The sequence below is a fragment of the Phacochoerus africanus genome, chromosome 6, assembly GCF_016906955.1.
Source record: "Phacochoerus africanus isolate WHEZ1 chromosome 6, ROS_Pafr_v1, whole genome shotgun sequence".
Taxonomy (NCBI): domain Eukaryota; kingdom Metazoa; phylum Chordata; class Mammalia; order Artiodactyla; family Suidae; genus Phacochoerus; species Phacochoerus africanus.
Genome location: NC_062549.1, coordinates 101,824,292 through 101,894,644, shown reverse-complemented (window position 1 = coordinate 101,894,644; position 70,353 = coordinate 101,824,292). Strand labels below are relative to the sequence as shown.

General features: G+C 50.3%; 2 protein-coding genes across 2 annotated transcripts; one reads left to right on the top strand and one right to left on the bottom strand.

Annotated features, from left to right (window-relative positions):
- The first annotated feature begins 12,780 nt into the window (after positions 1-12,780).
- On the top strand, positions 12,781-44,747 carry PHGDH (phosphoglycerate dehydrogenase). The gene is made up of 12 exons (XM_047784877.1): positions 12,781-13,064; positions 18,954-19,105; positions 21,801-21,866; positions 24,790-24,844; positions 24,930-25,028; positions 35,459-35,591; positions 36,131-36,279; positions 37,177-37,329; positions 41,000-41,132; positions 42,261-42,391; positions 43,146-43,383; positions 44,443-44,747. Exons 1-12 carry the CDS (start codon positions 12,927-12,929, stop codon positions 44,595-44,597), a joined length of 1,602 nt encoding a protein of 533 aa, XP_047640833.1. The 5' UTR covers positions 12,781-12,926; the 3' UTR covers positions 44,598-44,747.
- A 5,236-nt stretch (positions 44,748-49,983) lies between these two features.
- On the bottom strand, positions 49,984-69,165 carry LOC125128733 (hydroxymethylglutaryl-CoA synthase, mitochondrial-like). Its single transcript, XM_047782908.1, is given in 12 exon segments — positions 49,984-50,353; positions 52,395-52,503; positions 53,967-54,092; positions 55,566-55,672; positions 57,049-57,219; positions 60,523-60,688; positions 62,530-62,569; positions 62,572-62,696; positions 63,240-63,365; positions 65,610-66,064; positions 68,208-68,280; positions 69,084-69,165. Coding segments are annotated over 11 exon segments (1,578 nt in total). The 3' UTR covers positions 49,984-50,353; positions 52,395-52,396.
- Positions 69,166-70,353: the final 1,188 nt, after the last annotated feature.

The window sequence follows — 70,353 nt, the reverse complement described above, 5'->3', positions numbered from 1 at the left end:
TAAATACTGTGAATTGAACAAGAACCATTGAAACAGTCTTGACTATGTGTTTTACTTTAGAGATATATTACTGAAGGAAACTCTAGCTTCTGCAGTTCCCCAAATCCCAGGGTCCTAACTCTACAACTATTGGTTTCTCATTCATATAATCGTCCCGTGTGGGGGTCGCGGTTGGCCATGCTGATGAATGTTCTGTCCCACAGGTTCACAGTGGGGCCAGAGTGATGGGGGCTTTGCCATTGTCAATAGAGAGCTGCCGCCATCAGCCTGCAGATGAGCAGGAGAGAGAGGTTCAAGGGAGGTTTTCGTAAAATAAAATTCACCCATTTTAATGGTTTGCTGAACCTTGGGTGATGGGGCATAGTTGTAAGTCGACTATGACAATCAAAATGCAGACATTTCCAACACGTTCCTGATACCCTTTTACATCTGATCCCTTCTCTCAACCTTTAGCCCCAGGAAGCTTTATGTCAACATAGATAAATTTTGTCTGTTCTTTTTGTCTGGTCTTTTTGCTCTGTCTATTCTTGAATACCATGGGTTAAATGAAATACCATATGTACGCTTTCGTGATGTGCTTCCTTTGCTCAGTATAATTCATGTTGATGATTGCGTTAGTAGTTCACTTCTTTCGATTTGCTGAGTAGTATTTCATTGCATGGCTGTACCACAATTTGTTAATCCATCCACAAGTCGAAGGGCATTTGGATGAGGTTCCATTTTTGAGGTATTATGAGTCTGATTATGAGTTATGATTTCCATATATGGCTTGTGCGTGCATATATTTTCATTTCTCTGTGTAAATACTTAGGAGTTTGATTACTGGAACATATGGTAAGCGTTGCATTGTTTTATACTCTTTACTAAGATGGCTTTACCATCTTGCATTCTCACCAGTAGTGTCTGAGAGCTCTAGTTGTTCCAGGTCCTCATCAATATTTGGAATTATCAGTGTTTTTCATTTTGGTCATTAGTCACAGAATCTTGGTTTTCACTCGCATGGTCCTAACGACTAGTGATGTGGAGCATCTTTTCATGTGCTTGTTGGCTATTTGCATATTTTATGCATGAAGTATCTATTCAAATCTTTTGCTCCTTAAAAATTTGGACTGCCTTCTTATTGAGTTGTAAGGTTCTTTATATAGTTTGGATACAAGCAAAACATATACTAATTATTGGTACTTTCCAATACCGTAAGACAGCTGCTTTTCGCATTATGTTCAGATTTAGTAGTTGTTTCTGGGGTCAGGGGATTGGTCCTATAGCATTTTACCCTCTCATCATGGGAAACAGAAACTATGGAGGAGGTTTTAAGGGCCAAGACGGAATTGGTTTTCACCAGTGCTGCTTACATTCTGTTGCTAGAATTCAAGAACACCTCACTCTAAGAATGCTGGGAAATGTGGTCTATCTGTGTTCCCATGGGGTAGTGTGCCCTGGAGAAGAGCAAAACTAATGATTACCCAGTAGTATCTGCTGTGGTGGACTTAGAAGGAACATGTGGTAGCAGAAGTCCTGGCCCAGAATCATGGTAAGTCTGATCTCTTCCACAATAAATAAATATGCAGTACTTAACCATAAGCTAGAAACTGAGGCTAATGTTTATTGAGCGCTTACCATATGCCAGGTTTCTACTGACCCTCTGTAAATGTTTCTTAACTATTGAATGGACCTAACTTCCTGGGGTGGCTTGAAGAAAGCTACCCATACCTTTCATTGGTATTGCTGTACCAACCATGGTGTGTTTAATGATGCCTCCCAATCTTGCCAGCCCCGGCAGGAACAAGATTGTGAGTAATGGAGATGCTTGCCAAGCATGCCCAGCTTCCCTGAGGGAAAGGATCACTGGAGAAACAGAGCGTTATTAATGTCCCCAAACTTCAACCAGCCAGTTTTTCCACTCTCTGGATGATTATTTGTGGACGTCTGTTAACCCTCAAGGGTTTGGGTAAGATTCCAATGTACAGGCTGTCCCTTTGCTCTCTGCTATGTTTTCTGCACCAAACTCATCACTATGCCCAGTATTTCATGCTAGAGCAATTCACAGAACTATGTTTCTGATCTTTCTGTGGATTTCCTGCCCCACTACATGGTTTTGCCATATTCGCTTGTAATAGCCCTTTGATTATCCAAATGGGTTGGAAATGCTGCCTATGTTATCATCTCTCTATCCAAAGCATCTAAACACAAAACATATATTCGAATAATAATACTAGCCTTTGATGGTCACTGTTGCTCACAAACCACTTCCAGGTACATTACCCTACTTGGTCCACTCCCACCACATAAATCATTTGATGCCAGTGGTAAAGCTACTACTGAACACAGGCTAAACAGAGTAAAATGCTCCTGTTTTCATTTATCTTCTTTTCTCATCCTATCACGTTACTAATGTTATAGACATTGAAGAGGTCCAAAGGCATTCAGTAGGAGGGCCAGGAAATGAGTCAAAAGACCAGGTCATCCAAATGGGGTTAAAGGCTCCACAGTATTTTATAACTGAATGCTGTCAACATTTCCACACCTAGAATATCTTGTGGATATATATTCCAGGCAAACCCCCATCATATGAACATCTTCTCTATCCCTTCAAAGCTTCCCTACTCTTTTTTTTTTTTTTTTTTTTTACTAATACACACACTCCCGGCCAATATCCATTTACTTGCATAACACTCTGAAATTCCCGATCTATTTGGGTTTTCCCTCTGCACAAGTGTAATTGATTTACTAGATTGCACCAGGGATTTTTCAATGCTCAGCTCAGTGTCCCTAATATTGAGAGCTTCCTCAGCTCAGCCCTCCATCTCAGACAACCCATCTGATTTCTTGGAGCATACGAGAAAGCCTCATCAACTTTGGGAGTAGTGTTGCTGGTTTACCTGACTGTGTGGCCCACACACTGTGAGCTCCTTGAGGATATAGTATGCTTTTTTATTTGAGTAGTTCCTGACATACTTTAATTGAACCATAATAAATATGAATAAATAAATGCATAAATGAATACATCAATATTCACACCATATGTGTCAACTCTTATTGTTGGCTTGACTTGTATTTGAGGTACTTTTATAACCTTGGACACAGGGGCAAGGCAAGAAGAGATATAGGAGCAAAAAAAAAATTACCAATACATAAAATATCTTAAAGAAAAAACAGGTTCAAGGAAGTGGTTGTGGAATAAAAGAAAAACAAAATAATGGCCACCTTTGAACACATTCACCTTCTTAAATCAAGCATATATTCCTTCAACATATCCAAAACAATGGTGGCTTTATTTCTCATCATTGAACAGTAGTAACAAGTAACAGTTGTTTAGGATGTGTATTTCAAAGCATTTACACAATTTTTTTTTAAAGGACACATTTACAACTCTGTTCTTCAGATGAGGACAATGAGCTACAGAGAGAAGTGATTTATCAAAGATCCTATAACCACAAGATGACCAAACAGGATGTCTATCAGCTCGGGTCTTTAACTCAATATGGGTTCCTTGGTACAGCTTCTGATTACCGAATCACCAATTTATACCTTATCTGCCTATCTATTTCCTAAAAGTTTGTCTTCTGGGTGACACAGAAAGATGCTGTTTATCTGATATACATTGCCTAAGAACTGGGGATACAGACAGTTGAGCAAGTTACTAATGAGGATGTAGTCATGGGCTTGATTCTAGAAGTTATAGTGAGCTGTCTTTTTCCCCCTTCTGTTAGTGGCCTGAGTCTTGTGTCAGTCTCTAAATTTAACACTTCTACATGAAATAAAAGGTTTTTCTATAACCTACTTTTCCAAATTAATTCCCTTTTTTCCCCCTAACAATAATGTCTTCTACAGCCAGGCCAGGTTCCTCACCCTTCACCCCTGCCCCCCACCTTCCTGTGCTCATTGCTGTGCTTAGAACTCTCTGGAAAGGCTCATCCTTCTTCACTGCTTGTCCTATCCTATCCTATTCTTTCTTAAAGGCCCAGCCCAGCAATTCCATGAAGGCTTTCAGAAACATTAGCTTCCAGTGACATAGTCTTCCTCTGAGCTAACCATTTGATCCAGTCCATTTTCTTGGTGCTAAATGATAATAATAATAATAACCTAGTGCCTTATGATAAAGTTTTTTAATCCTCAATAGGTACTACAGCTCATAACAAAGGCCTTAATAGATGCTTGTGAAACAAAAGAAGAGGGGTTATGCTTTCATTTAAATCTTCTAATGCCAGACTTAGTTTGAATTTTTCAATAAGAACTATTTTAGGACCATCACATGTCCTGAGCCCTGAGCATTTAATGCCCAGGGGAAGAAGTGGCCTTGCTATTGGTCGAAAGTGGACCCACGATGTAAGTGCTCTAATTCATAATGTTGATGGCACTGCTCCATTCTCAGGTTATTCTCAGAACTTTCCATGTCTTTCCCTAAATTTAGCCCCTTCCTTTCCATGTTTGATTTCCCAGATAGAATGTAAACTCCTTTGGGAGGAGAGCACTTATTTTATTTACTCTTGGATCCCCCCGTATTGCCAGTCTTGCATAGTACTTTGTACAAAAGAGGTGTGTTAATAAGTGTTTGTTAATTAAATAAATGACATGGCATTATGCATAGCTGCAAGGTATTTGTACAGATTGACCCTGGCATTACAAGACCTGTGCTCAAGTCCCTGGTCTGCCACTACCTGACTTTGGTCAAGTTGTGCAACATCGCATAATTCATATAATTAGCATTTCTGGGGGTCTTCATCCTTGGTGTAGATCTGGATGGTGTCATTTTCCTTCTGAAGGACTTCCTTTTATATTTCTTATTGTGAAAATTTGCTGATGATTAATTTTTCAACTTTATATGTCTGAGAATGTGTTTTCATTTTTGAAAGAAAATGAAAATTCTAGGTGGGTACATATATATTTTTTCTTTCAGTACTTTATTTTATTTTTTGTTTGTTTGTTTTTGTTTTTTATTTTTTTGTCTTTTGTCTTTTTAGGGGCCTCACCTTTAGCACATGGAGGTTCCCAGGCTAGGGTTGAATTGGAGCTATGGCTGCCAGCCTACACCACAGCTCACAGTAACGCCAGATCCTTAACCTACTGAGCTAAGGCCATGGATAGAACTCACAAACCTCATGGTTCCTAGTCAGATTGTTTCCACTGCACCATGACAGGAACTCCTCCTTTCAGTACTTAAAGATGTTGTTCCACTTTCTTCTGGCTTTCATTGCTGAGAAGCCAGCCATAATTCTTATCTTTGTTCCTCTGTATATAACATCATGTGTCTTGCCCTCTTCTAGCAGCTTTTAAGATTTCCCTTTTTTTTTCCAACTTAATCATGTGATGGTTGGTATTATTTTCTTTATCTATCTCTTGCTTGGGGTTCACTGAGCTTCTAAATGTGTTAATTTATAGTTTTCATCAAACTTGGAAAAGTTTTTGGCCATTGTTACTTCAAATGTTTTATCTCTCCCCCAAAGGGGGGACTCCAAATAACATTTATATTAGGCCATTTGAAGTTTCCCAATAGCTCACTGTGATTTTTTTCCCAGTGCTATTATTCTATGCAGTATTTCACGTGAGGCAGTGGTTATCGATATGTATTCAAATTTACCAATACTTTCTTCCATGATGTCTAATCTGCAAAGAATCCCATCCTGAGAATTTCCATCTCAGACGTTGTAGTTTCCATCTCTAGAAATTTGATTTGACTCTTTTTATATTGTCCATGTCTATACTTAACATGTTCAAACTTCCCTTTAATCTTTTGAATATATGGAATACAGTTATCATACTTGTTTTTATGTCCTTGTCTATTAATTCTATCATCTGTGGTCAAGTTCTGGGTTGTTGCCATTGATTGATTATTCTCATTATGAATCACATGTTCTTATTTCTTTGCCTGGTGATTTTTATTGAATTCTATACATGACAAATTTTACCTTCTGCATGCTGGCTATTATTGTCTCCCTAGATGTATTCTCAAGTTGTTCTGGGATATGGTTAAGTTAATTAGGAACAGTTTGCTCCTTTCAGGTATTTCTTTTAAGCTTCGTTAGGCAAAAACCAAAACAATGCTTAGTTTTAGAGCTATTTTTTCCCTACCACTTGAAGCAGAAATGGGGAGTTTACTGTCTGGAAGAATAACAAAATTAGAAGAACTTGGAAAAAAGAAAGATCATAGCCTTGTAGTACAGTCAATGCAAACTACGTAAATGGAGATTTTGAATTTGTAGCTCATCTTTTCCACACATCTCTGTGTTCTGAAGTCCCCTATGCACTGAGCTGTGGAAGTATGACTCTTGGGCTTGTATATGTTGAGGAAGCCTAACATTGGAGCCCAGGCTCTGGGGGGGGGGGCTACACTAAGGTTTTGGAAGGTGCTGTGGACAGACTGTTTATGTTATGTCCACCCAATCTGTAATTATTTGTAGTAATGTGTGTCGCCTCCACTAGAAGCAAATTCTATGAAAGCTAGGACCCTACAACCATCTGACATGTCAGAGTTACCCCAGCAATACGGTGTGTGCGGAAAGAAAGAATGAGGAACGGGGACAGTGCACCCCTCCCTTCCCCACCTCTGTCACCTGAGTGCACTAAGAGCAGCATTCCCTGTGACTCAGTCACCTCCCTCAAACAGCTCTTTAGATTTTGCTATAGTGACACACTCAGTGGCTCAAAATCTAGCCATCTGAACTCGTTGGGGGAAGGTCAGGATCATTTTTTTTTTGAGGGAATTTTTTTTTTTATTACTCAAATGAATTTATCACATCTGTAGTTGTATAACGATCATCACAATCCAATTCACAGGATTTCCATCCCACAACCAAGCACATCCCTCCACCCCCCCAAACTGTCTCCTCCGGAGACCATAAGGTTTTTATCCTGACCCTCATTTCCCATGTCTTTCATCTCTGGCCTCAGGTTTTGTCCATTTCTTTGTTTTAATATAAACTCCTTGGTTAATTAGAGGCAAAGGGGGAGAGGAGTCCATTAATGTTCCCTCTGCCCTCTCTATTTTCCTTTTTTTTTTTTGTCTTTTTAGGGCCTCACCCATAGAACATGGGGTTCCCAGGCTAGGGGTCTAATCAGTGCTACAGCTGCTGGCCTACACCACAGCCAAGCAGTGCGGGATCCGAGCTGTGCCTGTGACCTACACTGAAGCTCAGGGCAATGCCGGATCCTTAACCCACTGAGCGAGGCCAGGGGTCGAACCCGCAACCTCATGGTTCCTCGTCTGCTTTGTTTCTGCTGCACCACGATGGGAACTTCCCTCTCCATTTTCTAAAAGTTCTTTCTGTTTCACAGCTACTTAATCTCTGTCCTGGATCAAATTTTGTTTTCATTTTGCATGTTTTCCAACTGTATCAGTGTTCTATTGTTGCTGTAACAAATTCTCACACATTTGGTGGCTTGAAACAACACACATTTATGCTTGCAGAGGTCTGGCGTTTAGGCTTCGGCCATCAGTTTTCACTGGGCAAGGGGTCAGCAGGGCTGGTTCCTCCTGGAGGCTCCAGGGAAGATTCTGCTTTCTTGCTTTTTCCAATTTCTAGAGACCGCTAGATTCTGGCTCTTGTTTCTTCCCCCGTTTTCAAAGCACATCCACTCTGATCTCTGCTCCTACCATCCCACGGCCTTCTCTCTCTTTCTCTCTCACTCTGGCTCCTCCTGAGCCCGTCTAACGAGGATGTTGTGATTATATCCACCCTCCTCGGATAACCAGGGTTGTCTCTCCACCTCAAACTCCTTCAGCTAATCACATCTGCAAAATTCCTTTTGAATGATTATAAGAAAATATATTCCCAGGTTCTGGTCACTAAGATGTGGACGTCATAGTGGACCATTATTCCACCTCCCACACTATGCATGTAACTATGGCATTTCTTAGTAAATACCAATATCTTTTTTTTTTTTTTTTCCCTTTTAGGGCTACACCTGCCGCATATGGAAGTTCCCAGGATAGGGGTGAAATTGGAGCTATAGCTGCCAGCCTACGCCACAGCCACAGTAATGCCATATCCAGCCACATCTGCGACCTACACCACAGCTCACAGAAACCCCGGATCCTCAACCCACGGATCAAGGCCAGGGATGGAACCCATGTCCTCATGGATACTAGTTGGATTTGTTACCACTGAGCCACGATGGGAACTCCAGAGCTCTTGGTATTGATCAGAGTTTCAGAGACTCTCATGAGCCTAACTACAGGAGACCGGAGTACAAACCCAGAAACTCCTGTGTTCATGACCAGGGAAGTGTGACTGCCACTCCTGTTCCCTGGCCCCTGTCACTCACAGCATTACCCTGTTAACAGGTGCCCTTCAAAATCAGCCTTTTAGCTTCTGCCTGTTTCTGTTTTTGCCACAAGCCTCAAAGACAATGGGATCTGGTGAGAAACAGACCCACCCAGCAGCCCTTTGCTGGCCTCAGGCTACCTGGAAAATTACTCAGAAGAATGGTAAGAAAAAGAACTGCATAATCGCAGGGATGTTTTATACAGATTGTGATAAAATCTGATGAATTCTCTCTGTCCCACATCAGAGTACACCTTGCTAATGACCACGGCGCTCCTGGCTGTCACATGCCTTGTTTTCTTCTCTTCCTCCTGGACCAGGGCTGGGTAGAGAGACACAGGAGAGACAGGAGGCAGGAGAGAGACACAGATTACCGGTGACACTATTCGAGCTCCATTCTGTCTGCTCTTGACCTTTTGGGACACCTGACGGATCCCTTGTCCCCTTGGGTCAGTATGGTGTTCATTGCATCCACTATTCTCATGCCCTGAAAGGTCTGGCCCCTGCCGACCTCCCCACCTTGTCTTAGGCCACATTCCCCCTTGTTCTCCCTACATGACAAGTGTTCAGACCTTCTGTCATTTCCTAGAAAAACCCATGCTTTCTTACCCAAGTGACTTTGTTCTTACTGTTCTCTTTTCCCCCAAAGTTCACTAGGGCTCTTCCTCCACTTTCAGATCTGTTTCAGTGCTGCCTTCTCAGAGGCTTACCTGATCATCCAATATAGATCCCATGCAGGGCACGCACTCACGCTGGGCTGCATGTTCCCTGATGGCAGGGACGTCATGTGACTTTTCAGCGTCTTTATCCCAGTGGTTAGCGCACAGTAAGTGCCACCCAAATATTTGTGGGCAAGTTCCTTGAATGTTCCTCGACTGGTTCTGCTTTCCCTTCTGCCTAGAACTCTCCTTATTTCTTTGCATAATTGACTTCTTTTTTTTTGTTTTGTTTTGTTTGTCTTTTCCAGAGCCTCACCCGTGGGATATGGAGGTTCCCAGGCTAGGGGTCGAATCGGAGCTATAGCCCCTGGCCTACACCACAGCCACAGCAATGTGGGATCCGAGCTGCATCTGTGACCTACACCACAGCCCACGGCAACGCCAGATCCTTAACCTACTGAGCGAGGCCAGGGATCGAACCCACAACCTCATGGTTCCTAGTAGGGTTCATTAACCACTGTGCCACAATGGGAACTCCCACAATTGACTTCTTATTTGAGTCTCAACTCAAATATCATCTTCTTGGAAAGATCTTCCCTGAACATAAAATCTAAAATCAATGTCCCTTCACCCCATCCTCTCTATCGCATCTCTGTTTTATATCCTTCATCACACTTAAACCGTGAGATTATCTTGCACAAGTTTTCACTTCTTTCTTTTCTCTCTCCCACCAGAACATGACAGCAGAGGCTATGTTTGTCCCATTCAAAGCTTCATTCCCAGCACCTTCAGCAGCGCCTGGCTTCCAGGCTCCCAACAAATATGTATTGACTGACTGACTGACTGACTGACTGAAAGCCCAGCACTCGGGACTGCACTGGCTGTGTGCTCTGCGTTATTTAATCCTCACCACAAGCTTGTAAAATAAGCACCATCCCGCCAGTAGTCTCATATTACAGAGATCAGTCATTTGAGAAGCTGGAATTCAAATCCAGATGTGCAGGCTTTGCCGATGACACTTCACCCTTTACCTCGCAAAGTATCTGTTTTATGGCCCGCAGTGTGAGTGTGGAGATCCCAGCTGGGCTCAAGTAGAAAAATGGGATTCTTTCTTCTCCTGCCTCGCCCTCCCCCATTGAACTTACCTTCCACAGGCACAGCAGCAGGGCCGCTGGACCTCCAGCACCCTTAGGTGCTAGGGTGGGGTGGGGTGGGCTGTGCTGCTGTGCTGGGGGTTCACCATGCGCAAGGAAGCAGGAGAGTGCACAGTAGTTGTCTGCTTCTGGCTCCAAAAGAGAGGGCCAAGAAGGAGCTGGTGTGGGCTCATACACGACCTTTCCCCCAGACTCATGAATCAGATCAGGCTCTCCTCCCAAGGGACTGGGTTCAGGGGAGGGGAGGGAGTGAGGGGTCTGGAAAAGGGCAGAACTATTTCCTGATACTTTCAAGAGAGCCCAAGTTCCTGTTTTATGGATGGAGGCAAGAACATGGGGCGAGGGAGGACATCTGGCTTGCGCCAGCCCTCCAGTACAAAAGAAAAAACCCTGAGTTACAACAGAAGTTGGAGACAAGGGTGGGAGGAGTAGGAGTGGGAGTGGGTGGGGTGGGTGGGGATATCATCTACATTAACAAGGTCAGGCTCAGCTCAGCCAGCTAATTCATCATATCACTCAAAAAAAAAAAAAAAAACTGACTTAGCACCTCTGTACTACCTTTCAAGTCAAGTCTAAGCCTCTTCTCAGGACAGGACCACTCTGCAGGGTCATCTGCTTCCCCTGGCATCTCCCACTGCCAGCACCCCTGGAGAACATGGTGTAATTCCTGCCAGCTCCGGGCTTTTGTGCGCCTTATTTCTCCTCTACCTGGCTGCTTCCTACTCTGTTTATCCTTTATGCTTCCTAGATTAGGCGGTTGACCATGAGCAGCTTGAAGGCAGATTATGCTGTACGCATGTCTGTATCCTTGGGCCTCTCAGAGGATAGCATCAACTTTTTAGAAGTCTGCCTGGTGCCCCAGGGCTGTGCTAGGGGCATCTCCGTCTTGCTCCCAAAGCACGTCAGCCCATCTCTAGTTATCCTTGAATGCTATACTTGAAATGTTGCTTTTCGTTCTTTCTGAGGAAAGAGGTGTGACTTGTGCACCATCACACCCCTCGTATTATGCCATGGTACCCAGGCACATAGCAGGTGCTCAATAAATTAGTTTTGAATGAAATGCCAGGCACTATTAGAGGAAGATAAAGATGTGTCTCTGATCCTAGGAGGAGAACAAGACATGAAAGATTCACGTATAGGTGGTACAAGGCACTGGGAGCTAATTTGAAGACGACACCAAAGAAATTTAAACAGGAATGTTTCTGACTTTTTTTAGGGTAGAGATTCTTAAGCATCCTCCTTTCTACCTGGAAACAGACTCATCTATTGATTATTTTTTGATGTGTTTAAAAGTGTCTTCAGTGTGCCCAGTGTGAAAGTAGGCAGGGCATAAATAAGAAAGAAAGAAAATAATGTCCAGGCGGCAGGTGTGGGAGGGCCTCTGGTGGTGAGTTGAACAGTACCTGAGAAGTTTGATTTGGGATAAAGGCAGGGGATAAAGGCAGGGGCTGCTTACATTTTAGAGACAGCAGGCTTTAGATTGTACACTGAATGGAAGTAGAGGGTGAGTCCTGGAAGAAGTGGAATGAAAGTGGTAACCAAAATGGGTGCTTCTCCAGTTGCTTTGTTAGCCCATGGGCACAGGTCCACTGTCTGCACCCAGGACCCCCAGGTCTGCTGGGCACCTCATGAGAGGAAGAGAAACAGAAGTGCTGGAGTGTGGGACCAAGAAATCATGCAAACCAATAAACAGAACAGCTAAATTATCCTCTTTCCCATTTGCTCTAACATCGGATGTGTGCCTAGGGATTATCTGTCCAAAGTTTCATTAGAGTATCGACATTGCCTAATTCTATAGGATAAGGACCAAGCACTTGAGGTTTGCAAATGGTGCTGGAAAACAGAACACATCCGGTAACTGGACTGCGTATGTCTATAAAACTGAATTTAATTCACCTATGAGCATCCCTAATTTTACTTCTGATCCTAGGTGCCCTTAAATAACCCAAAGTGGAATTTTTCCAGTGTTCCAGTGTTCTGGAAGATGGGGCATGGAAGAGCATGTGTGTTGTGGGATTTAAACAAAAGGAGTTAAGAGCTGGGAAGAGCCTCCTTGGTCAGCATGTATATTAGGCCAGACGGACGTCTCATTTTCCTTTTCTTCTTTGTTATGATCAGAGAGGAAGCAGAGGAAGAAGAGACTATTGAACTCGAACAAACCTCTTGGCTGGTCCAAATACATCCAGGCCTTTGATCTCTTAAGCTCATAACTCTCATTGCATCCTTCATTTGAGATTAATCACTGCTTAGTGAGGTCTCAGAAACAGTTTCCTATTGCTTTTTACTGTTTAGTTTTTCCACGTTTGTGTCTTTGGTATTCTTGATGTTACATCACCGAGGAAAGGGCTATGTCTTTTTGATATTGGAGCCGCTTCAGCATTCACCACCCTGTCTTGCACACCTACTAGGTGCGCTCAATAAATTCCTGTTAAGGAATTCGTGCATGAGTCCTTAGGAGGAAGGAAGTGAGGGTGAAACATTTCTCTCACGATGAGAACGAGTATTTCCCAGTTTGTTTCAGATATGAATCAGCAAGTCAGCATAAACTGTGCTCACCAGGTGTAGGGAAAAGTTTTGGCTAAGATTGAGAAATTCATCTCTGGAGAATAATTAAATGGGCGTGGGATCTGAAGGCTCAGAACTGCGAGGAGGAGGCGGAGTCACAGAGAGTTGGAGCATTTCTGTCCAATCAGAAGGAGATGGTAGGAGCGGGGAGGGGGAGATAAAGGGGGAGCGGGAGATCGTGAATCCTGCCCAGTTACAGAAGCCCGCCAGCCGGAAGAGCTGCTTTGTGGTTTGGTTTAGGTGTTTCTGCCCCGGGCGAGCTGCAGTTTCTGAGGCCGACTCCAGTAATGGCTTTTGCAAATCTACGGAAAGTCCTTATCAGTGATAGCCTGGACCCTTGCTGCCGGAAGATCCTGCAAGATGGAGGGTTGCAGGTGGTGGAGAAGCAGAATCTGAGCAAAGAGGAGCTGATAGCCGAGCTGCAGGTTAGATGAACGGGAGAAAGACGAGGGCTCGGTGGCATCCTCCGCGAACCCCGGCTCACCGAGCCCGGCCCAGCGCGCCCCACCCCCGCACCCCATTCCCATCCCTGGTGTCAGTCAGTCTCGGGGTCTACGGAAATTGGGGGTTGGGGAGGGGGTCAGGGAGAAGTTGGAGGGAGGACCAAATAGTGGCAAGCTGCAGGATGCAAACTTTCCGTTCCGTCTGCAACTGCCTGTTTCTTGTTGGCATGCCTCCGCCAGCATTGCAAAGTGCAGGCTGCTCCAACTTGTCCTGCAGGCTGCCCGCCTGATGCCAACGCGGCTTCCCCTTGCGCACAGTGGCCCTGGCAGTTCGGCGCCTCCTCTCTGCCTCGCGCGGAGGGCGCCGGGGGAGGAGCGCCAAAGTGGCTTCCCTCGGTGGAGCTCAGGGACCAGCGATCCTTCCCCGGCCAAGCCCTGGCTTGCCCAGCCAAGTCCTACCTTCCCTGGGGCGGCGGGGGGGGTGGGGTGGGGGTGGAGTGTTGGCTGGCGGAGTCCCAGCCTGTCTCGTGGCTTCTAGAGAAGCTGCAGGAAAGGCTGCCAGGCTGGGGCAGCAAAGGGCATACTCGCCTTTCGTCTGATGCAAGACTGCTGAGAGTTTTCACCGCCCCTCGGCCTCCTGGGAGCTCTTGGAGGAAGGGGGACGGGCTGTGGGCTCCCGAGATGCCCGCGCGCGAGCCGCTAGCCGCAGCTGTCCAGGCTTAGTCCCAGCTCCCCATGGCCTCGGCGGACGTCCCCACCGTGGTCAGGAATGACCAGATCAGACTAGATCCCACACGCCCTGGAAATTTTATATTTCTTAGAACATCTTCAGGAACATATCACGGTTTGTCGTGTTTGCTGTGTAGTCTAATTCAAATCTTTGTCTGCCTTGTTTGTCAACATCCTGTGGGACTTGGTGGCCTCGTCCAGGCTTATAACATTTATTCTGTGAACTCTTCAGTTCTTGGACTTCATACTTCTGTGCTGCATCCAAAGCCCAGGGGTCTCTACCCCACCTGTCAGAAGTATTCTCCCCGCCACTCAACTTCCACAGCCCAACGTGTAGGCTCCTACCTACCTCAACCAGTTTCGGGGAGCCTATCCATCCCCGCCACCCTTCTCTGCTTCCCTGGTCCCTTACATCAAACCCCAGGGGCAGCTGCTGTTGCTTTAGCTGTGGGGCACTCGCATGCATGCTTCTCAGACTGTGCCAGTATCTGCTGCTGTGTTTGGCTGTTGAACCCCTGCCGTGCACTCCCCATGGTGCTGTTTCCAGCCTGTGGCCTGTATTCAGAGAAGTGTCCGATTGGTTGGTCCCTGTCTTCAAAAAGCTTGTAGGCTAGTTAGGGAGCCCGGCCACCAGATGACAGTACTTGACTGCTGAGACCCTCTAGAAGCCTGGCTGTTGCCTGATCTGCTGCAGCACAAGTGGAGATAAAGGGGTGATCAGCCTGGGCTCAGGACCTGATTCTCGGAGCACCCTAGGACTGGATGGGAGGCCAGTGCCTCACACCTGCCACGTTCTCTTTTGTGGAGATGGTGTCAATGGCTTTGGCTCTAGGTAGTAGCCAGAAGGCAGTGGAGTGGTCTCTAGACCAGTCTAGACCTCATCTCCACCAGAGCACCAGGTTGGGAAGTGTCCTAGACTTGGGGCTTTACGGCTTTCTTACGGAAATTAAGAAATTTTAATTAGGGTGGGGTGAAGGAGTGGTAAGTGTAGAATTGATAAGAATGGGAGGCCTTGGCCTGTAGTGGAGGGGTTCCGAGGAAGTCAGTGGGTGGGTGCTGGGAGTCTGGAGCTAGAACTTGGAGGATGTTTTAAAGGCATTGAAAACTCCTGGCAATGGAGTTCTTAACATGGCTCAGTGGAAATGAATCTGAGGATGCAGGTTCGGTCCCTGGCCTTGCTCAGTGGGTTAAGGATCTGGTGTTGCCATGAGCTGTGGTGTAGGTCCACAGATGCAGCTTGGATCTGACGTTGTTGTGGCTGTGGTGTAGGCCAGTGGCTACAGCTCCGATTTGACCCCTAGCCTCTTTATGCTGCAGTGCGGCCCTAAAAAGACAAAATAATAATAATAATAATAAAATAAAATAAAACCCAAACTCCTGGCAGGAGAGGAGGAGGGGTGTTTGCTGACTATAGTTTCAGGGGACTTGGGAGTGCCCTGTCTTAGGGTCTTTGTAAAACACTAGTTTCGGAATGTGGGCGAGTCTCCTTGGGCCACTGGAGCGTCCTCATATGTGCACTCTGTCTTGCTAATCTGCATGGAGAGGTGTCTGGGTTAGTGCCCCCCCCCATTTAAACCTTTCTAATACTGAAGGAAACAACCTGAAGACATTGTCTGAACCAGGCCTGGCCTCCATTGCTGCTCCTTGGTATTCTGAGCAGAGAGGGTTTACTGTCTCTCACGCCGTGGTTAGGAAGTACAATCATTCTTTAAAAACCTGCTTTCCAGTCTTGAAGCAAGTCACAGCTCATTAGTGGATAATTACGTCAGTTTAATGGGTCATGATTTGCATTTAAAAAAAAAACAAAATAAGCAATACCGGAGAGCCAATGCAGCTAGTCAGGCTAAGGACTATGTCAGGAAATTTGTTTCAATTATGTGTGTGATTGTGCTCTGTGTGTGGGGGTGGGGCGGGGAGGGTAAGTGAGTAGAAAATCGCAACTTAAATGTGGGTCTTAGTCAAAAGTTTGGAAAAAACTGGCTTGGAATAATAAAACATCTTGTTTGGAACTCAGCAAAACTTTTAGACAGTCTGCCCCCTTCCATCAGCAGATGTCACACCTTAAATAAACCTGATATACAGGAACAGTTAATTCTGACCACTCGTAAGTGGTTTTTAAACTTTCAAACTGACCCACACTAGTAAATTCATTTTATAGCATTAGTCAGTATTCACACACGTGTTCACACATACACTAAAGTTTCATGAAAGATACCCGTTAGGTATGTGCAGCCTTCTGCTTTTTTTCTTCTGTTTTATTAAATAGTAATGCTGGTTAGAATCCACTAAGCACAGGCATTTAACTTAGGGAAGCACCTTTTTATCTTAGAATTTTAAGAAAGGAAAAGAAGGGGGTAAATTTCCATTCAAGAGTCCATGTTTTGAAAGGCTCTTTTATAATAGCAGATTTCCAGCCTTCATGCTCAGATTTGGTTTACAAATGTTAAAGAGCCATCTCCTTAATCAGGATCAGACATATTGTGCCAAACAGCGCCCACCTGCCTTATCTGTAGCTGGGGAACATGACCTGGAGGATTTAGGGTCATGACTTTCCCTAGGATTTAAGTCAGAGGCAGGAGCAATGCCAGAATCACCCCTAAGGCTGAGCCTGTCCTCCTTGGGAAAGGAAGCATGTGTGAACTTGAGGAAGGTGAATGGGTTTCCACTGCTGAATTGGCAGTTTGTCGAGAACAGCCATAAATCCAGCAGAACAGTGGCCTGCTGTTTTCCAGCTCCAAGGCAGCTGAGGGACTGGGAGTAGGGAGAAGGATGTGGGGAGAAAGATGAAATGTAACGACTGCTTGTTCCAGCTGGAGCTCCTACACAGATACACAGAAGAAAGTTATAAGGAGTTACAAGGCTGTGGGTGGATTTGCAAAGGCCTGCAGTGCGTCAGTAAAGCAGAAGAGCGGGGCGGCACAGAGCCACATCTTGGAGGGGTGACTTGGAGCCTGAGAAGGGGTCGGTGCCTGGGAGTGCCGGGGTGTTGCGGGATCCGCAGGAGATAGGGTGGCACATAGGCTCTCAATAAATGTGTGCTGATTGAATGAAATAATTGCTGATGTGACTGAGTGAAGACTGGAATGGAACAGGGGTGGCTAAGGGTGTAAGAGGTCTTGAAAGCTTGGGAACTTGGATCATAAGCTGGTGCCCGGACCACAAAGAACCAGCATCTGCTGAGTGGGAGCCTGCAAAGGCAGATGGCTGCTTGGGCCCAGCAAGCTGTGCTGGTCTGGCTGGAGGCTCTTCGACTTGGCTTCAAACAACGCTAGTTTGAGGGACACGCCCACCCCTGAGGGAAAAGTCGAGAGAGGCTGCAGGGTAAATCTCCAGAAGGGAGATCCTTCCACAGAGAGGGGTTGTTCCTTAAAGGAAAACTCGAGGTCCTGTTTCTCCGCTTGTCCCCAGGGCCTGCAGGAATAGCATGGGCCCCTGGGGAGTCTGCATCCTCCTCTGCAGTCCACCTGTCCTGTGAGAAGCAGAGTTTGGAGAAGGGCTGCCAGCTTTGGAGAGAGCCTTGCAAGAGCTTTCTGTTTCAGGACCCCAGGCATGAAAGGGCTCGGAGTCCCCATAAAGGCTCCTTTCTAGCTAGCTCTCTGCATTCTGGCACAGCCCCCAGGCAGTAGGGATGCTTAAAGTCATTTCCAGAGAAGTAATTCTGTAGCCTCTCTTGAACAGTCAGTCCAGTGTTGAGAAGCTCTCCAGATCTAAAGAGGCTGCAGCATGAGCTTCCTCCCTCGTCTCCTCTTCGGAGAGAAAGAACCCTCTGCTCTCTCTGCGTGTGACTTGCCCAAACTTGGTCCTAGGCTCCAGGCTTGTGCATAGTAAACACAATGTGGGCCATGCCCTTGGAGCCAGATGCCCATGGCCTTTCTCTGCCTCCAGAGTCCGTGCGGTGGGGAGGGAAGAGAGACGGTTCTCAGGGGACCCAGCTGGATGCTCCCCTAGGGAAATGCAGAGCGACTTACACTCATGGGTGTCAGATCAGGTGTGAGAGGGACCCCAAAGCATTTATGTTCCAGGAGACCAGGGGTGGGGGGTGACATGGCTTGGCACAGTGACCCAGCTTGACAGGGCAGCCCTAGGACTAGAACCCCAGCCCCTCGGTTCCCAGCTTGCTGCTCGGACAGGGACCCTTGCTGCTTCCTTACCAACCTGGGACAGCCAGTGTGGGGGCGAGTATGCTCACCTTCTCCATTAGATAGGGGTTCTTAGTGGGCGTTTGGCAGTAATATCCTTATTCTGCAAATATACCTTATTCTGCAAATATATGGGCCTGGGCAAGATGGTCATGGGATCTGGCTTAGCCTAAGTAAAATGGCTGAAGAATCCGGAAAATCGGATTTTTCACATATGTATCGTTTTAGTCTACTCTTTCCTGGGTTTCCAAGTAACTATAGCCCAGTTTAATGGTGCCCCTACCCCCTTTACTTTGGTCTCTATTTTAGGAATTGTTTTTCTTTTAATAATCTATCTTTTATTTACTTCTTTTATTCATTCAGCCAACCAGCATTTATTGAGTGCCTTCGTGTACTGGGCATAGGGAGTTAAAAAGCAGAATCTGATCCCGTCTCCCTCCTTTTTTTTTTTTTGTCTTTTTGCTATTTCTTGGGCCGCTCCTGCGGCATATGGAGGTTCCCAGGCTAGGGGTCCAATCGGAGCTGTGGCCGCCAGCCTACGCCAGAGCCACAGCAACGCAGGATCCGAGCCGCGTCTGCAACCTACACCACAGCTCACGGCAACGCCGGATCGTTAACCCACTGAGCAAGGGCAGGGACCGAACCCGCAACCTCATGGTTCCTAGTCGGATTCGTTAACCACTGCGCCACGATGGATGGAGGAAGTGATGTCCATTGAGCAGGGCCAGATGACATCCAGGTGTTGGACCTGTCCTGGTTGGTTTCTTCCTCACACGGAGGAAGGCCAAAGCGCAGAGTCATAGCTCCTCAGGGCTGGAGCTTGGATTTGAACCCAAACCTGACGGACTGAGGCTGTCCGCTGTGTGTGCAGATACTATACATGCCTCTTTTCCTGAATATATCTAAAGCCAGCCGGCCTGCAGGAGCTCGCTGTTTGGACAGAGAGGCTCTACCAGGTCTCTGTGACCAACTGTGGACTTGGGTGTTTCTGTTTCTGCTTCAGGACTGCGAAGGCCTTATTGTCCGCTCGGCCACCAAGGTGACCTCCGATGTCATCAACGCCGCCAAGAAGCTCCAGGTGGTGGGCAGGGCCGGCACTGGCGTGGACAACGTGGATCTGGAAGCTGCCACCAGGAAGGGGATCCTGGTCATGAAGTAAGTCGTGGGGGTGGGGGTGGAGACGGGACCGCCCGGAGGGAGGAAAAACCGGTAGAGAAAGTTGGGTCATGTGAGAAGGGCTTCCAGGAGGCCACGTGCTCCAGGCAGGGGGCGGGGTGGGAGGTTTGTCCGCACAGCCTAGTGGTTCCCCAGGTTTTTGACACTGAGGCTCTCTATAATCTCGGAGGGCTTCCCAACCCCCCCACATTCTAGTTTTAAAACATAAAATGTCAGTGTAGGGGTGGAATCCGCCCCCCAGGCGCTTGCAGGTCTGCAGCCTGGTGGGGGATCAGAAGAAGGTGAGTGCGCTGGTCTCCGTCCTGCCTCAGCCCCGCCCCCGCCGTCTTTCTGTCCCGAGCCCCGTGTTGTCGTCGGCTCTGCGTCCTGATGCTCCCCTCTGTGCCGATGCACAACTTTTGCTGGTAGGTGGACTCTCCATCCTTTCTCTTCCTCCCTTCCCCTCGCCCTTCTGGGGTCAGGACCCCAATTTCTCTTTCACACTCCAGGGTCAAGAGAAGAAGGGTCTCCTTTAGAGCTGTTTCTGCAGACGCCCGGGGCAGAGGTCATGGCCGCTTGCCAGTGCCGGGTGACACCCAGTTCTGGTTCCTGTCTGACACGTAGATGGTTATCCCTGGTGCACTCCTCTGTCCTCAAGCCTTTTCTCTTCCGTGGGGAGCCTCGTTGTCCTTGAGACCTTCCCCTCCTTCCCCCCACTTCCCTCTGTAGCATAGGGGTTACCTGACCCAAGCCTCTGCTTGAGTCAACATCCCACAGAAGAAATGGTCATGGTAACCCTACCTACATCCTGCTCTGGACCTGGGGGCACCAGTCCTTTTGCCCCCAACGCATGTAGCCTGGTCGTTTCATGGGGCCACAGGAACCCACTTGTTCTTATGGAAAGACAGATACTGAGAATCCTTTTTTCTTGATTTTTAGTTTTGTTTTTTTGTTTTGTTTTGTTTTTTTGACCACACCATGGCATGTGGAAGTTCCCGGGCCAGGGATGAAATCTGAGCCTCAGCCATGACCTGAGCCTCTACAGTGACAATGCTGGATCCTTAACCTGCTGTGCCCCGAGAGAACACTTTGATTTTTAATTTAAAAAAAATAGAATCTTTTGATGTTTTTTTCTCCGTATAACCTTCGTTTCCATAGAAGCTGAGTCCCAGTAGAGGGAAGGGAGGTGAACATGTGTTAATAAATTATCCCCCCCAAAAAGCGCCTTTGAGAAAAAAATAGTTTCATGGCTTTTATCTCTATTTTCTTTTCTGTAAGATGGTAGAGTCAGCATTGCCCCATGATTCAATGTGTGAGGAAGCTTTCTCAGTGCAGAACTTGTTGGGAGACAGGAGACGTCAAACAGGAGGAGATAAAAATATTAGCTTTGTTCCTAATAAAAGCCATGTCAGGTAACCTGATGAAGGTCTGTGGGCAAGGGGCTGAGCTCTGCATCTGTCACAGGCACTGCCTCGGTAAGATCGACAGCTTGGAGCAGCAGGGATCTGGGCTTTCTGAAGGCAGGTCGACCCTGACATAAGAGAAGAGAGAAAAGGGCTGAGCCCCACACATCTCTCCCGATAGAGTGGAATACTGTTCTGCTTCAGGAGAAGTGAGTTGGGTAGAGAGAGGCCAGCTGTGTTTCTGTGGTGGAGGTCCCGCCTCAGGAAAACAAAGAGCCAGGGCAAAGGGGTTTTCTTCCAACCCTGTGGTTAGGGCAGGAGTACAGCACAGAACCCAGGGCGGTGGCGTGGGCTCGGGGGTTTGAACAGGTGAGCGCAAAATGTTGGTGAGGATGTGGAGGAAAGGGAACCTTTGTATACTGTTGGTGGGAAAGTAAATTGGTGCAGCCGCTATGGAAAACAGTATGGAGGGTTCTCAAAAAACTAAAAGTAGAACTACCATACGACACAGCAATTCCACTCCTTGGTATAGATCCAGAAAAACCAAAAGCGCTCATTTGAGAAGCTCATGCACCCCAGTGTTCATAGCAGCGCCATTTACAATTGCCAAAATATGGAATTAACCTAGATGCCCATCAGCAGAGGAATGAATACAGAAGTTATGATATATGATCTATCTATCTATCTATATATATATATATATAGAGAGAGAGAATATACTACTTAGCCATTGAAAGAAGGAAGTTTTGCCATTTGCAGCAACATGGATGGGCTTGGAGGGTATTAAGCTAAGCGAAATAAGTCTGGCAGAGGAAGACACATACTGTATGATATTGTTTATATGTGGAATCTAAAAAATACAACAAACTAGTGGCTATAATAAAAAAAAGGAAACAGACTCCCAGATAGAACAAACTGTGGTTACCTGTGGGGGGAGTGGGGGGGGGGATTAAGAGCTACAAACCATTAGGTATAAAATAAGCTATAAGGATATTTTGTCCAACACAGGGAAACTCTCCAATATTTTATGATAACTATAAATGGAGTCTAATCTTTACAACTTGTGAATCACTATGTTATACACCTGTCCCTTATATAATCTTGTACCTCAACTGTACTTCGATTTTTAAAAATGTAAAAGAAAAAACCCTATAAAGTTAAAACGGAAAAGAAAGGACAGGTAGGCTCATGGAGCAGGAGAGGGAGCACGGCATGCGTTGGTCTTCCTACTGGGACGGGAGTGGGACTCCTGGGTCTGGCCCGCTGAGGTCCCCTCTCTTCTTCGCCTTTAGCACCCCCAATGGAAACAGCCTCAGTGCCGCGGAGCTCACCTGTGGGATGATCATGTGCCTGGCCAGGTAAGTCCCTGACTTCTGAGCCGAGTCACTCTCTGCGGTATGTCAACTGTTTCGACTCCCTAAGTAAACTGACCAGAGAAACTTCAAAACGCTTCTGCTCAGCGACATGCAGGCTGCTAAGAACCTTCAAGGCCATCAGTCCTCCCCTGAAAGTTTTCTCTGGTTCTGGCGCCACAGTCAGGAGGCTTAGGTGGCTTGCACCTGGAGGAGGGGCGGTTACCCGGCTGCTGCGTTACCTCGGAGCAGAGCAGGCTCACTGAGAAAATTGGTGTATGTGTGTGATCTTCTGTTTCTCCTTATCGTTTCCACCCTCCACGCCCACCCTCCGTGCCAGCCACCACAGTAGGTGTCCACACACACACACACACACGCACACACGCATGCACACACACGCACACACGCACGCACAGTGACTTCTCTAACCTCTAAGCCTTGCAAATGCCGTCTCTGCTGCCTGGAGCATCGTTCTCCTTCATCTCTGTAACTCTCATTCTTGGAGATTAAGCTGAGTGTTCATTCATCCACTGGATTCCCTAGCTGGGAATTTGCTTCACTTTCCCTTCTAAGTCAGGCCGGTCTCCATTTAGTTCTGGGGTGTCCCTTGCTCATCTGCCTGGCCCCCAGGCTCACCTCTCTCACTATCCTCACAGATCTGTAGGTGACAGAATGCAATAGAAAGCTGCCCTGGAGTCCCTGTGCTGACCTGTGGATTCATAACGTCAGGGTCAGCGGCCAGTGGACATGGTGCACTGTGGGCATGAGTCCTGCTGTGCTGTGTGGTGCATTGACCGTGTGGGGCACGGCTGTTAAACAGGCGGTGAGTCCGCGGGAAGGGCTGGGAGCCAGTGGACAGGCAGGAAGCTTCTCCGGGTCCCTTCACAGATCCTTGGCTCCTTAAACTGGGGAACCCAGGCTTCCAGGTCCCTTTAACTTCTCTACGCAGGCCTGACACCTTCAGGGGCTGAGAATGGCACGACCCTTCTGCTGGGAGAGGGTCGGGGGGAGTTCGCCTTTGTTCTGACGCGTCCCTAAGGTGTCTACCTGAGATCTTGGATACTCACTGCGGTTCACTGGTTCACTGGGTTGTGAAGAGGAGAGAAGGATAGAGAGAGGGTGGAGGAACGGGAAGGACTTGCACAGTGGAAGGGAACCAGCCTGGAAGAGGTTCCTGGGCTGCTGCCTGGGTCTCCCAGGACACCCGGAGAAGAGGCCAGGCCTGGCGCCCTGGTGTCACTTGTGCTATTAAATGCAGTGGTGTTTTTGGGGTGGGGGGATTTGAGGGAAGGAAGGGTCTTAGGGCAGCTTTCTTTTACTCCCAATTTTTTTCTTGAGGTGGAGTTTCCTTTGGGAGCCAGGAATCATTGTCATCCTATTCTAGGACCATCTTTATTTCAAGGAGTCGGCCAAGGGCTATGATTTGAGGGAAGCTCCCCTGTTCCCCATTCATCACGACCTTGCTCAATGAAGATGCATCCAAACTAGGAAACACATACCCTGTCAGAAGCAATGACCAGTCTCTGTGACCTGGTCTAATCAGGCCGCAGGAGGAGGGGACGGGAGGTGTGGACGGTAAAGTTGGGAACGTGGGACCACGTGGGTGGAGAGCCGGCCTGGATGGGCCTCCCTGGGGCGGGGCGGGGCCGGGGGGGCCTCCCTGTTATTAGGCTGGCTTTGCTGAGGACGGAGCACTTCCTCATGGCCAGTCATTGCCCTTAGTGACGCCCTGAAGAGGGGCTCGATGGGCCAGGGCAGTGAGATGGAGCGTCTTCCCTGACCTTGTTCCTTGATCTTTGCTGAGTTTAGCCAGGAGTTCGTGGGCCTCTGATCGTAGAACAGATCCCCCCTCTGCCTCACCCTCAGACGGAAGCCTATGCCCTGGTAACGTGTAGACAGGAAAGAAGGCTTTTCCTAGGAAGGCAGTAAAGTGGAAATACGGGAGCAGTGATCTTGGAATCTTCTCTCGCACACGCGGACATGCACACACCGCTGAATTTCGTGGCCGGCAGGAGAGCCTGCATTTAAGTACTTAGGAGGTTAAAGGGTGGGGATGGCTTCCTTAACTTTGAGTTGATTCTGCTACTTCTAATTGAGGGATGCTGGGCAAGGTGTTTGACCCCCGGTGCCTCCCCAAATGCAGGTGTTGTGAGCATTGTTTCAACATTGCTTCCTGTTTCTTCCTTTTTTGCTTCCAGATAAGCCTGGAGAACTGTGTCCCGCATGCCATGGCTTGCCCTCTGACCTTTAACTCTGCCAAGCTTCCTTGGTTCCTTCGGAAAACCTCCATGTTGACCAATGGGAGGAGATAGGCTGTGGAGTGTTGTGTGTGTGTGTGTGTATGTGTAGTGTTGGTGGTGGGGAGGCAGGAGGTGGTGTGATGGTAGAAGTGCATGGATCACAGCACGCATCCACCCCAATCTAGCCTGACTCTCAGGGGAGAATAAGCAATCACTGTCCCCCAATATAGTGGAAGATGCAGGTTGTGACCCTGGATACAATAGGAAAGTGGAAATCCTTGAACTTCTGGAACATTTGCTATTATCCAAGTCTCCTAATATCCCATTTCCTTATTCCTACACACCCCAAGGATCAGCGATTGCTTTTTAAACCCCCACAGTCACTCAGGTTGATACTCCAGTGGCCAAGATGGGATCAGAACCTCCTCCCAGACTCCTGGCTGGAGACAGAAACCCCAGGGCTTGCCAAGGGCTTGCCAAGGGTTGTCAGGTCCTGCCGGGGTCCCCCCACTATACTCCCTCGACCGTCCTCTGTTTCTGAACCTGAGTCCCCAGACCCCGCCCTGCCTGAGCTCGGTTCCCTGGGGGGATGACTGGCAGAAGTGGTGGCTCTGCAGCCCTCGTGTGGCTCCTCCTTCCTGGGCTGGCAGGGGTCTGGGTGGGTGCACTGAATTTGTCTGTCCTCACAGGCAGATTCCCCAGGCGACAGCTTCCATGAAGGATGGCAAATGGGAGCGGAAAAAGGTGAGCAGCGCCCTTCCCTCATCCCACCTGGCTCCGTGCCCAAGGGCCATGCTGGGCGCTGACAGTTTTGCCTGTTTGGTTGCAGTTCATGGGAACAGAGCTGAATGGAAAGGTCCTGGGAATTCTCGGCCTGGGCAGAATTGGGAGAGAGGTGGCCACCCGGATGCAATCCTTTGGGATGAAGGTAAGAGGTCACCCAGACCCCTTCGATGTGGGGCTTCCTGTAGCAGTTTTGAAGAGGCAGCTTTGCTTGAGAGAAGCTAAAGTCTTTGTGCTAGGAGGGGCTGACCCAAGGCCCCTTTAAAGCCCTTGAGTAACTAGGGGGCAAAGCCAGGGAGGCAGAGAACGTTGGCCTGCTGACCTTGACGCTTGAACTCAAAATCTGGTGATAAGTGATGGAGGTCCTTCAGCGCCGGGGTGAGGAACTGCCCTGAGTCCTTGTGTAGCCCGCCCTCCCTTCCTGCCCCTGCTGTGAGGGCCTCCTTGTGAGGGCTGCTTCTGTCTCCTGTGATAATTCAGAAACCAGGAGCACGTTTCTAGCCTTACAACAGAGCGACTGTCCATCCATCTTCTAGCCCCCTTCCACAGTCCAGAAAAATCAGAGGGCGCTCACCTCTACACTCTGAAATGATCACACAGCCTGTGGCGGCTGGGAGACCTCACACATTTCTCAGATCCTGGAGTTCCCGTTGTGGCTCAGAGGGTTAAGAACCCAACATAGTGTCCATGAGGATGCAGGTTCGAACACTGGCCTTGCTCAGTGGGTTAAGAATATGGTGTTGGGGCGTTCCCGTTGTGGCTCAGTGGTTGATGAATCCGACTGGGAACCACGAGGTTGCAGGTTCACTCCCTGGCCTTGCTCAGCGGGTTAAGGATCCGGCGTTGCTGTGAGCTGCGGTGTAGGTTGCAGACGTGGCTTGGATCTGGAGTTGCTGTGGCTGTGGTGTAGGCTGGCAGCAACAGCTCCAATTAGATCCCTCGCCTGGGAACCTCCATATGCCACAGGTGCAGCCCTAGAAAAGACAACAACAAAAAATTAAAATGGTAATAATAATAGTAATACTAATAAAGAATATGGTGTTGCCTCAAGCTGCAGCCCAGGTCCCAGATGCAACTTTGCTGTGGCTGTGGTGTAGGCCGGCAGCTGCAGCTCCGATTTGACCCCTCACCTGGGAACCTCCATATGCTGTGGGTGCAGTCCTAAAAAGTAAAAAAAAAAATCAAAAATCAGAAAATCAAAAATCAAAAATCATCCCTGGTCCCTGCCTCCCACCAGGGCTCTGCCTTATCCTATTCCAGGAGCTTAGTAGCTCTTCTGGTTGAAGGAGAGTAGTCATCAGCAGCAGTGAGACGCCCCCCCCAGGACCAAGCCAGGAGACCTTGCCAAGGAGAGAGGCCATTCAGCCAAGAGAGGAGACCCTCAGGGGTGCCCAGGTGGCCCAGGGCGATGAGGAGCTAGGAGGGCTGGCTGACGTCTCCATGGTCGCTCTGGCTGCCGAGGTATGGATTATGGGTTCAAACGGCAGCCGGGAAAGCTTTAGTTAAACATTAAAGAGTTTTGAAAATCAGATCATTTTAGGTCTAGAAAAATGTACATAGAGCCGCTGTGGATTTTCCCCTTACTCCCTCCTTCCTGCATGTCTCTCCCACCTCCGATATAGGAACGTTATAGATTAACCCATACTTGTGCTTTTTTTCCCCTCTTTTGGCTGCCCCATGGCATATGGAGTTCCCAGGCTAGGGATCAGATCTGAGCTACATTTGCAACCTCTGTGGCAATACCGGATCCTTTAACCTACTGTGCTGGGCAGGGGTCCTGTGCCCTGGTGCTGCAGAGACACTACTGACCCCGTTGTGCCACAGCAGGAACTCCTAACCCTCAATTTTATTTCATTTTCTATTGTCTTTTTAGGGCTGCACCCACAGCATATGGAAGTTCCCAGGCTAGGGATCAAGTCGGAACTGTAGCTGCCAGCCTACTCCACAGCACCGTGAGATCCGAGCCACATCTGTGACCTATACCACAACTTATGACAACACTGGAGACTTAACCCACTGATCGAGGCCAGGGATTGAACCTGTAGCCTCACAGATACTAGTCGGGTCTGTGGCTGCTGAGCCACAGCGGTAACTCCCTAACTCTTAATTTTGTATCCACCTGTGGAGTTTGTAAGCCTTTGCTAAAGGCTCACAGCAAATGGACAGTGGACGAGCACCAGGTGGGCATTCATTCCATTGTACCACACTGGACAACCCCCCCTCTACCATAGCGATTTAAATCAGCCAGACATTGTTCCTAAGCCTCAGCACTGGGAAGGGCAGGTGTGTTTTGGTAGCTCACTGGAGAGGTGATCCATTGATCATGAAAACAAACCAAAGCCACGTCCTTTGTGCAGGAGTGGCGAGATGCCCCAAGCCACAGGGAGGGGTCGGAGTAAAAGTTCAGCTCATGGAAAATTCTGATCAGCTAACAGCAGGGGTCAGGGGTTAAGTAAAGTTCAGGGCACACGTAAGCAAACAGGTGAGCATTTCCTTGTTGACATGGGACTTTGGGATGGTTGCCAGGCCCAGCAGCCACTCCACTACAGTCAGTCCCTTTCTCAGTGGTGCCCCAGCACACTGGACCCTCCTCGCTCAGGAACACTCACTGTCAAGGACTTGAGACTTGTCTGTTCCTCTGGTACCACTCAGATATTCAACCACTGCTTCTGATAGGCACAGAGGGATGCAGGACCTTGGGCATCAGCCCTGAAAGTGGCTGACACGGCTCAGAGATGTGTAGTGCCTGCTAATCTGTGTCTCTGGGCATAGCACGCCAGACATGCCCCCTTGTTTTATTTCCAGCATGGTGTTTAGGGCATGGGTGCTTTCTTGTGCGTTGCAGTACATAGCTGCCTCGCTGAGGGTTTTCTTCTGTCCAGATGTCTCTGGAGGGTCACTCAAGACTGTCTTGCTTCTTTGTAACCCCTGAAACACACCTTGCAAAGTCCCCCCCACTCCAGCCCCAGCCCCTCAAGAGCTGCCCAGTTGGGTCCTTCTCTGGCCCAGCTGGCCTCTCTTGGTGTCCGCTGCTCACTTTGAGCCAACTCCCTAACACATTTCTGTGTCCTAACACGTTCTGAACTTTGTCTCAGGGCAGAGAGTTCACTGGCCTGCATCACCCAAGCCTCTGTTAATGTTGGAACAGTTGTGGCGAGCAAGATTTTCAAAAGGGCAAAGAAAGAAAGAAGATTCTTGAATAATTGTAAAGGAGACAGTTTATCAGCATCCAGAGAGGATGCTCTCTGCTTAGGGTCTTAAACCCAGGTGGCTTCAAGCTAGTCTTGGTCATGAGACTCCCCAGAGGTCTTATATCTCGATGCTTTAAAATTACATTTTAATTATATTTTAATCATGTAATAAGTGAGAGCATTCTCATGAAAAAAAAGTTGAAATATAGATCAAGGTCTAGATTACTATCCCAAACCTAGTTTCCTCATAGGTAGCAACAGTTTGGCCTGGGTCATCTCAGATTTTTTTTCTATGTATTTGCATGAAATGCAGACCATTCTCTGCCTTTAGAGGAGTTCTGTGGCTAGAGAGAATAGAATGGTGTGCTGTTTAGTGTGGTTAAGATAAAAACGTCTATCTTGGAATACAGAGGTTTACCATATTTTTAAACCATTGTGCGGAATTGCGTTGTAAGGCCAAAGTGCTTGTATCTGGCCATTCCCTCAGTGATGGATGCTGGTGAGCTTGGTGCCAAGGGTTTAGTGCCCGGTTCAAGGATGGATCGGTCTCAATCTGGAGGCAGGTAGTACAGAACGGTGGGGGGTTCGGCCTTGTCCACCATTCTCTTCAACAGCCTGCATGATGAGTCATTTGTGGCTGATAGGAAGTAGGGAGAAGTAGTGAAAAGCGCAGAATCAAGTCCTGAAAGACATAGGACGTCTACAATAGGCGGACCCTTTAATAGGAAATGTCACAGGAATGCATATCGGTGCCCTACATATGAGCCCCCAAAGCAACGAGACTTGGGTATGGGGGAGATGCTAACAGGCTTTTCTAGAAGTTCCTGCTGTGGCGCAACAGGATTGGCGGCATCTCTGGAGCCCTGGGATGCAGGTTGGATCCCCAGCCCGTCACAGTGGGTAAAGGAGCCAGTGTTGCCACAGCTGCAGCATTGCCATTGCTGCAGCTCCGGCGTAGGTCAAAACTGTGGCTCAGATCTGATCCCTGGCCAGGGAACTTCATATGCCACGGGGCAGCCAAAAGAGAAAAAAATTAAAAAGGCTTTCTAGGGGAGGAGGCCTTTGGTTGATAGCAGTGTGGTTAACAGTGATTTGGTTGACAGGAAAGATTCTGTGACTTGCAGCAGCATTAAAAGGACAATGGCTTTCAGAGCAAGGGAGGTGACATTCTTCATGCTCTGTACCTAGCAGCCCCTAAGTGAGTATTTGAGAGTAGTCCAAGTTCTTCAGGACTGTGGAAGCTTTAGAGACATCGGGGGTGGGGGGGAGCTCATGTCCGTGCTCCCGAAGAAAGGGTTGGAGGTACGGGGGTATCCGAGTCCAATCAAGGCTTGGGGAGTCATGGAGTTCCCCTAGTGACTCCGCAGGTTAAGAGCCCAACATAGTGTCTGCGAGGATTCAGGTTCTATCCCTGGCCTCACTCAGTGGGTTAAGGACTCAGAGTTGCCGCGGCATAGGTCACAGATGCGGCTCGGATCCCAAGTTGCTGTGGCTGTGGCAGTGGTCTCAGATGCAGCTCTGATTCAAGCCCTCACCTGGGAACGTCCATGTTCAGCAGTAGGGCCCCAAAAAGACAAAAAAAAAAAAAAAAAGACTTGGGAGTCCTACGGGAAGCCTTCAAATCGCCAAAGGGAAGGCCTAGAAGAGTTGTGCTAAGAAGCAGATCCAGGGCAGACCACTAGCTGCAAGCTGGAAGGACAGAGCTACAGACAGACAGAGCTGGCCGGAGATGGAATGAGTGGTCTCAGGAGACAATGAGCTCCCATGACTGACACATAGGCGAGCCTGGCTAACTCCTGGGCCAGCCTGTGAAGAGGGGATGGTGTGAACATCGGCAGATAGGTAGAAGCCCTGACATCTCTGAGCATCCATCAGCTCCATGGCTACCAGTTTCTTTAGTCTGTGAGATGGGCTTGGCAGTGAGTTCACTGTGTGGCCCTAGGAAAGGGTGTCAAGTTATTAAGGACTGGGTTTGTTACAGTCACCTTTGGAGAACAACCTGATTAAAGACAGTGGACCAGAAGGCATAAGGAACACTTGGAATAGTGCTCGTTGGGCTGGCTGGGGCAGGACAGCAAAGCATATGAAGGTGTTTTTTTGTTTTTGTTTTGTTTTGGCTGCACCCATTGGATGGAACCAGCACCACAGCGGCAACCCAAGCCAGGGTGACAACACCCGATCCATAGGGGAACTGAGCCATAGGGGAACTCCCGAAGGTTATCTTTATCACATCCTTTTGTCCTGGCACCCAGGGTCTTATCCTGTGCCCGATCTGTCCCCTGGGCTGTTACTCACCACTTAGGCTATTAATGGATGACTGATGTGTGACCCTCTCTAAGGTGTCAGGATGTAAGAGCTGCCTCCTTCATATCACAGGAGAGACCTTCTCGTGCTCAGATGCTGGGGAACCCCACCCCCTTCCCTTCCTTTCTTTGTGACCCTCTGGTCACTCAGGGAAGAGAGCGCTTATCTGGGTGGCTTCCCAGTGTCACCTGGGGTATGGGTGGGAGAAGGCCCATCTGTGATGCTACTCCCAGCCAGCCCAGGCCTGGAAGGAGCCTTGGATGCCACCCAAGAGCAGCTGCTGACCTGCTCTGAGCCTCAGGTGTAGATGTGGATTTCGGAGTGGTTCTGGCAGCCTGCAGCCCGCTGGAGTTCTGAATCGTTGGGGTTTTACCCTCTGTAGTATCCTTTATGCTTGAAACTTTTTCTTCCTGGTGTTGCTGGTTAGCAGGGTACAACTCAGGAGGCTCAGCTCCTTCAAGCTGGCCCGTCCCCTGGAATGTGTTAACAGGCCCCCGCCAGCCAGGAGCTGAGCCTTGAACTTTCTTATCAAGGTTTTCTATGAGGCACAGACCAGCATCTCTTAACAGTTTCTTTGTGGCCAGTGGTGTGATGAGTCCGATGTTAGCCCAGAGAGACGGACGTTGACCCCGAGGCCCTAGTGGTCACCGATTCCTTCAGATCCTGCTCATGGTAGTGAGGTCTGTGTGTTTGATCCTGGGCTTTCAGTGACCCTCTGAGGTCAATGCTGTAATCCTGGTTTTACAGATAAGGAAACTGAGGCCCAGGGAGGTTGATCATTTGCTCAAGGTAATAGGACTAGTAAGGGGTGGAGTCCAGCTCAGACTCTGGGCCTCCTCGGTTCCAATCTGGTGCTCTTTGCCCCACGCCGCTGCCACCACCATCTTTATTCCTAATCCATGGTAATTAATCAGTCCTGGTGCCATGTCACTACATTCAGCGGTTGGCACGCAGGACAGGCAGCTCCCCTCTCAGTCTTTCCTGCTGCCCTAGAGCAGTCATTTTCAATTTCTTCCCAGAGCCTCAGGTGTTAGACTTAGTAAGTGGCCTTAGGGACTTCCAGGGTGCGGGCCCAGGAAGATAGCAGGTGGGAGGCTCTGTGCCCTCCCCCCGGCCGCTTTGAATTGAGCTGGTTTTATATGGGGTTTCTGTTTAAGGCCTCATTGTGTGGGCTGAGAGTTCAAGGCTAAGTGCCCAAGTTCAACCCCGGGCTGGAGGGAGGGCGTAGCCGTCAGGCCCCTCAGGTGGAGCCCCTCTACCCCTAAGGCCTCCTTGCTCTCCAGGCCCTGTGAGCCAGCGGGACCAGAGCAGCAGCCTCTCAAGGCTGCCTTCTCGGCCAGCACTCGGACCTGGAGCCCTGTTGGAAAAGCTGTGCTTCCTCTGTTGCCCCCACATCAGGAGTCTGACCAGGCGCTGGGATTGGGGTGGGGAATCCCTTTCTGCATCTCCTGAGGCTCCTCTCTAAGCTCGACATTGTGTACCCGGAAGCGCCCCAGCTTTCACATGTTAGGACACGTGACCTTTCCAGAACACATCAGGACCTGACGTCGCCCTTCCATCTCCCCGGATGCGGTCTCCTGGTATAAGAACTCCAGCCCATAGCTGAGTTCAGCTCCTGCGCGCCCTGCATATCTCCTGTGAAAAGTGAGAAGAGGGTTTTTTTCAGTCGAATCCCTCCTCTGCCATTGCCTGCCAATGAACGAGGTTCTGTCTCTGAAAAAAAGCTGTGCCAGGGTCTGCTGACCACCGTGGCAGAGGCTTGTCCCCCGTCCCTGTCCAGACACCTGCAGGGCGCACTGGGCCAGGCTCAGCCTGCAGGACCCTTGCTTCCCACAGCTCCACGCTGCTTCTTGGCCCCTGAGAACGCAGAGGTGACAGAGCTGTGTGAACTCGCTCCATCAGGCTGGCTGGGTGACCTCCTTCGGTTCCCATCCTCCGCCCCCCAATCCTGACTCCACTGGACAAAAAGTACAACTGGGTTAGAGAAGAACGGGGCCAATGTCCCAGCCAGCCTCCGAGCCAGCCGACACGAGGGCAGGATCCTCCCTCCCTGGACAGGTTGCATCTGCGGGATGGCCCCGTGGGTCTGAGGTGGCCCCGGGCTCACGGTCCTGTAGGGCACGGAGCAGGCAGCCTCTTTCCATATACATCCACTGAAGCTTGGGGAGGGGCCCACTTGGCCTTTTTTTTTTTTTTTTTTTTGCCCCACAAGGCTGATGATGAAAACTGCCATCCAAAACCCATACCTCGTACACGACGGTTTTCAGTTTTTTTTTTTTTTCTAGGAGGTCCTGACTTTATCCAGCGATCTTCTTTGCCATTATTTTCTAAAATAACTTTCATATGTCCCTAACTTCAAAAGAAATTCATGGTCAGTGGGGGAAAGTGGAAAGAGCATAGGAACGTGTAAAGGAGAAAACACCCATCACTTCTGCCACCTAGAGGTAACCCCTGTGGAAGTGTTAGACTTCGTGTTCTTTCTGTGTATCTATTTTTCAATCCTGGGCCAACTCTGCACATTTTCTCAGGGTTAAGGGAGCTTTCTTTTCGTGGAATATTGAATTGTTGGAAATCAGAGCAGAGGGCCCACCTCTGAAATTGTCCACCTGCTTCTTTGCTCAGGGCTGAGGACACAGGTCTGGAGGGAGGGCACTGACTTCTGCCTTGACACACAGGAGACGGCAGCTGAGGCAGGACGCAGGCCTGTGCCCTGGTTCAGGGTCCAGATCGTGGCTCCTGCAGGCCCGCCCAGCTCAGTCAGCTGCCCTGCCTTCTTGAGACCCCGATGCCTTTGAGAGTCTTAGGGCTCTGACACCTCTGCCCCCTGGAGAGCATTCCTGGCCTGGGCTGAACCCATGGAGAAAGCACTGGGGAGGCCTCCTGGGTGGACCAGGCAGAAAGGGGGTAGGTTTTTGCTCTTCACCCAGCCACACATTCTTCCCAGCTGCCTGTGCTGCCTTGACAACCTTTAAAGCATCACCCTTGCTGAGAGATGTGTGGCTGGTACCTAAGACCGTTTCTGGTGTAAGAGAGATGTTTCCATCTGTTTTCTACCCCTGTTTTCTCAGTGGGGCTGTGGGCCTCTCCACCCCTATGAGAAGAGAGGTGTTAGGAGTGCAGGCCTGAGAGTCAGAATACTTGTGTCCTCGCTTTACCACTTGCTACTTCTGTGCCCTTGGCTAAATCATTTAACCTCTGCCTTAGTTTCCTTATCTGTAAAATGGGAAACTAACCCATCAGGTATGGGGGCCCTAGTAAATGCTGAGGATATGTTTGCCCTTCTCAGCAAAGTCTGCATCCTGTCTTCCTTCCCCTGAGCTTTGTCTTCTCCAGCTTTCCCTCCGCCCATCAATACGCCTCGAGCTTTGGCTGCTTTCGGGAGGTTGATGAAGTTTATACCCCCGAGTTTCCTGCCTGCCCCCAGCTCCCAGGAGCCAACCTTCTTTCCTTCTCCGCAGCCTCAGGGAGGTCCCTCTGCTTTGGGGGCCTGCCTCCTCCCCGGCCAGCCCAGACCAAGGGTCTTCCTGTGTCCTCCTCATCCGAGGTGCCTTCATGTCTCACTTTCTTCCTCTTGATGTCCTTCCATTGCCCAATTAAATGGGCCCTGTTGGAAGGATCTGTCGTTAGTCATTTTTACGTCTGTGTGATTAGTCACCAAGTTATACCTTTCAAGTCCAGAAGCACTTCAAGCCTTGTTGAGAGAAACTTCAAGAGAGGAGACCATGCTCTCCCCTCTGGTGACAGCATGGGTGTTCACCCCCTTCCCCAGAGATGAGTCCTTGTTGAGTCCCTGTTGCTGTGGTAACCCCGGGCTGCACACCGCTGCCCTCCTCCCTTAATTATTATTAGTAGTAGTAGTAGTATTGTCTTTTTAGAGCCGCACCTGCAGCGCTTGGAAGTTCCCAGTCTAGTAGGAGCTACAGTTGCTGGCCTGCACCAGAGCAACTTGGGATCTGAGCTGTATCTGCGACCTACACCATAGCTCACGGCAACACTGTATCCTTAACCCCCTGAGCAGGGCCAGGGATTGAACCAGCACCCTCATGGATACTAGGTGGTTTCTTTTTTTTTCTTTTCTTTTTTGTCTTTTTAGGGCTATACCTGTGGCATATGGAGGTTCCCAGGCTAGGGGTCTAATTGGAGCTGTAGCCACTGGCCTTCCCCAGAGCCATAGCAATGCGGGATCCAAGCTGAGTCTGCAACCTACACCACAGCTCACAGCAACACCAGATCCTTAACCCACTGAGCAAGGCCAGGGTTCGAACACCCAACCTAGTCAGATTCGTTAACCACTGAGCCATGACGGGAACTCCGACTAGGCGGTTTCTTAACCCGTCTCCTCCCTCACTTCTTCCTCACTCTGTTGAAGTGGGCAGTGAGGCCTTTTTTTAAGGCCTGGGGGGCCTCTAGCTGCAGCTGGCTTCTCCCCTCCTTGTTCTTGCCCCCTCTGACTGCGTCACTGCTCCCCACGGGATCGCCCTCCCTCACGTGGGCTCCCTGCTTTCCAAGGGCTTCTGAGCTCCACAGGTCCAACCACACACCACCTCCCCGTGCACCTGTTTGTGGTTCAGAACTTGGAGGTGGGCAGACCCGCCTTTGCACTCTGGCCCTCCCCCTCCGTGTGTCAGCCCCACTCCCTTCAGCTCTAAAGTAGAAAGAATAGTGCAACTCACTTGTGTGGTCATGAGAGGTAAACTGGTGCTGGGGAAGACTTAGCAGTAGTGGAGTTCCTGTGGTGTCTCAGTGGGTTAAGAGCCCAACCAGTATCCATGAGGATGTAGGTTCGATCCCTGGCTTCCCTCACTGGATTAAGGAGCCAGCTTTTCCACAATCTTTGGTGCAGGTTGCAGATGTGACTCAGATATGGCATTGCTGTGGCTGTAGTGTAGACCAACAGCTACAGCTCTGATTCAACCCCTAGCCTGGAGACTTCCGTATGCCGCCCGTGTGGCCCTGAAAAGAAAGAAAAAATAATGGTAGTGCTTGGTATATGGTCCATGGGCCATAAACGGAGGCCGCGATGAATAATACCAGTACTAATAATTAATAATGACACTTCCTCCCTCTCTCACTTCCCCAGACTATAGGGTATGATCCTATCATTGCTCCAGAGGTCTCGGCCTCCTTTGGTGTGCAGCAGCTGCCCCTGGAGGAGATCTGGCCCCTCTGTGATTTTATCACCGTGCATACACCTCTCCTGCCTTCCACCACAGGTAGGTGTGTCCCTGCCTTGCGGGGGTGGCCACAGAAGCCACAGACCAGATAAGGGTGGGTCCCCATCCTAGGCTTCCTGTCTACACTGGTGGGGGGCGGGGCATCCAGGTCCCAGGAGCATGGAGTGTGGTTGATGCTTCGTTGCACAGCCCTGCTTCAGACTGAGGAGGGGCGAGCTAGCTGGGGAAATGCAGGTGGTGTGGGTGAGCTGAGTGGACACATAGGACCAGTGACCCCACCTGGGGCTCCTCCAAGCCTTTCTGGTTTCAAGACCCACTTGGAAGATGCACTGATATCTCAAGGATGTCTGGGATGTTTTTAAACTGAGTGTGGTCCAAATCCAGAAGAGAATCTCCTGCCCCAGAGCACCTGAGAAGGGAGCAGTGAGACCAGAGAAGCTGGGTCCTGCAGGAAGGAGGCACGCGGGGAAGAGCTGGTGCGGGGGAGGGAGGGGCTGCGGGGTGGAGCACAGGCACTTTGCGATGGATCAGAACTCTCCAGGCACCTCGGTCGCAAGAAGTCTCCTTCCTCCCTCCAGGCCTGCTGAACGACAGTACCTTTGCCCTTTGCAAGAAGGGGGTGCGCGTGGTGAACTGTGCTCGCGGAGGGATCGTGGACGAAGGCGCCCTGCTCCGGGCCCTGCAGTCGGGTCAATGCGCTGGAGCCGCGCTCGACGTGTTCACGGAGGTGAGTGGCCGGCCTGGCGCTGGGGCCGGAGGGGAGCAGGGCGCGCTCCCAGATGGGGAGCCCAGCTGTGCAGAGGGCTCAGCTTGGGCCTACTGTCTCTAGTGGGAGAAGTTGTGACGCCAAAAATAACACGTTTGTGGTTTGAGGAGCCCTGGCAGAGCTGGGGACAGAGGCGGCCGTGCTGTCTTCTGAGATAGACAGATTTTCAGTGGGACCTGTTCCTGACCTCATGCTAACTTTGGGGGCAGACAGAGCTGCAGATCAGGGGGAGGATTGGGGGCAGGGACAGAAGGGTGTAAGGAACTGTCTCATACCCACTGCCCGCATCCTGCCCTCACCGCCGCCGGAATGATGATGAGTGCACTTCCAGGCAAATCCTGTTCACCCCTCTTAAAAATCCCATCCCTGGCATCAGACTTCCAGGGGAAAAAGCGTGGGCTTTGTGCTCAGTGGAGGGGCTCTGTGGCCTTGGCAAGACCTGACCCTCTGAGCCCCTGTAGCACTCAGCGTCTGTTCCCTGCCCTGGGCACACTGTGCATTGGGCTTGTGGTCCTGATCATCTCTCTCAGCGTCTTGAAGCCGGGGTACACCTGACCTTGTCGGTGTTGCCGTGTCCCTAATGCATCACCTTGTCCCTGCTCTCTTTGGCCTCCTCGTGGCCCTTATGCTCTGTGGCCGGCGCTCACAGACCTGCGTGGCCAGAATCCACTGGGAACCGGTAGGGTCTTGGGAAGAATGACCAGAAGAGAGGGGGCTTAAGCGACATCTCCATGGGTCCTACATTGTGCCCAGTGAGCAGAAGGCTGGAAGGGACCCTGGAGGCTGGGGAAGAGGTGCCCAGGTGGGGCCCCTGTCATGTCTGTAGCAGCCCACGCAGAGGAGTCTCTTTCTGGGCAGGAACCACCCCGGGACCGGGCCTTGGTGGACCACGAGAAGGTCATCAGCTGCCCCCACCTGGGCGCCAGCACCAGGGAGGCCCAGAGCCGCTGCGGGGAGGAAATCGCCATCCAGTTCGTGGACATGGTGAAGGGGAGGTCCCTGGCCGGTGTGGTAAGTGTGCCGTGGGGGGCTGGGCCCAGATGGCGGGGGAGCAGCCGGAGGAGGGCGTGCTGCTGCTGGCAGTGGGGCTGAGCAGTGACCGGATGCAGTGCTGGGAGCTGGAGAGGAGGGACCCGCGTGAGCCGGCGCTCCGGGTGGGGCGGCAGGAGCTGCCCACGCTTGGCCTTGACAGCAGAGGCCGGCAGTGGGGAGCCAGCTCGGCCTGTTACAGTGCGGCCTTGCTGCTGAGATGGTGGCTTGTCCCAGGGCCCTGCCTCCAGAGAAAGGCTCCTTTGTTCTCCATAGGCCCTGGGAGTGAAGGAGGGTGGCTGGCGTGGTGGCCGGATGCCTGAGGTGGGGGCGGCTGGGGGACGCCTGTGGAGAGGGCCCTGGTAGGGCGTTCTCACCTCGTGACCCGGAGCATGCGCCTGGCATCTCGTCCCTCTTAGACCCCTGGGCCGGGGCACATCCTGCCCCACAGCCTGCATCTCCCCCTCCCCCCAAAGGACCCCTCCACGCCAGCGGGCCCCCTTCCTTTCCCCAAATCGTGGCTTCTTGACTGTGCTCACAGCGGGCCCTTCCTGGCATGCGTTTCACCTTCACGCTGAACTTGACCTAGACTTCATTCCTGTTTCATTCATTCGGTCTCCAGATGGTCCCTAAGCTCCTGGGGGTACCAGATACCGTCATCGCCCTGTGGGGACCTGGCGATGAATAAGGAAGGCACCACTCTGGTTTCAGGGCTCTCCCCAAGCCCTCCGTGGAGACACGTTTGGCCTTTCTGGCTCCAGCCCAACCCTTGTGCAATGAGCCACGTTCTCTCTCGTTAGTAACATGTATGAGTTTCTATCTTAGTCCTTAATTAAATTCTCAGTTCTCGAAGGGCAAAAACAAAAACAAAAACAAAACAAACCCAAACCCCAAGCCAGGAGGTAAGCTTCTCTGCAGCTCGTGGGGCACTGCCCGTAGCATTTAACCAATAATGAACGAGGGTGGGAGCGGGGCCAGGGGGTGGTCCCTGGCCCCTCTGGCCGACTCTCAGCGCAGGGATTTTCACTTCTGAGGACAGAACTGAGACACAGGATGCTTTGTTCCATGCTGCCGGTGCTGAGTGGAGAGCCTGGCTCCCCAGGCAGTCCTGGCCTCTACCTCTCGAGAAAGGGGCCCACCGCTGCCCTGCTGAGGGCTCTTCAAGAGCCTGGTGACAGCTCGGCGGTCGACAAAGCCATGTGGCCCATCAGTGTCTGCGCCCTCCTCTCTCTGTGTGTCTGTGGGCTCCTCAGAGGAGGGCACAGCTTCTCGCTCCCTTTCCACCCCATGGGCTCCTGAGTGGCTCATTCCTCCCCTGGGGAGGCTGAGGGGTACCCAGGTGAGCTTGAGGTCGTGACCCTTGCCACCCAGTCTGGGCTGGCCTCATCCCTTTCCTGTCCACTCTCAAGGCAGTTTGCGGGCCTCAGCACTGCAGCCCTTGTGAGTCATTCCCGTTGTCATTGGGGAGCGGTGGCATTCCAGGCCTTTTCCTGAAGGGGACTCCTTAACAGCAGCCCCATCAAGTGGCCCCACAAAATGTTCCCCTCTTACATAAGAGGTCAAATCTCGTGGTCAAATAGTCAAACTTTGGGCGTTCCTATTGTGGCTCAGTGGGCTAAGAACCCGACATAGTGTCCTGAGGATAGAGGTTTGCTCCCTGGCCTCACTCAGTGGGTTCAGGATCTGGCATTGCCATGAGCTGTGGTGTAGGTCGCAGATGTGGCTTGGATCCCGCCTTCGTGTAGGCTGGCAGCTGCAGCTCAGATTCAGACCCTGACCTGGGAACTTCTGTATGCTACAGGTGCAGCCCTAAAAGGAAAACAAAGAAAAAAGGAGTTAAGCTTTAGACAAATTGAATGCTCCAACCACAGCGCCTGGTGGGGTAGAGGAGGCATTCGGCAAGAAAGACGGCTTTGTCACCTAGGAACCCTCTCTGTCCCTTGTTCTGCACTGGGTCCTCTCTAGCTCACGTCTTCTCTAACCACAGGCACAGACGAGCCTTAGGGTCAGGTTGATGCCCAAAGGCACTGGCTCTTCCCGGAGCCTCTTGCTCACCCTCTGGAGGCAACGGAACGCGCCTGTTCCTTGGCCAGCCTGTGATGCGCATGGCCTGGCCCGCACGGGGGCAGAACCAGGCGTCGTGCCGCCTTGGCGGCTTCTCAGTCCAGTGCTTTTCCTCTGGCTGCTGTAGGCGCTCGCCCCCAGCTGTCGCCTGGCGCTGCAGCCCTGGGCCCCTTCCTTCCTCTGGTCCTCGGAGAGGCCAGAGGGGAGCTTGGCCACAGGGAGCTCTCCCACCAGGCCACCCCTCACACCCAAAGGTGCCCTGGAGAGTCCTGCCTCCTCGGTCATTTCCATGATTGGAAATCACGACTCTCTCTTCTCTAATTTTCTGCCCCTTGTGTCTTTAGGAAAACAGCGGTAGAAGTGGCCTTTGCATTACATCTAATAACTGCCTGATGGATTTGCGGCCAACCCCAGGTTTCTGATTAATTCCTTCTTAGATGGGTCTCTTTGTAAGTCACCTCCGTCAGAGTGGCCGCTTCACTCAGAGCCACAACATCTCGAGCCACGAGATGGAAGAGACGTTTTGATCCAGGATGAGCTGGCTTTGTTTTCAAGCCCCTCGTGGGGGTCTAGCCAGCCAGACCTTGGATGTATAACATTAGAGGATGGTGTGGCTTCTGCCTCCGTCCACCTGCCCAGCACGCCTGGGGTAGAGACGTTCACCGGAATCACCATTTGAAGACTGATAGCATATCAGAAGTGCAGGAAGCCAGGCTTTTAAATTGTGATATTTGGATAGAATGTTTTGTGACAAGGTGAAAACATCTTTTTTTTTTTTTTTTGGCTGCCCCTCCTCTCCCCGCCCCCATGGCATGTGGAAGTTCCAGGGCCAGGGATTGACCTATCATCCCTACGACAGGGACAATGCTGAATTCCCTAGCCCGCTGAGCCCAGGGAACATCTAAAAACACATTTAAAAAAGTCAAGAGAGAGGAGCTCCCGTGGTGGCACAGTGGGATCACTGGCGTTTCTGCAGCACCAGAACGCAGGTTCGGTCCCTGGCCTGGCATAGTGGGTCAAAGGAGCGTTGCTAGAGCCACGGCCTAGGTTGCCCCAACGGCTCACATCTGATCCCTGGCCTGGGAACTCCACGTGCTGCCAGTGAAGCCAAAAAAGAACAAAAGTAAATTAAAAAATCAAGATAGACAATGCAAATGAAGGCAAGTTAGCAATGCCATCTCAGAGGGACCCACCAGGCCATCCAAGGGATCTGTGACTCCCCATATGTTTTATGTCTCTGACATAAAATCTCCCTCCCTCTGCACAGAAAAACAAGTCCCTGGAGTGGGACAGAGGCTCAGCGAAGAGGGAGCGCCCCCCTGCAGCCCCGCTGGCAATGCAAAGTGGGTCTTAGCCTGTGCCCTTTTCTGAGCCTGTAGCTCTCCTCAGCTCTGGGAACAAGGTGTCGTCTTGGTGGCTTGATGGAGGTTGTCACCCCCCAGGTACCCAAAGCAAGGGGGCCCCGTGCCTTCTGCTGTCCACATGGCGCTAAGTGTCCCCAGTGAGACCTCTCTGGGGGGCTGAGTCTGGCAGGTGTGCCCTGTCGGACCCCTTCCTGGCCTCAGCCCTGCTCCCCCTCTCTCTGCAGGTGAACGCCCAGGCTCTTACCAGTGCCTTCTCTCCACACACCAAGCCTTGGATTGGTCTGGCTGAAGCTCTGGGGGCACTGATGCAAGCCTGGGCTGGGTCCCCCAAAGGGACCATCCAGGTGGTAACACAGGGTGAGCCGGGGACTCTGCAGAGGGAGGGGGAGGGCCGTGGGCCCTGCACCCCACAGGGGTGTGTCTGCTGCAGGCCACAGACCAGCGAGGGACTCGGAGGTGAGCCTGTTCACGGGACTCCACGTCTCATGTTCGGTCCGAGTGTGACTCGCTTGCTTCTGAGTGGGACAGGAGGGGAGGGGCACAGAAAGGCATTGGGAAATATACCTGATTTTCATGCAGCTGTTTATGCAGCATTTCTAAGATGAGCAGGTTTGGGGTGCAAGAGGGACCTCCCCAAGATTCGGAGTTTCACATGAGAGGCAGGGGCATTTGTGAAGGGAGTTTGGGTGAAGCAGCAGGACATTTTATTCTGCTGGTGACCTGGTTGCTCACCTGCTGTGCACCCTCCCTTCCGTGAGGCCCAGGCCCTTCTCCACTTGCGAATTGAAAGCCGGGGCAGGTGGTGGGGACATTTTGTGCTCTGTGCCATTCTAGGGTGGGCTTTCAGGCAAGCGGACATAGGAGGGGGCACTGGCCCGGCGGGGGAGTGGGCGTGAGGCTGTGTCTCCTGTCTGTGCGGCCACAGGCTCTGGCCGCCTTTGCAGTGGGTGTCCAGAGGCATGTCCTCCATTGGCTGTTGGGCATCTAGTCACTTGGGGAGAGGTTGGGTTTGAGGCAGGTAGACCTTGAGCTTTGCCAGTACTGGGCAGGGGCAGAACCAGGGGTCCCCACTGGCTGGGTGTCCAGGCCCCAAGGGACGAGGTGGGGAAGTGGGCACGGGTGCTTTAGTCGCCCCTTTGTGCCTCCACTTCCTGAGGCTGCCAAGGTCCTGAGTGCCAGGTAGGGGTGAGTGTAGGACGTTCTTCAAGTGCCCCCTGGGGAATGACGGGCGGGCCAGGGGCAGTGGAGTTGGGCTGAGCTGTGGAGAGGAGTTTCTTAGACCAGTGAAGCGGGTCCCTGGTGACCTGGCCCCTGGCTGGCTCTCTGCCCCCGAGCAGAAAGCAGCACCTCCCAGCAGGCTGCTGGGCGGGGTGGGGGGGCAGGATAGTGCAGAGCCGTGACCCGGAGTGTGGCCCCTGTGGTCCCCTGCCCGCCCCTGTGTTGTTCAACACACAGCACCCTTACAGTGGCATCTCTCGGTCCCAGGAACGTCCCTGAAGAATTCTGGGACCTGCCTGAGCCCCGCTGTCATCGTCGGCCTCCTGAAGGAAGCTTCCCATCAGGCGGATGTGAACTTGGTGAACGCCAAGCTGCTGGAGAAAGAGGCTGGCCTCGATGTGCGCGCCCCCCCTCTCCCCTCCCTCCCTGTCTCCCTGGCCTTTTCAGAGCACCTTGCGGCTCTGCTCCTTGAGCGGGTGACAGGGTCGGCCTGAGCGGTAGCGCCTGGTTCACCTGCAAAGTGGCAAGTGAATGGGAGGGGAAGCAGGACCTCCATTTCACAGCTGGGGAGCCAGGCTGGGAGCCGGCAGGTGGCTCAGCGTGCTCACCTCTGACCCCCCTACCTGTGCCACGGCACCTGCGAACCCTGGGAGCTCGCAGCGCATCCTCTGAGCCTCTGCTGCCCTTCGGGGCTTCCCTTTGACGTCCTCCCTTCTGGTTCCCTTTTTAGATCCAAGTCTGTGGTTCTGGGCAGTAGGGCTTTCTCCCCCCACCCCCGCTCCCCTGCATCCCCGTCAGGCCCCTGGTTCTGCGCAGGAAGCAGCAGTAAGTCGGGGCCGGAGGGACCAGGCTGGATCGGCCTCGGGGACAGGCCAGCAGATCCCGGCCCTTCTCACAGCCCTGCCTCCCCCTCTTCCTCCCTCCTTCTCCCCACTTCCCACTCTCCCCTCCAGGCCATCACCTGTCCCTGGTAGATCTCTCTTTGCTCTCCCTTTAGAGAGGAAGCTCCTGGTTGGGGGCACAAGGCTTACCCATTCTCCCTCTGCCCCGGCCCTGAATTGCCGAGTGCCTTGGCCAGGCTGGACCCCCACAAGTTAGTGACTAGGCCAAAGAGGGGGTGGGCATAACTGCTTCCCTGCCTTCTCTCTGCAGGTAACCACCTCCCACAACCCTGCTGCTCTGGGGGAGCAGGGCGGTGCGGAATGCCTCCTGACCGTGGCCCTGGCAGGTGCCCCCTATCAGGCCGTGGGCTTGGTCCAGGGCACTGCACCCATGCTGCACGCACTCAACGGAGCTGTCTTCAGACCAGAAGTGCCTCTGCGCCGAGGCCTGCCCCTGCTCCTGTTCCGGGCTCAGCCCTCCAACCCTACCATGCTGCCGACCATGATTGGTGAGGAGGGGTCTGTGGGGCCGGCTGGTGCTGCCCCTGCGTCAGGGGAGGGCCTGGGGGAGGCTCTGTCCTGGATTTTTGCCTCCTTCGGCCCCTCTCCATGTGGGAGGGCATCTCTGGATCTGCAGCATACAGAGGGTCCGTCAAGCCGGCTTCCAGCACATCTGGAGAGTGGCTACGGAGTTCAGAGGTTAAGTGCCTTCTGTAAGGTCGCAGAGCAGGGTGGCAGGGGTAGGACCCCAGGGCCGCTGTTATTAGTCAGGCACTCATCACATTAAGGGCCCCGTTTGTTTTTACTTTTTATTTTTCGTTTTTTAACAGTTTTATTGAAGTGTAGTTGACTTACAATACTGTGATCCTTTCTGCTGTGCGGCGTGATTCAGTTCCACGTGCACACACATCCATTCTCTTTCAGAGTCTTTCCCCTATAGATTTATCTATAGATTATCACAGAATACTGGGTAGAGGTAACTGTGCGATACAGCAGGTCCCTGTTGGCCACATTCCCCAGATCCCAGTAAGGGCGCAGTTAGAGCTGCCTGTGGCGCTCAGAGCCATGGAGTGCAGGGTCCCTTCTGACGGCAGGCCCGCTGGCCTAAGAGGGCACCCCCTCCAGCAGTGTGGGCATCTTGGACCTGCCCCCGTCCCCCGGTGCGGGCTTGCACTCTCTTCCAAGTTTGGCAGAGAGCGTCCACAGACTTCAAAGGCCCTGCTTTCCCTGCCCCTGCCAGCTGCCCAGAGGACCTTGCCCTGCTTTTCTCCCTTGCCGATGGTCTGGATAAAACTGGCAGCCAGCAAGCCTGGCGATGGCTCTCTAGCTCTTTGTGGCTGATCTTCCCTCCGTGCCCTGCCCAGTGGTCGTGGTGTTCCGAAGCCCCCTGGAATATCGAGGGAAACTGGGCAGATCCCTTTGTTCCCTCTGTCTCAGCCCTGCCACTCGGAGACCGTCCCCCTCGTTGCAATGCTGATCTCGGGGATCCAACTCGTGAGCCCACTCCCAGCCTCTTGCCTCTCCTTCCCCCGTGCCCTGTGCCAACCAGGGCTTCCTTCTGCTTCCAGGCCTCCTGGCAGAAGCAAGGGTGCAGCTGCTGTCCTACCAGACCTCAGTGGTGTCGGATGGGGAGACCTGGCACGCCATGGGCATCTCCTCCCTGCTGCCCAGCCTGGAGCCCTGGAAGCAGCACGTGACTGAGGCTTTCCAGTTCCATTTCTAACCTGAGGCTCACCCGCAGCAGCCTCGCCGGGTTTCCTGATGAAACATACCCACTGGGAGAGGCGATCCGCTTTCCTGGGGCTGACACCGCTTATGCTGCAGACTCCTGCGGTGCAATGATAACCACTCAATAAAGAGCTTGCCCAATATGCTCCGGGCTTCCTTGTGTTGTCATTACCCTGAGGGCCACCAGAGGGCACCCGCAGGCAGCCGTGGGGCTCATTTTTGTTCGCAGAAAGAGCAGTGATGGGAGATCCAGATGGGCTGACTGCGTGCCTGGATGTGGCTGCTCCGGGGAGAATCCCTCCCTATCTCTCAGGTTATTGGAGACATTTTTACAGGAATAATGCTCAAGGTATTTTGGGTTCCTATGCTATTCCGAAGATCCCTTCTACCTGAGAGTATGGATGCACTTTGATAAATAGAATTAAACAATCATGTAGAGCACTATGTGCCAGGGACTGGGTTAGGTCCTCTGCCCCAGAAGATTAAAGCTCTGACTGCTCCCCTGGAAGTCTCCATCTGCTGGGGGGACGGGGCACACAGAGGTCGCTGGAAGCAGTGAAGAAGGTGCTACAACAGGTGTATGTGAATTCTGTCGAGGCCAGAGGGGGAAGTAATTGGAGCCGAGGATGGGGGCTCCCGGGAGATGTTTGGAAAGATTTCATAAGGTGAAGAAAGTGTGAGGAAAGGCATGGGGCCCGAGGATTACTCTGCCGAGTTTACAAAGTCAGCACAGTATGGGATAAATGAAATGTAACTTCATTTTTTTTTTCTTTTTAGGGCCACACCCATGGCATATGGACGCTCCGGGCTAGGAGTTGAATCTGAGCTGCAGCCATGGCAACACTGGATCTGAGCTGCATCTGCAACCTACACCGCAGCTTGAGGCACCGCCGGATCCTTAACCCACTGAGCAAGACCAGAGATCAAACCCACATCCTCATGGACACAATGTCGGGTTCTTAACACAATGAACCACACCAGGAACTCCTGTTACTTGAGTCTTTCTTAAGATGATTTAAAACAAAATAATAAAAAAAATAAAGATGATTTTCAGGAAACATGGAAGAGGGGTACTCCCGCACCTTAAGTCTTCCAACTTTTGAGGTTTTTATTCCTCCATCAGCAGGCATGACCCATTCCTACCTTGGGCCCCGCAGCGCCTGTTTTCGAGGCTTTCCCCAGGCTGAGAAGACCCAGCACAGGGTGGCTGATTGGCACCAGCATGAGCAAACCCATCACTGTGCTGTGACTGAGCCAGAGGGCAAGAGAAACTCCCCCCCGCCCCAGTACCCGCTCGCTGTGTTCAGAACACGTGCGTCTGGGCCTTGCCACAGTGGTCCAGACACGAACAGCAAGGTGTCTGTGCTGCTCCGACCTTGAGCAAGATGTTTAATCCCCCTAAGCCTTCGTTCCCTCATCAGTAAGAGGGATAATGATGCTCCTGGGGACTGGATGGCTTGCGGAGTGGTTTATGGGAAGTGCCTGAGGCACTCGGTGAACGTGGTTTTTCCATCCCGATGCTTAAAGAGCAGATGAGCAGGTCCCACCCAGGCTCTCTTACAGAACCCCAGGCACCAGAGGGCCCTCGCTTGGCCCGTGTGGCAGTGTTCTGCCAGATCTGGACATGGGATGTCCTGACGTTGGTCAGCCCGTGCCCTCCTATTGGGAAGGGATCGTGTGTCACGTGGCACCTGGGGTGGGACCTCTGGAGCCCACTAGGAAAACAGGCAGAGATGGATGAAATTGCATGTCGTTAAAAATCTTCGTCTTCCACCTCCCAGGCTCTTTCCGCAGAAGCCCTAGACACACCATATTCTGTGCTCCGTGGTGTTCAGAACAGCTCTAGAAACCCAGGTTACATGAGCACCCCAATACCCCCAGGCAGGGGTGGCTTGCGAGGCATGGGACACAGTCCCTGCATCACCCCATCCCAGGGCGGGTCTCATAAACTCTGCTAAACTTAAAAAGCCAAGGTGAGGTCTACGATCCAGCTGGTGCAGTTTACTCCTCTGCGTTTCTCTGTGGTTTGTGGCGTCTCTGCACCACCTCACTTCCCAGTGCCATTTCCTTCCTGTGCATCCTGGCTGGGAAGCAGATGTTTCACCGAAAGCTCAGGGATGCAGGAGGAAGAAAGGTGTGTGTGTGTCTCTTCCGTGCTGTGTCTCTGTGTGTATGTGTGTGGGTGTGTATGTGTGTCTGTGTCTTTCCGTATGTGTGTGTCTCTGTGTGTGAGTATGTGTGTTTGTGTCTGTGTGGGTGTCTGTGTGTCTCTTGTGTGTGAGTTTGTGTGTTTGTGTCTGTGTGTGTATGTATCTATGTGGGTGTGGGTGTGTCTTTGTGTGTGTGTATGTGTGTCTGTGTGTGTCTGTGTCTCGTGTGTGTGTGTGTGTGTGTGTGTGTGTTTACAGGGCCCTGGAGACCAGACGTTGCCTCGTGGTCAGTGGGCTGGACCGCTCTCCACACCTGTTTTAGTGTAACGCCTTGGGGTTCTTGCTCGAGGATGAGCGAACCGGGGCTCAGTGCCCTTATCCATCACTTCCTCTTTCCTGCTCTAGGTTGTTCTGGCTGAGTTTTTGCTCGCATGAGGAAGTTCTTCACCTGCACGATAGTGGTCGACCTTAGGATGATGGTGCCCTCATGTGCTGACCTTACACCGGGGGAGAAGGCTTTGTTCAGGGCCAGGAGGACTTCGTTTTAACGAAGTGGGTCCCAGAGCTACCGGAGGAAGGTCTGGGGCTTAGAATCAAAGTTGCTGAAGAGGGGGAGGTGAAGGGGCTGGGAGCCTCTGTCCGAGAGGTGCTGACAATGACCAGTTCCACCCGGGTGCCCTGCAGCTAACCCAGGGCTAAGAGCCAGCTGGGCACAGGGTGTGGGTGGCACCCATTCAACTGGCCAGCACCCTGATATCCTCATTGTTAAATATTTTATAATTCTTTCCCTTTCTTTCTTCCTGTTTCTTTCTTTCTTTCCTTCCTTTGCTTTCTTTTTTTCTCCCTTTTGTCTTTCGGGCCACACCTATGACACACGGAAGTTCCAGGCGAGGGGTCACATTGGAGCCGCAGCCGCATCTGCGACCTACACCACAGCTAGAGCAATGCAGGATCCCTCACCCACTGAGCGAGGCCAGGGATAGAACCCATGTCATCATGGATACTAGTCGGGTTCTTAACCCATGGAGCCATGATGGGAACTCCTCTCTGTTAAATACTTTCAATGTCACCTCCCCCGCCCCCACCACACACACTGTGTCCAAATGACTCCCGAGTGGAAGCAGGCCTGGCTCCAGCACCGGGTGACACAGAAGGTCCTGGCTGCTCAGGCCAAGGGAGACAGCAGTTTCAGCCCCAACTCCCCACCAAGCACTGCCGCGATAGAAGGTGAAGCCTGGGTCCTTCTACCTCAGAGCTCAGGCGAATGTGGGTTTTTCTCCCACAACTACAGACGCTGCTCCTGAGATCTTAGGAAAGGCCTATGTCGCCCTGCCAGGGGGGCCAACTCCTGAGGGCCCCCCGAGGAGGAGCAGGCAGTGGGTGGGCTGCTGAGCAGTGGCTACAGCTGCTGTAATAGAGCAGGATTCGGCGAGCACCACCAGGAGAGAGAGGGCCTGGGACCAGGGTCAGCAGATGCAGGATTAGTGCTCGGCTGGGGTTTATCTAGGATTTTCTGGTGCCTGTTGTGAGGAGAACATCCTGAGGCGGGTGGTGAAGTGAGTGGGGCCAGCATCTCGTTCCCTTGTGCCCAGAGTCCTGTCACCCCAGACCCCCCCCCCCCAATGCCAGCCCTTCTCCCCACCAACAGACGCCATCCCCCCTCCTCCAAAGTGCCCCTTGCTCACGGGGGCGGCTGAGGAAAGCTTCTACGAGGAAATAACTGGATGTCTCCCACTCCCCTCTGCTCCGTCCCCACCTCCCTAAACCATTGCCCTTTTAGAAGAGGATCCTGGAAAAAGCAGTGCCCTAACTCCAGGGGGACAGATGATCCTCTAGGTGAGGCAACATTTCCTGCCAGGCATGGAAAACATCTTTTTTTTTTTTTTTTTTTTAAACAGGAGGAGTCAGGAATTCCCATTGTGGCACAGCGAAAATGAATCTAAGTACCATGAAGTTGAGGGTTCGATCCCTGGCCTCACTCAGTGGGTTAAGGATCTGGCATTGCAGTGAGCTGTGGTGGAGGTCGCAGATGTGGCTCAGATCTGGTGTTGCTGTGGTTGTGGTGTAGGCCAGCAGCTGTAGCTTCGATTAGACTCCCTAGCCTGGGAACCTCCATATGCCGAGGGTGCAGCCCTAAAAAGCAGAAATAAATAAATAAATAAATAAATTTGGACCAATACTCAAAGTCCCCTCAATAAAATAAATAAATAAATAAAATAAAAATAAATAAACAGGAGGCGTCGAAATGTCACCTATTAACCTCTGTCCTGTGTTTATCTGTGCAGGTACTACTGACCAGGCATGCGGCCAAAGAACTTTGATCCTCAGCCCCCAAGGTCATTTCTGGCCCCCATCTGCTGACTCTTCCCCTAAAGTGTGTTTCAGTCAGGGAAGGAAGCTGGGGGTAGAGCCTGTGGTTCACCCTTTGTTTCTCCTGTACCTCTCGAAGGGAATGGGAAGGGAGGAGGGAGAGTGGGAGGTGAGTGCTTGGCAGGTTCACCCTGGGGGGGTCAAGTTCACCCTGTGGGGGTCTGTGCGGTGGGGGCCATGGGGCCTCAGAGCCGGGAGGTTTGGCAGGCTTCTCTGCATGACGCCTGGCGGCTGGCGGCTGGCGCCTGCTTGTGTTCTGGTTCCCAAGAAGTGCAGGCATCATCCCCTCCCTCTCTACTTTTTAATTGCATTATCTAAGCATGATAACAGATGTCAAAAGTTAGGAATTCAGGGAGTTCCCATTGTGGCTCAGTGGATTAAGAACCCGACTAGTATTGAAGACGATGAGGGTTCAATCCCTGGCCTCGACCCGTGAGGTAAGGATCTGGCATTGCCAGAAGCTGCAGTGTAGGTCATAGCTGTGGCTCGATCAGGTGTGGCTGTGGCTATTGGTGTCCCTGCAGCTCAGATCTGACCCCTAGCCAGGGAACATCCATATGCCACAGGTGTGGCCGTAAAAAGAAAAAAAAAAATTTAGAAGCTCACAGAAAACTCTAAGAAACAGGAGCCGACTAATACCCATGAGAACACAGGTTCAATCTCTGGCCTTGCTCAGTGGGTTAAGGATCTGGTGTTGAGCTGTGGTGTAGGTCGCAGATGCAGCTCAGATCCTGCGTTGTTGTGGCTGTGGTGTACGCCGGCAGCTGTAGCTCTGATTCCACACCTAGCCTGGGAACCTCCATATGCCATGGGTGTGGCACTAAAAAGAAAAAAAAAAAAAAAACTAAGAAACAAAGATAATAACAGCACAGAGATGTAATAATAATAACAACCACAAAGCGATAACAGCTGAGAAGCAAGTTATCTGGTCCTGGAAGGAGACAATGGATCTGCCTCTTCTCCGGCCTGTGATTCCAGGCTGAGCTTCCCTGCATCCCTCCCTCTCTTTCTTTCACAGAGAGCTCCTCCAGCAGCACAAGCCCATGACAGTGACTGCGGCAGGGAAAGGCACCAAGGACTCCGGAGGACGGCCCCTCCCTCTACAGGACCAGCGCATATGGGGGCTGCTGTGTCCAATCCAATTTATTTACCAGTTAAGTGGGGGGCTGTATATGATCGATGGAGGGCAGAAGTTGTGCAGCACACGTTCCCCAGGAACCTCTCCAAGTATCTGCAAAGTTTAAAGAAACAGAAGAAAAAAGGACGTTCAGTCGTGAGTCTCGTCCTGGACTTCCCCCGCTTCCCCGTACTTGCTCCTCGCCCAAGGCAGGCCCTCCTAACTGCCTCTGAGGTCTAGGGTGTTCCACTGGCCATCCGGCAACAAGCCTGGATGCCTGAGCATCCCGAGTCCGAGGCCACGGGAGAGCCAAGGCTGGGAGTGGGCAGGGACCCAGGGCACATCCTGCCTGAGATAGGAAAGCAGGCCCAGCAGTGCAGAGGCAGAGCTCCACAGAGCACTGTGCTGATGCAAAATCTTTTATTTGTGTATTTGTCTTTTTGCCTTTTTAGGGCTGCACCCACAGCATATGGAGGTTCCCAGGCTAGGGGTCTAATCGGAGCTGTAGCCGTCGGCCTATGCCACAGCCACAGCAACTTGGGATCTGAGCCACGTCTGGGGCTTACACCACAGCTCATGGCAACACCGGATCCTTAAACCACTGAGCAAGGCCAGGGATCATACCCTCATCCTCATGGTTCCTAGTTGGATTCGTTAACCACTGAGCCACGAGGGGAACTTCCAAAATCTTTGTTTTAGCTGACATCCCACTGGTGTAGGTTCACTGCTCCTGAGAGGCCAGGATGAGCCCAGCATTCCTCTTCCTGGGGACAGTGCTGCCTAAGCTTGTCCACCAGGAGAGGGAGGGGCCTGATTTGGAAACTCTCCCTTGACCATCTCAATTATCACGCTCGGTCTCTTTCTCCTCTGCTTCTGATGACTGAACTAGATTGACACTAGTTAATAGCCCCCACTGTGCCGTAACATGCCCTTCAGCACCATATTGCACCAAACAGTGGACAGGCAAACAGACCACTCCCTGGTAGTGCCAACGCCTGGTGAACCTTGCTTCCTGAGCCTACCATTCTCAACCACACTCTGCGGCCTGAGCTGTCAATACCCTCCTTCCCCACCTAGCCCACCTCACCCAGCCTCTAACATCCCAGAGTCACACTTCAGCCACCGAGCACAGGAGGCCACGTGGCCGGGAACACTGGCCGCCCTTAGGAGTGACCAGGGGACATCCCTCATCCTGCGGATTTCGTTTTATCTGGGTATCTCCTTCACCCAGGGACTTCCTCCTCCGCTTCCCCTGCTCCCCACCCCGCCCTTGGCAAACGCTTTTAGTCTTTCCCCCTTCATGCACCAAAGTAGGGAACAAATTAAAGAGGAACAAGACCGGGAAAATACGGAGGAAGTATTTGGGCACAGGGACTGACTTATTGGGATTTATGGGCTGAAAGAGAAATTGCCTCTCACTCTTCCACTCTGCTCACCTTGCCGGTGTGGAAGAGAAACAGAAGGCAGCTAGCTGGGTCCAGAGTCTAATTCCAAGTCCTTGAGTTTCCTTTTAAGAGTACCATAAAGAATCCTCTTTCTCCCCCGACCCAGTCTTCTCCCACTAACCTTTTCTCTCCTTTGCCCCTCCCCACGGACTCCCCAAATCCCACTGCTTCTCCCCAGAAGGAATCCCCAGAAGCTTGATTGCTCTATGGCCTCTTGGCCCAAGGCTTCCTCCAGCTGAGGCTTCTGGCTCTAGCAGAATCCCCGACACCTTGCTTCCTTTTAAATCTGTCTCCAGCACAGCGATGTGCACCTGCTCAGGAGCTCTTCATCTTTGTTCCTGACTCACCCCCATGGAGCAGTGAGTCCCACGGTCTCAGATTCACAGCCCGCTCCCCATGGTGGATGCCAGCCTTGTTTCGATCAAGTCGAGGGGAGCTTCTGATCACGAGTAGATCAGGTAAACACGCTACCTCTTTTTTTTTTTTTTTTTTTCAGATTCAAGATTGAAGGACATGCCCCTCCCCCCAGCTTTGGTCTTTCCTGGACAAAGGGTCCCAAGACTTTTACTTGGTCCTCGAGGTACAGACTCCCCACCTCTGACCATTTCAAAGCTACGAACCCTCTCTGGCCTGTTTACTCTCTCAGAACTGCATCTGTTACCCAGAGGAAACCCCCCAAGCCACCAGCCCTCCAAAATTTCACTCCCCACCTTTAGACCAGATGCCGGGCATACTTCCGGCGATACAGCTCATCCACTCGCTCCAGGTACCAGGTGCCTGGGAAAAGGCTGTTTGGGTCACCAGGTGGTGTGAAATTCACTGTGGAAAGAGAAGAGGCAACACTCACAAGAGCTCTATGGGCCTGGGGGAGGGAAAATGGTAACAGGGATGCCTAGAGCCTCACAAGACGCTTCCCTGGCTGAGCGGCAAGGGGCTTGGAAGTCACCTGGTCTATACCCAAGAGAGCACCAGGCCAGCAGACGAGCCAGAAGCAGCTCTCCGAGAGCTAGTACCTAAGACTTGCCTACTGAATTTTTGTTAAAGGAATACGATGCCCTTCCTCCTTGGAGCTCTTCATGAGTCCTTCTACCAGTGGTAGCCAGCTTGAGGTGTACCTCACAGCATCCTGTTTTCTAGTAGACTCTTCCTTCCTAGCCTGAGGCTTTCCAACTCTGATTCATTGTAGTATTTCAGAGGTTTGTCAGTTAACGTTTATCGCAGAGGCCCTATTTTTAATTGTCTTCTTTGCTCTAACCAGATCCAGATAAGATCAATGATTACAGTGTCCAGGTTTTCGGGAACAGTCCCATTTCCATACGTTCAAGCCTTCTTTTTGGATCACAGTGCAAACCATGTGTCCCAAGTTTCTCTTGAAAAAATACGGTTACCCCAGATTTAAAATCACCGTATCTGGTCTCTGCAGTCCTAACTTTAGTTTTGGTGAGCTTTCGCTTCGTTGCTTTTGAGGGCAATAGTTTCTTTTATACTTGGCAAGGAAAGGGACCAATGGGAAGGAGATGGTAATCTTTGTTGATAACTCACTTACCGTTAATTAGTTCACTAATCTGCTTGGAAATCTTGCAAAGGTGGTGTGATTTTAGAAATGAGACAACTGAGTAAATTCAATCATTTTCCCAAAGAGAATGAGTGCCACGGGTCCGTTTAGACTTGGATTTCTAGGTCCAAAGTCTGGGAGTTTTCTTTTCTCTCCTCCTTTTCCTTTCTTTTTATGGCCACATGGGCCGCATATAGAAGTTCCCAGGCTAGGGGTCGAATTGGACCTGCAGCTGCTGGACCATAGCCAGAGCAATGCCAGATCTAAGTTGAAGCTGCCACTTACTCCTCAGCTCAAGGCAACACTGGGTCCTTAATCCCACCGAGCGAGGCCAGGGGTTAAACCCACATCCTCACGGAGACTGTGTTGGGTGACCCCCTGAGCCACAACAGTATCTCTGAAAGTCTGGGCTTGTCCAGCTCTTACACGGCATTTTCAAAGACCATACATGCGGTTTCCGTGGGACTTCAATGTCCAATATCCCATCTTGGGTGGTGAGCGACAGTCTACTGGGAGTCACGTGCTGCCTCCTGCCTCTTGCCAACTCTGCCCTCTGCGTCCCCACCCAGTTTCCCCTGCTTTGCCCCCTAACAGATCTTCCCCAATCATATCTCATGGAAGTCAGCATTCTCACCCTCTATACTCTGGACTTCTAAGGAATTTCATCTACTGGCATAGCATCTGAGAAAACTTGCCTTCCCCTCCTCTCTCTCTCCATTTTTCTTACCCTTGTGGTAGTATTGTTCTCTTTGGTTCATTATTTCCGTGAACTCCTCAGGAGACACACGCTTCCGGGAGGCGAGACGTTCTGGCAGGTCTGACACACTGGATACCAGCTTCTCCAGGGGGGAGCCTGGGGGGCAAAAGCAAAATCCTTCCATTCCTTTCACTGTCATCATCCCCGTAACCAAGCATGGTCCCAGGAGAGCCAGGCTCTGTGGGAGTTTCTACCCCAGGGAAAAGCGCTCTGTGTGTGGCTTGAAATGTCAAGAAATGATAAAGACCAGCAAACATACTACAGGGAAACAGGCAGGCAGATACACTCATTTAGTCAAGGTGTATCCCATTTAGTGCTTAGATGTATGTCCTTGATCACATCAACCATAAAATAATCAACAAATGTTTATGTCTCTTTTAACCAGTTGCAGCCAAACCGCCATCACCTCTTGCCTAGACTACCGCCTGGGCAATCTGGCTGTTCTCCCCATAGACACTTTGGTCTTCATTAATCTTTAAGCCTCTAAGTAGTAGCCAGGGAAGTGCTTTAAACACATAAACGGACAGACTTACTCATTGTTTAAACCTCTTCAGGGCTTTCCTTTGCTCTTAATTTCAACATAATTCTGTTAAGAGAGGAGCTTCAGTAGTGATGAGGCAGAAACTGGTTTCTTTTCTTGCTCCTTCTTTCTTTCTTTCTTCTTTCTTTCTTTCTTCTTCTTTCTTTCTTCTTTCTTTCTTCCTTTCCTTCCTTCCTTCTTCCTTCCTTCCTTCCCTTCCTTCCTTTTCCTTCTTCTTCTTCTTTCTTTCTTTCTTTCTTGTCTTTTTAGGCCCACTCCTGGGGCATATGGAGGTTCCCAGGCTAGGGGTCTAGTCGGAGCTGTAGCTGTCAGCCTATGCCACAGCCACAGCAACACCAGATCTGAGCCGCATCTGCAACCTATAACACAGCTCACGGCAACACTGGATCCTTAACCCGCTGAGCGAGGCCAGGGATTGAACCTGCAAGCTCATGGTTCCTAGTCGGATTTGTTTCCACTGCGCCACAACAGGAACTCCTCTTTCTTTTTTTTAATGGCTTCACCGTGGCACATGGAAGTTCCCAGGCCAGGGACTGAATCCGAGCTGCAAGGATTGACCGTCACAGCTAAAGCAAAGCTGGATCCTTTACTCCAGTGCTCTGGGCTGGGGATAGAACTTGCACCTCCACAAGCAACCTGAGCTGCTGTAGTCAGATTTTTTTGTTTTGTTTTGTTTTGTTTTGTTTGGTATTGGGCCACTCCCGCAGCATAAGGAGGTTCTCAGGATAGGGGTCGAATTGGAGCTGTAGCCGCCAGCCTACGCCAGAGCCACAGCAATGCAGGATCCGAGCCGCATCTGCAACCTACACCACAGTTCACGGCAACGCCGGATCCTTACCCCACTGAGCAAGGCCAGGGATCGAACCCTCAACCTCACGGTTCCTAGTCAGAGTCGTTAACTATTGAGCCACGACGGGAACGCCCTGTGGTCAGATTTTTAACCTACTGTGTCACAGTGGGAACTCCAGAATGGTTTCTTTTATCAGGTGACCCTTGCCAAAAGTGCCTGATAGGAAGACTGGACTCACCCGGAGAAGCATCCTGGGACACTCGAAATGAATAGAAACTTGCTGCCAAGCCAGAGCCATAAGAGAAGGCACCAATCCTGGAACCAGCCAAGTCTTGGGCAGAGCACCTGCAGGGAAAGAAATCAAAACCCGAAAAACACATCAGTACTATACTCTGCACTGCAAATAAACCAGTTTCGTCAACCCTCTCGCAGCTAGAAATAGGTTCTGGGCACTCCACACAAACAGGGGCTTTTGGAAGACCCTGGGTGTAGGCCCAGAAGAGGGAACACTTGCCAAGAGGAGAGCAGCTAAAATCTGAGATGCTGAAGTCACCATGAGCAAAACAGATTTTCCAGGATGTAAAGAGAACTGCTCCCCACTCATGAAGACAAGATGAAGTCAATGAGCTCTGAAGGTACCTCCAAGTGGAGGTCAGACCACTGGACTCACCTTAAGATGCCCATGTGGACTGTCATGGCTTCAGCAGTTGTAACTTTTAAATTATCTCCTCATTATTAGTAATTTGAGCAAATCGTATCAGATGCACACACACACACACACACACACACATATTTCTTATATGCATGCACTATGGTACAAGCATTTTCTTGTAAAATACACAAGATAAAATACTTATAAAAACAAAAACTGACATTTGGGCGCCTGCTGAACATTGCTGTTTTACTTGCTCTAGGCATTTAATATTCATCAAAACCTGAGAAAATAGGTATTGTTGTTTTACATGATTTATAGTTGGGAAAAATACGGCACATAAAGGTTAAGTATTTTTTTCAAGGTCAAAGCTAATGAGTGGCAAGGAGAGTTGCACACAAGCTGTGGACTCTAAAGCTAGACTCTCTTAACCACCACGCTTTATTAAGGACAGAGATTTTAAATGGATGAGATAAATGTGAGCGTAAAAATTCTACTATGTTCTTGCTGCATCCAAACAGATCTTGCAGTAGATCATACATGCACTCCACCTTGAAGACCACTGTTAGCAAATACCGATAGTAAATCTGCCTACACATATGCTTTTTGTGTGTGTGTGTCTTTTGGGGGCTCCACTGGTGGCACATGGAAGTTCCCAGGCTAGGGGTCAAATCACAGCCACAGCAATGCCAGATCCGAGCTGGTGGCACATGGAAGTTCCCAGGCTAGGGGTCAAATCACAGCCACTGCAATGCCAGATCCGAGCTGCTTCTGTAACCCACACCACAGCTCACCACAACGCCAGATCCTTAACCCACTGACGGAGGCCAGGGATCGAACCCCTGTCCTCATGGATACCAGTCGGGTTTGTTACCACTGAGCTGCAGTGGGAACTCCCTACACATTTACTTTTGAAGCTTTTTTTTTTTTTTTTTTTTCATTTTCCTTCCTTCCTTCTTTCTTCCTTTTTTGAAAACATTCTGAGCCAGAACAGGAACGAAACTTGGTTGACCCCGCCCCCAGACCAGAGGCCAAGGGTCCAAGGAGGTGGGGCCGGAGCAATACTCACTGGGACAGAAGTGAGGCCAGGCATCCATACATGGATGAGGTGTACATATTCCCGTTGTGCAGGGAGAGGTAGAGGGAGGGCTTGGTTTTCTTGTTGAACAAGTCCAGAGAGGCCTTTTGAAATGCCTTTTCTATGTCTTTATTTGCATAGGTGTCTTCCAGCTTTTGTCCCCTGTGAGGCAGCCAGAGGAACAGATGGGATGAGAAGCCACACTGGGGAAGGAAGGCAGCAAGGGGAAAAGCACAACGGCCACGGGACAAGAAGACTTTGGGACATGTGTTTTTAGTACAGAATGTTAGGAAACACAGAAAACACAAAGGAAAACCGTCACAAATAATTTTACTAGTCAGAGAGAGCCCTTAGAGTATAATTGTCTTAGAATCCACCCTTATGGATTCCCGTCGTGGTGCAGTGGTTAACGAATCCGAATAGGAACCATGAAGTTGCGGGTTCGGTCCCTGCCCTTGCCCAGTGGGTTAACGATCCGGCGTTGCCGTGAGCTGTGGTGTAGGCTGCAGACGCAGCTTGGATCCAGCGTTGCTGTGGCTCTGGTGTAGGCTGGTGGCTGCAGCTCCGATTCAACCCCTAGCCTGGGAACCTCCGTATGCCGTGGGAGCGGCCCAAGAAATAGCAAAAAAAAAGACCAAAAAAAAAAAAGAATCCACCCTTACTTTTTTTTGGGGGGGGGGGCACACCCATGGCATGTGGAGGTTCCTGGGCCAGGGAATCTGGGCCACAGCTGTGACCTATGCCACAGCTGCCGCAACACAGGACCCTTAACCCACTGCGCTGGGCTGGGGATTGATTTTTTTTGTTGTTTCTTTTTGGTCTTTTTGTGTTCTTAGGGCTGCACCCGCAGCATATGGAGGTTCCCAGGCTAGGGGTCCAATCAGATCTGTAGCCGCTGGCCTACACCAGAGCCACAGCAATGCAGGATCCGAGCCGTGTCTATGACCCACAGCACAGCTCATGGCAATGTCAGATCCTTAACCCACTGGGAGAGGCCAGGGATCGAACCTGCGTCCTCATGGATGCCAGTCAGGTTCGTTAACCGCCGAGCCACGACAGGAACTCCTGGGCTGGGGATTGAACCTCCACCTCAGCAGTGACTGAACTGCTACAGAGACAATGCCAGAACCTTAACCTGCTGTGCCACAGTGGGAACTCCTCCATCCCTACTTTTATAATCTTTCATGGAAGATAACATCATGCTGGACATTCAGTTTCGCATGCTTTCTTCCTGAACTAATTTTCTCTATGACACTAAATCATCTTCTTTAACATTTTTTAAAAGGCTGCCAAATAGACCAGGGTAGGATGTACCTTACTTTAACCAGTCTCCCCACTTCTGTCCTCACTTCATGTTCTTTTTCATTCAGGATACAAACTTCTTTTTAAATTAAACATTTTTGTGTAATTTTAAAGGTTTCTGTCCATTTGCAGTTATTATAAAACACTGTTTATATTCCCTGTATTGTACCATATATCCTTGTAGATTATTTTATACCTAATAATTTGTACCTCTTAATCGCCGACCCTTGTATTGGCCCTCCCCCTTCCCACTCCCTGCTGGTAACCACTACTTTGTTTTCTCTGTGACCTTGCTGCTTCTTCTTCTTCTTTTTTTTTTTTTTTTTGGTTATATTCCCTAGTTTGTTGTATTTTTTTTTTAGATTCCACATATCAGTGATATTATACAATATTTGTCTTTCTCCGACTTATTTCACTTAGCATAATGCCCTCCAAGTCCACCCATGTTGTGGCAAATAGCAAAATCTTGTCCTTTTTATGGCTGGGTAGCATTCCATTGTGTGTCTCACACACACACACACATATGTATGTGTTATATATATAATATCTTCTGTATCCTTTCATTTGTTGCTGACACTTAGGTTGCTTCCATGTCTTGGCCATTGTACATAATGCTGTTCTGAACACTGGGGAGCATGTATCTTTTCAAATTAGTGGTCCTGGGTTTTTTGGATACATACTCAGGAATGGACTTGCTGGGCCATATGGTAGTTCTCGTTTTTGTTTTTTGAGGAACAGCTACATGTTCTTTTAAACAGGTGAAATTACTGAGCCAAAAGTTATGCCTCTCTTTTTTTAAGAGTCTTATTTTGTGTTTTCCTATCACTCTCTCAAAACTTTGTATCAATTTACCCATCCACTACTGCTCATTTTCCCATAGACTCAATTTTGGGTATTCAAATTTTTAAAAGACTGTATCAAGAGAACAATAGCTTGTTTATATTTGTTACCAGTGGGCATGCAGATCTAAAAACATGATTATGTGCATTTCTTCCTTGAGGAAATTTCTTGTCCAAATCCTCTGTTCAGTTTTCTACCTAGTGTGTGGATCTTATTATTGATGAGTCGTTCGTATATTAAAGATAGTAAACCATTATCTTTGGTATGTGTTATAATGTTTTCCTGGGGGCGGGTCTTAGAAGCCGTGTTTGTGCTAATTTTGGCATCTTAGTTAGTGGCGGGGTGAGCAGCAGTAGTAAGAATAAGGGCAGATGTTGGTAGAACACTCCAACACTTGAACAGATACCAAGAAGGAAGGGGAAGATTCCTTTTCCCGTGAGAACCCTTTGGACTGAGGATTCTTCCTTAAATGTCTTGGGGTATTGTTCTCAAGAAACAGCATTCTTCCCGCTATTGCCATCTAAGGGGGCTGAGCTGGAACTATTCCTATTTTATAGAGGGGGCATTTGAGGCAACAAGCAAGACATCAATGAAGCCAAATGGCAATGAATGAGACCAGACACTCCCCAAGTTGCTATCCTGTATTTGCCTCTAGGTGTTTCTTCCTGTACAAAACCGTGAGACCCTCTAGGCAGAGGTCGTGGAGACACATTCACTTTTGCGTCCCTAGAATTTCGTATGTTGCCTGACATAGCCGATGCTCATAAAGTACTTATTGGCTGAATGATTTATTTCTTTTCTTTTCTTTTTATTGTCATTTGTTTGTCTTTTTGTCTCTTTAGGGCCACACCCGTGGCATATGGAGGTCCCCAGGCTAGGGGTCTAATCGGAGCTACAGCTACCGGCCTATGCCACAGCCACGCCAGATCTGAGCTGTGTCTGTGACCTACACCACAGCTCACAGCAACACCAGATCCTTAACCCACTGAGCGAGGCCAGGGATCGAACCCGCAACCTCATGGTTCCTAGTCGGATTCCTTTCTGCTGCTACTGGCTGAATGATTTAGTCATAGTCTCTCTCCCCTTTTTCTTATTCTCTGAAGTTTCTCATGGTCACCTGGTGCTGGCAGGGTCCCTGTGCTCCCTGAACCTATGCAGACAACAACTCACTAACCTGCGTAAGGACCTGCTGTCCTTTCTACAGTGTTGTGGACCCTTGATTTTTTTCACCCCAGGAGTGCGTGGTGGTCCAGCTCCAGACTTGAGGAAGCCGCCTCCTTTTCACCCTCATGAGCCTCCCGGCTCCTTGTGAAGAGGACTCACCTGAAGGCCTCCAGCCCCTTGTAGAGGCTGGACTGGGTGTCGCTGTCGGCCAACAGGAAGTCATTGAACATCAGGCGAGCCAAGGATTTCTGGACCAACTTGCAGAAGGGTGTGTGGAAGATCATAAACTGTAAATCGTCGAGAGTGAAATGTCGCTCGATGCCAGCTGGAGGAGGAAGCGTAAAAGCAAGCATGTGGCGTGAGCCGCTTGGACCTACTCTGCAAGATCCACCTGTGCTGAGGCCTCCCAGAGAACGAGCTCCTACCGCCGGCAAAAAACGTAGAGGTTTGTTCACTCGTTTTACAAGCATTTCATTTGTTTATTTGCTTGTTGTTATGGCTGCACCTGTGGCATATGGCACTTTCTGGGCCAGAGACTGGAATATGAGCTGCAGCTGCAACCAACACGGGATCCTTTAACCCAGTCGGGAAATCAAACCAGCAACCTCTGCGCCAACCCGAGCCACTGCATTGGATTCTTAACCCACTGCACCACGGTGGGAACTCCTACAAGCATTTTGCTAAGCACCCTATTCATAAAGACAGAAGGGAAGGAATTTTTTTTTGCTCTCTATGACAGGTAATTCCTCAAATCAACCTGATACTCTATTATTTTCTCTATTTTCCAAAAAAAGTCTCCAAAATGTGAAGCTAACCTGTGTTCAAAGTCATCCAGCCTGTTTGGCTGGCTTTGGACATAGATTTTTGTTTGTTGTTTGTTTGTTTCTTTCTTCTTTTTTAAGGGCCGCACACATGGCATATAAAATTTCCCAGGCTAGGGGTTGAATCGGTTGCTGCAGCTGCCCTACCTACGCCACAGCCATAGCCACACAGGATCCAAGCCATGTCTGCGACCTTACACCACAGCTCACAGCAAACACCAGATCCTCAGCCCTCTGTGCGAGGCCAGGGATTGAACTCGCGTGTCCTCACAGATGCTAGTTAGATTCGTTTCCGCTGAACCACAGCGGGAACTGTTTTGCTGTTTCTGACTCTACACTCCAGATTCTCTCTCAGGTGGAAGAGAAGGGCCAGGTATCATCCGCCCTTGGGAAAGTTTAGAATTTGGTGCTGAGATCCAAAGCAGCATCCACCAAATTCCACACGATAATAAGGAGAGCAATTAGAGAATTCAGAGGACACAAGAGCCATTAGCCAAGAGTAATTTTACAGAGTGTGGGTAGAGGCAGAGAGATCCACATCTACTCCTTCCCCATGGGGTGGCCAGTATCCCACCCAGGGCACAAGGAGTGACTCCATGGGCTACCCTATCTATGCTCAGCACATGCCTTTCCCACGCTGGCTTTTTCAGGCACCCCTCCCCCCCACTCCAGGTGTGGCTGAACAGGTAGGAACTCTTTTATATTTATTTTTTAAGTAGGTCGGTTTCTCTGTATTTTTTGAAAGATTTGTTTCTCTTCTTTTTTTAATTTTTTTTTTTATACTAGAGTTGATTTACAATGTTCTGGCAATCCGTACATATTTTTTAGCAGAAATGTCCAGAAATTAAAAGTGAAACTCAAGTCAACCTATAACACTACCATGCAGAGGGGGAAAAAAAATCACTGATAATACTTATTGAAAATATGAGTGAGAATTTTCAACATCAACAAGATTTCAACAGGGGGCAAACTATAAACCATAGAGTCAAATCACTCCTGACTTCAACAGAAACTAGTCCTAGATTCCATAGGACATGGTCGGTCTGATCCACCCAGAACCTCCCCGGGGGGCTGACACCCACTGGCTTTGGCTTTGGCCTTGGGTTGTTTAAGTTCTTTCATTTTGTTCAAGTCAGAGGCAATTTCACACTTGACTATGGATGACTTCCATTGGACCTTTAGTAAGACCCAGGGAAGGGTGTATTAAGAAGACGGAGACATGAAAACAATTCTCTTGAGATCATTGCAGAGGAGAAAAAAGTGTCCTTGTCTTAAGCATTTAGGACATTGCTGTTGGCCCTCATGTCATTTAGAGTCCCTCACCTTCTGCCCCTGGGCCCCATACCTTGCTTCCACTGCTTCTCGATCTTTTGACGGTATAAGTGTGTAAGCATCGATCCAGGGCCTGAAGGTAGCACTGGATGGAGAGCTTCCCATCCACCAGTGGGTACTCAGAAGTGGCATTTGGCTTGTAGAAGTCGTACGCATTCTCCATGTGGGTTCCTCTAAGCCCTGGCAAAGCACACAGAGAGGTTCAGGGACAACTCCGCCCATGTTGAGCAGAGACGGTGGGGAGACCTTGAACGAACAGTCTCCTGGTCTTTATCTGTCTAACGCCCAAGCCCACGGAACATCCCTCGTGGGTCCCAAGGCAGTTGATTAGATTGTGGCTTTTATATAAATGAGATTTAGGTTTCCATTTCCACACCAACATGGGCTTGAAAAAATCTGTAATCGACACCAAAAGTCTCAAAGGAGAGCTCTCGCTTTATAGCCAACGATCTTTTTCCATCTTCAGTTGTCCGTTTACCTCCCAAAGGGTCCCCAGCAGCAGCATCAATGCTGCCCATTGCACACATGGTTATCCCGCTGTGTGAGGTGCTGACCCCTCTCTCCCCCTCCTCCCTGTCCTCCGCTCCCCAGTCCAGTCTCTTGAAGGCAGCCGTACCATCCTCAAACCCAAACTTCAGCCCTGAGTAGGGGTATGTCCATTTGGGGTCATTTGGCTCTGCCATGCACAGCTTCCCAGAACGGTAGCCCCACTTTCCTACAAACCTCTCTCCAAGGCCAGAGGGGCCTCAGGCCCAACCAGCATGGCCACGGCTCCAGCCCCGCCCAACGAGTGGAAGTCTTCCCCAGGGTAGACGGCGATGTCTCCACAGACCGCTACCGCATAGCGACCTGTAGTGAGAGACGAGAGAGAATTATTATCACTACTAGATCTCACGTAGACCGAAAGCCTCCTGAGTGCCAGGCACAATTGTAGGTGCTGGCCTTGGATCGGTGAAGCAAAAACGAAATTCCTGCCCCGTGGAACTCACGTTCTAGGGAAACTTCTCATGACACTTTTGAAATGCAATGTCAACACTCAGTGTCCTGTGACTCTAGGTGTAAAATCCTCATTTATTCAGAATGCAGTGTCTGAATTCAATGAAAAATTTATCAACTGGCACTTCTGAGGTATCTGAGGTTTGTACTGATCACCTGACAGCACTTTACAGTTCTATAGGGGAAATTCCCTTCGAATCACAGAAAGCCAAGGGCTAAGGAGGGAAATTCATGCATGAGATACTAGATGAACACTAGTCATCCTCAGACAATCCTAAAAACAATCCAGTGAGGCGGGTAACATCCACACTGACAGAGGAAAACACTGCCTGCCAGAGAATTCAAGTAATTTGTCTAAGGTCACCCACCTAGTGCATACGGAATTTTATCTTCAAACCAAGTTCTGACTGGATCCTGAACCACGTGCTTTCAACAATCTGGTACTCCTGGTCTCGTGAGGAGTGGTTCTGTTGAGTAAGCCCATTTAAGGAAGATGATCCACAGGGACCAGAAGCAGAACCAGAACCACCTCCTTCCATCTGCGGGTCCCTGGGTGGATGGTTGGCCAGGTCCGAAGCAGAGATCACATCTATACTCGCCCTGTCTGGTCCTGGCGATTGGCATTAGGCTCAAGCTTAAATATGCTTTTTGTCTTAATACAGACTATCAATTCACATCCTAAAGGTCTGTTTAAAAATTTTTTCCCATCAAGACACCATTTTAAGGAAGGATGCATTTGCAGCCCTCTGCTGGGGAATACCCAACCATTCCGAAGAATAGACTCATTTGAAATGACATGCTTGGGAGTTCCCTTCGTGGCTCAGTGGTTAACGAACCTAGGATCCATGAGGATTCGGGTTTGATCCCTGGCTTCTCTTACTGGGTTAAGGACCTGACATTGCCATGAGCTGTGGTGTAGGTCGCAGACGCAGCTCAGATCTGGCATTGCTGTGGCTGTGGCTGTGGTGTAGGCTGGTGGCTATAGCTCTGATTCCACCTTTAGCCTAGGAACTTCCATATGCCATGGATGAGGCCCTAAAAAGCAAAAGAAAAACAAAAGCAAAAACAAAACAAAACCCCCAACTTTTAAAAAATCATTTGCTGCCCAACACACCTCATAACACTTCTCCCTGCATTTATTTTCTTTTTCTTTGTTTTTTTTTTTCATTTCTTTTCTTTTCATTCTTGGCCACACCCATGGCATGCAGAAGTTCCCAAGTCAAGGAGGGCACCTACACCACAGGAGTGACAATGCCGGATCCTCAGCCAGTGAGCCATTAGGGAACCCACTGGCATCAATTTTTGTCAGAGCTAGGTTTCTAACTCTCAACTTGTACTATTTCCCTTGGATCTTTTCTTGCCATCACAACAGAGGTTCTCCCTCTAATACAGCATCGAGGGAAGATTATACATAAGATACAGGGTAATGTGAATTTGTGAAGCAAAAAGCAATTTCCTAGGTAACAGGCAAGAGAGAGAGAGAGTAGAAACACTCTGTGTAATAGTTTATCCTGTGAGTCTTTGGGTCTGTTTTCACAAGGGTGTTTTCTCCTCAACACCTAAACTTGTTTAAATCTTTTTTTTTTTTTTTTTTTTTAAGGCTTGCATCTCCAGGCATTCCTGGGCCAGGGGTCAAATCAGACCTGCTGCTGCCGGCCTACACCACAGCCACAGCAGCGCCGGATCCGCAGCATTTGTAACCTACACCACAGTTTGTGGAAAGGCCAGATCCTTACCCCACTGAGCAAGGCCAGGGATCAAACCCACATCCTGACAGAGACTATGTCCGGTTCTTAACTCACTGAGCCACAACAGGAACTCCCTGAATTTGGTTTGAAGTCTTCTTCCTGTTACACATCCCCTGTAAGACTTCAGATCGTCTATTTTCTCATCTGTAAATGAGGCTGCTGTAATGAATGGCGATGTGAACACGCCACCTGGTTAACTGCATACAGCTATACACGCCTGAGCGGTTACTACCACCATTACCTCCCTGGATGAACCCCACGCCCCCACCCCCGGGAACAGAGAAACAAAACAGAGGATTCAGCCTCCAAAACGGTGCCTTTCTTATGCAAAGCCCCTGGCAGTTCATACCATCCCAGGCGCTGGACTCCACCCAGTTGGCAGCGTTGAAGAGGGAGGCTGTGCCCCCGTAGCAGGCATTGGTGGTACCTATGCCCTCGATGTCAGTGTTGCCTGAGTCCTGGAAGAGCTCCATGAGCACGGTTTTGACAGACTTGGACTTGTCAATGATGGTCTCAGTGCCCACTTCCAGCCAGCCCACAGAGTCCCATGGGAGCTGCGTGCGTTCCATCAGCCGCTGCACCACCGTCAGGCACAGGGAGTTGATGTCCTCCTGGACGGAGCAGAAGCCCATGTGGGTCTGGCCCAAGCCCACTGTGTACTTCCCTGCCTCCACATTGTCAAACTTCTCCAGGTCTGCTTGGTCCACATATTGGGCTGGGAAATAGACCTCCAGGGCAAGGATGCCCACATCCTTTGGCCAAGCATCCGCTTTGGCCACGGGGACGGCAGGGACTGTAGAAAACCTGTATTAGACATAACAACCAGAATCCCACGATGGTCTCAAAAGACAACATGGCAATCATTTCATTTGGTAAAATACATTTTGAAGATAGCAGATGAATACGAATGTAGGATTGAATTTATACTTTTTATCCTTTTTGATGTCCCTTTAGCATTTTCATAGCTAAATAGGAACAAGTAAAGCCTTTAGGAATACAGAAGGCAGAGAGGGTACTTCTAAAGCTGGGGAAAGAAGAAACGGGGAAAGAACAGAAAAGGGAAGAGATAAACTCTCTCTTTCCCGGACCCGTCACCTCTCTTCAACCCTGCCTGCTAATATCCCTGGACAAGATCTGGAGCTTCTCTCTCTAGCTACAAGTTAGGAACTCACCGAACCCAGCTTCTGTCTGTTCCCAGTGAGAGCACCTGAAAGCTGGTGACATTGGTGATATTCTTAACTTTACAGATGGGGAAAGCAAGGCACACCATGCTCAGGTGATGTGCTTGGAGTGACTTCTGACTTGGTCACGTGTTCGAAATATTCTATCCTCTCACTGCCTTGGGTGCCAGTCCAATGTGTAACACACAAGTGCCACCAAATCCCTTGGACGGGCATCTGGCGGCAGAATTCCTGATCATGGAAAGTGACAGGGTGGCTCTGCAGACTTATAAATTTAGCTCCAGGCCATGGAAACAACCCAAATGTCCATCACAGGTGATTGGATTCGGAAGATGTGGTATATATACACAATGGAATATTACTCAGCCATAAAAAAGAATGACATAATGCCATTTGCAGCAACATGGATGGAACTAGAGAATCTCATCCTGAGTGAAATGAGCCAGAAAGACAAAGACAAATACCCTATGATATCACTTATAACTGGAATCTAATATCCAGCACAAATGAATATCTCCTCAGAAAAGAAAATCATGGACTTGGAGAAAAGACTTGTGGCTGCCTGATGGGAGGGGGAGGGAGTGGGAGGGATCGGGAGCTTGGGCTTATCAGACACAACTTAGATTTACCAGGAGATGCTGCTGAGTAGCATTGAGAACTTTGTCTAGATACTCATGTTGCAACAGAACAAAGGGTGGGGAAAAAATGTAATTGTAACGTATACATGTAAGGATAACTTGATCCCCTTGCTGTATGGTGGGGAAAAAAAATTTAGCTCCAAGCCACAGGAATTGTAGCTCAGATCGAATGAATCCATCCGTCGACCTCAGGATTCTGGGCTTCTGGTAACCCCTGTTTTCCCATCACAAAGGTCACTTTGAAGCACCGGGGTGAGGCAAAAGCGGATCCTGTGATCACAAGATAGTGGGACCAAGTGAGAAGTGTGTATCCATATCTGACCAAAGGATGGAAGTTAAGTTTTCTGCCTTAGTTATTTGGTGCCACTCAAGTCACTGGAGTTTATACTCTCAAATATTTGCTGGAGGAGCTTCCCCCATACCTAGGAGCTAATGGCTACCAGAGCTTGGTCCTGTGCTGGGCTGGGCTGGGCTTTCCCTCAGCCTCGCTTTCCTTTTCTCTTCTCTGAGCTCACTCCATCCCTCTCTTTCCAGTTAGACATCTCAGGTCCCAAGGAGAGGTTTCAGGAATCAGTCCCTCGGCAATGTTTAGCCCCCTTGCTAGGGGATTATTGCTTGGAAATGGATTCCAAAGCTTTGAAGAAAAGTTAACACGTAGAGGTTTCTAGAAACCTCAGACTGCTAGAGTGTTGCGTGTCCCTCTAATCTTGCACTTTCTCTAAAGAGTAAACACTTCATTTCATTAAAAACTGTGTTCGTTCTGGTGTTGTTGGGTTCGAGAACATGCATCCAGCTTTTATTTTTTACTCCATCTCACCTCCTTCTCTTGTGTTTCAACCTTAGCTTTGCCGCCAGGCGCTGTGCCATGGAGGGCTATGGGGGTAGAGAGGGTGGGAAAAGAAAGGAGGAGCTCCAAGTTCTTGGGGAACCTCCTGGACGAGTGGGAGGAATGTGATAGGCACCCACATTTACATAACCCAGCCGAGAGTCAGAACGTGAGAAAGGCCACGAGAGGGATGTTGGCAAAATCCCACTGGAGTTCAAAAGAGGCGGATCTTTCCTGTGAGAGGGAGGATCAGGAGGGGCTTCACGGAGGAGGCTGTGTTTGAGACCAAGCTTGATGGATACTTGGAGCTTCTGCTGATGGAGAATTGGAGGGGGCTGCAGGGGCAGCAGGGGGTGACCGAATAGGTGAGGACACCTGGGGCGGAGAGCAAAGGGGGGCAGGGGATAACGCATGAGACAAACAGGTGGGGAGCTGGAGGTGGAGGGCACGACACGTCCTTAATTTTAAAGACGGTGAAGTACATCCTGAGATAGGACAGGTCGCTATGGTGGATTTAGAGCTGATTGATGCACATCGGATTCGAGGGGATAGACATACAGAGAAAAGGAGAGCCGTAGAGAAGGCATGGAGCACGGGATTAGCTGTGAGTTCACCAAAGGGGAGAGGGGAATGATGACGCCAGGTGTTTGAGCCAAGGACATCAGAAGGAAGGGCGGGTGGGGGCTCTGAGGTAAGTCTCTTGGAGGACAGCCAACGGTTGTTTATTGAAACGAGCAAAGCCACGTCAGTCTCTTTCTCATAAATACAAAAACAGGTTAAATTCCAAGCTGGGAGACTTGGCCTGCCTACAAGGGGTGGAGGAGGGTGTGGACAATGGTGGGGAGTCCAGAGGAAAAAAAGGTTAAAGAGCATCACCTCGTACCCTGTGCATCCACACACCCACGCTCCCTGGGTGCCAGGCCAGGGGAGACACCAGACCAAAGGGATTTTTCTAAAAATTCTTGGACTGTGGCGTAGAAACAGGAGGTAAGAAAGGGCGAGTCCTAAAGTACAGTGGATGGTTTAGGGACCCAGGGTTGCTGGTGGTAGCTGTGTTACCAACAATGCTGGGAGGCTGCAAGCCCTTGGGCCAGACTGGGGGAGTGTCTACAAGTACATTGTGTGGGCACACACACACACATGCTCACACACTCACACGCACACATGCTTATCCTTACATCTCGCAATCACCAGTCCCTCCTGGGTGGTTAAAAGCCGGGGGAGACGCACATCTGCTTTGAGTCCTTTTGGCATCAGCATGTTAGTCGGTGTTGGGAGGCTGGGGAAGAACCTGGAAAACCTTTCATATCATATCATCCTCTGGATGAAATAGTCCCTGCAGTCTGTATTTCCTCCAGAGCCGTACTCACTCGGACAGTGTACACTCAGTTCCACACAGGGTCTGCAAAACCGGGGGAGCCAGGATTTCAGTCCTCTGTGTGTGCTGGGGTCCTGACTGTGGCCTGAGGGAGAGGTCATTCTCCTCCAGCAGCTGGTTGTGGGGCCAGAACCCCGACCGTGGCTGTTCTCTCCCTCCCCATGGCAGCCACACTCCGCCTCACATCTAGGAGAGTGATTTCTCCCCTGGAAGAAGACTGCCGCTTTGCTCTCTGTGTCTGCTCCCTATGCCTCCCCTGAACAGGAGCGGAAAACCTCCTCTGAGTTTACTTTCTGTCTTCCCCTCCACATCTGGCCAAGCGCGGAGGTGCAGGAGGTTGCAAAGGAGGAAGTGCTCCAGGCGTTCCCAGATGAAGCTGTTTTGGCTCCTGCATTCAGCAGGAAGGTTCTGACTGCCCCGCCTTGCAGTGATGGAAAACTGGCATTTGATGAACGAGAAAAGGGGTCTGCTCTGCGAGCGGTGGTTGCTCTCCTGCGTGCAGAGGGTGAAATTCCAGCTGGTCCCCCAGGTAGCCTGCATGTTCGCCTATGTCGGCTAGGAATAATCCCCTCGGGTAGACTGTATCCTGACATAATGTTTGGAGCCTGGCACTGCAGTGCCTTTAAAGCTTGCTTGCTGGTGCTAAAATCTCTTAGCTTTTGTTCCTCTGTAAAGCTTTTCATTTTTTCCCCTTCAATTGCCTTTAAATGACATAGTCCATGAAGTAATGATTTTGTCCAAGTTCTAGTCATGTTCGCCCCACTGCCAGTTAATTAGCCCAAGGCAGTCCTGCCAGACTCACATGTACCTCGGCCACCATGGCCAGGAACAACATTCAAGCCTCCTAATTTGGGGTGAGCTCCCATCTCCCATGAAATGCTCCCATGTCATTCCTGAACAAGGTGCCTCCTGAGTTTTCACCCCTCTCTGAGCTGCTGCCAGTCTTGTTTGTATCTTTGGAAATGTCACAAGAGTTTCACGTCTGTCAGCCTAGAGTCTGCATGCTTTCATTTGTCTTCTCTTGTCCCGACTCTTCTGGAACCAGAACATAAGCACCACTGTCAACTTGG

Excerpts from the sequence above, each read along its gene's own strand:
- PHGDH (XM_047784877.1), top strand. The coding sequence starts at position 12,927 with ATGGCTTTTGCAAATCTACGGAAAGTCCTTATCAGTGATAGCCTGGAC. Across the intron at positions 19,106-21,800 it reads AAGGGGATCCTGGTCATGAA|CACCCCCAATGGAAACAGCC; the intron begins GTAAGTCGTGGG and ends CTTCGCCTTTAG. Across the intron at positions 43,384-44,442 it reads CATGCTGCCGACCATGATTG|GCCTCCTGGCAGAAGCAAGG; the intron begins GTGAGGAGGGGT and ends TTCTGCTTCCAG.